The following is a 71,447-nucleotide window of genomic DNA, read 5'->3' as shown; positions in this document are numbered from 1 at the left end:
ACAGTTTCATCTCTAAAGTGCAAAAATTGACATATTTCCAAAATTTGACCAGACTTACAGAAGTTACTCACAGGATTGATGAAAGTGGAACTTCAGTATTGTCAGTGTTACTGTAGAAACTATCAAGTCCAGAAATTGATCACGTAGCTCAGAAATTGATCACATGCGTAAAACAGACAGAAAATGTCTGAATTTCTGTGGGAAGTAGGAAATATCCCACAAGCATGTATTTGTCAAATTCGGTTGTATTACACTATGTGTAATTTTTAATAAAAAAACTGAAATTTTGAAGAACTTTAACAGCTTAGCTTAACAGCTTAGCCACCTTGCTATGCCTGTTTAAGTAATACTACTGTGACAGCTTAGTTGCAGAGTAAAATTGATTAGTTTACTGTAGAAACACACCTCAATGAGATATATTACTTTACTGTTTAACAAAATTCAAATAAGAATAAAAAATTGATAATGAAAACTGCAAGACTCGGTGTGCTGATTTTCCGATTTTTACATATGTTGTGCGCTGATCAATTATATCAACATAAATAAACAGAAGAACTGCGGTTCCCTTTGTACTTTTTTGTGAGGGAGTCCCAAAGTAGCTATACTCCAAGCTTTTTAGCTCCGCTGTCAGCGACGCGGAGCTTATCAAATAGGTTGATTATCCGTTGTCGTCCGGCGTCCGTCGTCCGTCGTCATCCGTCGTCATCCGTCAACAATTGCCTTCTCCTCTGAAACCACGAGTCAAATTGCTTTGAAATTTTATATGCAGTTCACTTGGGGTGACCTCACTTCAGTTTGTTCAAATCATGGTGAAATTTGCATATTTGTATTTTTGGGGCATTTTTTGGTGTTTTTGGTAAAATAATCTTCTTCTCTGAAACCACTTGTCCGATTGCTTTGAAATTTGATATGCACTTTGCTTAGGGTGACTTAAATCAGATTTGTTCAAACGGTAGTGAAATTTGGATATTTGTATTTTTAAGGATATTTTGTCATTTTTGGTAAAAAAATCTTTAAAAATCTTCTTCTTCAAAACTACTGGTCAGATAGCTTTGATATTTGGTACATATGTCCCTAGGGATGATCTATTTCAGATTTGTTCAAATTGTGCAGAAATATGCAAATTTGCGTTTTTAAGGCAATTTTTGCCATTTTTGGTCAAAAAATGTATTTCTCAAAAAGTACTGGTCTGATAGTTTTGAAATTCGGTATACAGGTTTCTATAGATGAACTAAGTAAAATATATTGAATTTCTGATGAAATCTGTAATTTTGTATTTTTGGGCAATTTTTGCCATTTTTGGTCAAAAAATGTGTATTTCCAAAACTACTCATCTGATAGCTTTGAAATTTGGTATACAGGTTTCTATAGATGAAGTAAATGATATTTGTTGAAATTATGATGAAATCTGCAATTTTGTAATTTTGGGGCAATTTTTGCCATTTTTGGTCAAAAAATGTGTTTCTCAAAAAGTACTGGTCTGATAGCTTTGAAATTTGGTTTACAGGTTTCTACAGATAAGCTTAGTAATATATATTGAATTTCTGATGAAATCTGTAATTTTGTATTTTTTGGGCAATTTTTGCCATTTTTGGTCAAAAATGTGTATTTCCAAAACTACTTATCTGATAGCTTTGAAATTTGGTATACAGGTTTCCATAGATGAACTAAATGAGATTTATTGAAATAATGATGACATCTGCAATTTTGAATTTTGGGGGCAATTTTTCCCATTTTTGGTCAAAAAATGCGTTACTCAAAAGTACTGATCTAACAGCTTTGAAATTTGGTATACAGGTTTCTATATATGAACAAGTCATCGTTGATGACACAGTCCCCGCTTGTCCATCTTTGGTGTCTAGGTAGCTGTGGTCTAGGTAGCTGTGGAATGACATTGATGCAACGGGTGCATCAGGCCTGTGACTTGCATAATAAAGTAATCTGAGGAACGTTCAATAAATGACTCATCTCTGACCACTCAAGGAACTTTTCATTACATCACACACAACGATGCCCTTAGTGCCTCCAGTGTCATGATGGCACATACTATACACATGGTTTGGTGAAATTTTCGAAATGGTATGGGATCGGGTATGTTGTTGTAATCAGCCATTTCGGATCATATAATGAAACAAATTAATGTGCACAAGAATGCAGCCATAGTGTTTTATCTTCGTATCACGTTTGAACAAAATCAGTCCATCGAGGGACAGTGACCTATGTTTATGTTTCAAAGACATAAAAAAATCACACCAAAATTTAAATCAAATGGCTGTCTATTGACCATATGGATCACAGCACAAAATTAGTAGACATGCATATGTATGCCATAGTACTTTATCTTTGTACCAAGTCTCAACAACATTAGTTATAGAATATTTGCATATGATTAAGCCTCAATGACATGAAAAAATCCAAAAATGACCATCTGACAACGATATTGGAAAAAAATGACAATCTGGCAGCCATATTGGAACATGTCACGAAGTAATTTGACATGTATATGTATGCCATAGTGCTTGATCTTTGTGCCAAGTTTGGACAAAATGGGTGTAATGACCTTTGAATTACGATTCAAAGACATGCAAAATTCCAACAAAATGGCAGTTCTGCAGCCATATTGGATCCTATCGCAAGCTTAATTGATACATGCATATGTATGCCATAGTGCTTTGCCTTTGTGCCAAGTTTGAACCAAACCGGTTTTAGGATGTTTGAGTTATGGTTCAAAGACATGAAAAAATCGCAAAAAAATGGCCGCCTGTCGGCCATATTGGATCATATCACAAAATAAATTGGTGTTCATATGAAGGGCATAATGTTTTGCTTTTGTGCCAAATTTGAACAGAATCGGTTCATGGATGTCTGAGTTATGGTTCCAAGACATGACAAATCGCCACAAAATGGCCGCCTCACGCCCATATTGGATCATATTGCAATATAATTCAAAATGCATATGTAGGACATAGTGTTATGCCTTTGTGTCAAGTTTGAAGAATCGGTTCAAGGATCTTTGAGTTATGGTTCAAAGACACGAAAAATCGCAAACAAAATGGCCGCCTCGTGGCCATATTGGATTGTATCACAAAATAATTTGACATGCATATGTAGGCCATAGTGTTATACCTTTGTGGCAAATTTGAACAGAATCTGTTCAAGGATGTCTGAGTTATGGTCCAAAGACATGAAAAATCGCAACAAAATGGCCGCCACGCGCCCATATCGAAAAATATCGCGAAATAATTTATCATGGATATGAAAGCCATAATGTTATGCCTTTGTGCCAAGTTTGAGCAGAATGTGCTCAAGGATGTCTGAGTTATGGTCCAAAGACATGAAAAATCGCAACAAAATGGCCGCCACGCGCCCATATTGGATCGTATCACAAAATAAATCGATGTGCATCTGTAGGTCATAGTGCTATGCCTTTGTGCCAAGTTTGAACAAAATTAGTTTAGCAGTGTCTGAGAAACTGTTGATGACGGACGGACGGACGGACGGACGGACGGACGGACGGACACACGGACGGGACCCAATCTATAAGTCCCCGCCGGACTTCGTCCGCGGGGACTAACTAAGTGTGATATTTTGAAATTATGATGAAATCTGCAATTTTTATTTTGGGGGCAATTGTTGCCATTTTTGGTCAGAATATTTTATTCTCAAAAAACTACTCATCAGATAGCTTTGTTGACATGTTCTTAGGGATGATTGGATGTGATATATTCAAAGTATGATGAAATCTTCAATTTTGTATTTTTTGCAGCTTATTTTAGCCACTTTTTTCTGGCCACTGCATTGAGTTATCAAAGATTTCCACCTTCTTCATCAACATGTGTCAAAATAGTTATTCTGTACATAAACACAGCGGAGCTATATCAGCCGCTAGGGCGCTTTTTCAAGTATAGTACAAATGCCAATGGGCACTCTTTATCATTTTGGATGATTTTAGCAAAGAGCAAGCCCAAAACTTGTCTGGCAATATTGTCATTTTTCTGATTTGTGCACATTGTGCTCTAATCAATTTTGTAAACAAAAATAAACCAAAAAAATTGGGTTCCAGTCCTATATTTTGAGTTGGGGGATCCTACAAATGGGCATTCTTTGTCATTTTCGATGATTTCAGCAAAAGGGCACGTATAAAACTTGTCAGGAAATATTGTCTTTTTTCTGTTTTTTTTTTTTCATCTAAGTTGTGCTTTGATTTATTTTAACAACAATAATAAGCAGAAAAGGGGAGGTTACTGGCCTACTTATTGAGTTTGGGAGACTCAAAGTACCCCTACCCTGTGCTGTTTTAACTGCAGACACGCTTACATTTTCTTTTAACTTCTGCAAAACATACCACCAAAAGTTGTAAGTGAACATAGTCATTTCCTGAGTTTTGTATATACTGTATATAGTCCAGTCAATCTAAGCCAAAAAAGGGGTAAACCTAGGACTAATTGCAACAGAAATTATTTCTTCACCATGCATTTTGGAAAGGTCCTAGAAATAACATACTAAAAGTATAATAAAATCTAAGGGGTGCAACAGTGCCTAATTTGCATAAATGTAAAGGGGGCTCATGGGTATAAAATTGTCGCTGATAGACGGTTTCTACTTAAAATATGTGGCTAAACATGCTTTTGATCAGGGTTTTTTGGCTTATTTGCCTCCTTTTTGATCTAGGCAATGTTGTTGAAAATATTTTGTCTTCATACAAATATTCCTTATTTGCATAAATCCAATATGGCCGTCACAACACTTCACTTTTCTTAGTTTTTCTCGAATTAATAACTATTTTTAAGCTACTACTGACAGTAATAAAATAATTTTTTCACATTTTATTTCAGACAAGTCCTAGAATAACATACTAAAAGCCTAGTACAATCTAGAATTATAAACAGTGCCTAATTTGCATAGATGTAAAAAGATTATGGGTACATACTAAGTGCTGATAGAATGTTTTCGCTAAAAATAATTGGCTAAACATGATATGTTATGCAGGTTTTTGGCTTATTTGCCTTGTTTTTGGTTTAGGTAACGTTGATGGAAATATCTAGTCTTCATAGAAATCTTCCTAATTTGCATAAATCCAATATGGCCGCCACAACCTTCACTTTTCTTTGTACTTTTCCCAATTAATAACTACTTTTATGCTACTTCTGACAGCAATAGAATTATTTATCCACTGTGTATTTCAGAGAAGCCCTACAATGACATACTAAAAGCCTCGTACAATCTAGAAATGTAAACAATGCCTAATTTGCATATATGTAAAAAGATTATAGTTACAAACTAGGTGCTGATAGAATGTTGCTACTAAAAATATTTGGCTAAACATGATATATGCGGGTTTTTGGCTTATTTGCCTTGTTTTTGGTTCAGGCAATGTTGATTAAAATACTTTGTCGTCATAGAAATATTCCTCATTTGCATAAATCCAATATGGCCGCCACAACACTTCGTTTTCCTTTGTATGTCCCTAATTAATAACTATATCAGCTACTTCTGACTGCAATAGAATTAAATTTTCTTTGTGTATTTTAGAGAGGTCCTAGAATGACATACTAAAAGTCCAATACAATCTAAGATTTATAACATTACCTTATTTGTATAGATATAAACGGATAATGGGAGCAATACATTCACTGATAAAAGAAATATGCATATTGAATTGAGAAAAATGCGACATTATGTTCAAGTAATGTATGCATTTATCTTAATTTTTGTCCAGGCAATATTTTTGAATACATTTTATCGCCTGAGAAATATTCCTAATTTGCCTAAATCAAGTATGGCTGCCACTGCATTTCACTTAAAAATTATATTTAATCTACACAACAAGTAGTTTTTGTTTCCACTCTGTATTGAATGTATAGAATGACAAACAAAATGACTGTTAAAAGGGGAGACAGTGCATAATTTGAATAAATATAAAACTTAGAAAAGGGAACAAAATCGTTGCTGTTAATAGATTTCTTAAAAATATATTCAGCAAATTGATATTTAATTCAAGCAATTTCATTATTTAATGTACTTTTTGTGTTTCTAGGCAATGCATAAAAATCATTTAAGATTCCTCATTTTACATAACTGCAATGTGCCCCTCCTACCACTTTACTTTTCCCTTTTTGACCTATAGTATAAATGACTATATATAATGTTAAAAAACAACGGAGATCATTAGAACTAAATTTTAGTAGGGTCATGGAAGTTACATATCGCAAGTTTAAAGGCCTGTGTTGGCACCAGATTTTCTCATCAGAAAATTTACCCACCAGATTACAATTTCAATGGAAAAAAAGGCTTTTACACCTCAATCGTTCTCTTACGTACAGACTAGAACAAAGGCAATCCCAGGGATCGCGAAAAGTTCATTTAATGAAGTTGTGCATAAGACAGCTAATTTACCCAAATGCTAAATGGGCCATAGATGCTATACAAACCTGGTGCTGATAATCTATTTACGAAAGTGATTTAAGAGATAAGCTGACATTTTAATGACTATGTAACATCATTTTCTTGTTTTTTGTTCAGGGAATGTTTTCAAATATATTTTACAGCGATAAAAAAATTCTTATTTGCATTTGTCCAATAAGTCAACCATGTCACTTCCCTTTTCTAATTGGAACATGAATTATTTCTTCACCTTAAATACTTAAAAGGTCCAAGAATGGTATATTCAAAGCCTAATACAATCTACATTGTGCAAAGGACTAATTTTAAAAGATTTTATAGGAAATGCCTACACTGTACTAAATGTAATAATTGAAACTTGAAAGCTTTTACAATATCGTAAAGAGAGAGTGGAAGTTTTTACTAACATTGCTAAATATATTTTACTTAATTTTGAGCGATTCCTCATGTGCATAAATCATTTATGATGATCATTAAAATAATTTTCTTTAATTTTTCAAATTGACGTCAACTTAATTAATTATGTTATCAGTAAAATGAGAAGTTACATCAAAAGACACTACTTGTTTAAGTTATTTAATACTTTAAATTCTTCCTATCGAAAGATGTCCATTTTATAACTTGAACGAACATTTTGCTCAGTACAAAGAAATTGACATGGTTATTTATTTTCTGTGTATATTAACTAATTTTAATGATTATATACTAGGGCCTACAGAATGAAAAGCCCTGTAAAAATAAACAATGATTTATTCGTATAGTTCATTTCAATTATCTAGATAATTTGCATAATGTCAATAACATTGGGAACTTACTGGAAGATTTGGATTTTCTTAATGCATACCAAAATGCTTGGCCAAATAACCAACACTTTGTACTAAGGGAGGCTGAAGAAAATTTGTGTTTCAGCTCTATTTTCTTTATTTTTCAACCTTACCGTATTACTAATATAGATTAAGTGTGGATAAAATGTAATTAAAGACCAGGTTGTGTGGTCACTGGTAAATCAGATATACTTTTGACTTTGTGCAACTTGCCTGTTCATGCACATACAGAAATTTATGATAATAATGATAAATGAATTATAATGATCATGATGATATAGAGGTACAATTGTTATACTATACTGCCAATTATCATGAAATATGGATTGGGAAAGCTGTTCCTTTATCAGCTGAAAGACATTACAATAATCAAAGGACACTGCATTTCTCAGAATTTTGAAATTTCATGAAGACAACAATTGAAAATTAATATAAAGTCATATAGTGGACTGAAGAGAGAGATTTCCTGTTAAATCTTACCGTACACAGCCATAGCATTTGAGGAAAAACTGAAAAAAATCTGTTGACTGAATCATGATAATCTAAATCACTGGTAAATGAAAATCTAGATACTTTTCATTATGTTACATGGTCTAGCTGCTCTTTCAAATTTTCATGACCATGAAACAAGAAAACCAAGATATGAAGGGATTTGCATCACAGAAGCTGCCGTTAACGAGTTTATCAATTAGGATATCACATTTTGACATCAAATTATCATAAAATTGGTTATCCTGTATTTTGAACCTTATGGAAGTCTCACCTCAGATTGGCCAGACTCTCAATTTCTTGAGTGATCGATCTTATTGGTAATAATACAAAAGTCTAATAATCTGCAAATGGGAAGTCCATTACATAACAGCCCCATGAGTGATACTTGCACATCTAAGATCTGATATGATACGCAGTACAATTATATCATCCTATGCTTCACATCTTTTCATTGAGTTATCCTTCCCCATACTTATGGGTTCTACAATGAACTGCAGCAGCATGAATAACCCCGACAGAAAGCAAAATCTAGACTTTCTGTTGTCAACGAAAGGATTCTGGCTGTAAACAAATGAACCACCTAGAGGAAGATGTAAACAGAGAGGAAGAGGAAGAAATTTTGATATGATAATGACCATCATAATAATTGTCATCACCACTACCATCATGGTGATTCAAATGATGTTCGTATTTATACTAATGATAGTTTAATAATGAGAAGGATGATTCACAGGCACAACTGTTAAGTGTGGTGAACCATTTATTAGTACTGAATATTTCCATCGTCATTGAAAATAGTGACCAAAAGCATAAAATATTCTTTCAAAAATTTTACTGCAATCGAACATGTTGTAGGAGAAAATGACTTAAAATGACAATTGATGTCAAAAACTTGAGCACGTCCAATGATTTTTTATGAATAACCTTATCGTCGTAAAAGAAAGAAGAATATCCAAAGAAAGAATTCTGATTCCCTTTATTTTAACAGTAATTCTCTGAAACTCTTCTCTTTATTCATTGCATTTCTGAATAAACAGAAAATGTCAATGGAAGCTATTGTAGGCTTATTGTATACAGAAGACCGTTTGTGTCAATTATGCAAATTAGGCATTTTGTAGTAAAATATGCAAATTATGCATGCAAATTAGGTCAACCTCTTTTGTTTTAGGTAATTCTTGCAAAACCTAAACAATTTCATAGAGAAAAAAAATTGTTTAAATATGAGCTTAAACATTCATTTTGTCTGAAATAGTGGAAAAACTGTGAATATATGCAAATTACTTAATTTGCATATTCTTTATTGTTCAAGACATTTAGAAAATAACTTATTGAACCTTACTAAATTGTGTTGCAATGAAAAAAGTCACTTGAATTCAGTTTACATGCCCAAAATGTGAGTATAGCAGTCATTTTAAAGGCGATATATAGCTAATTTGAATATATGCAAATTTAACCAATTTGCACCCCTTATATTTTTCTATACTTTTAATATGTCATTAGTGAGACCTTTCCAAAGGTCATGGTGAAGAAATAATTTCTGTTGCAATTAGTCCTAGGTTAAACCCTAAATTGACTGGACTAATAGGGTACAGTGAGTAGACAAGAAAAATGATGAGAAAGAGTAGTGTTCTGTCTTGCTTTTTTAGATACATCTGATTGAAATATGCCATATCCTTTGATTTTATGCTGTTTTCACTACTTTAATAAGACTTTAATTAAACATATAAGGAGCTGATTAAGGATAAAGTATTGTTATTTCCTGCAGTGTACAGTTTGAAACAATTCCTTTACAAATCACTGTTAGATCGTGTGAAGAAACTCAGTGTTGCTGACAAGTTTAGGAAGTTACACTATGATATGTTCATCAAAAAGAAAAACTGCCGAGTCAGCATTTTTGCAAGGTCTTTTGTACAGAAAGGAATGTTCTTGGCATTCTATCTTGAAAATCTAGCATGGTAACATCACTTTTTAAATATCATTTTCAACATGACTTCTTCTTCGTAATTTTTAGCGCTTAAAACAACATACTAATTTAGCTGAGGTCCTATCGTTCAAATATTTGTGTATTTGAAAACGTGTAGGTATGGTTTCACACAATGTATTTGGAAAATAAAGAAATTGCTCAATTCCCAATTACAGCTTGTCAACGCCGATTAAGAAACATGAACAACTTCATGGGTATTCGTGACTGTTCATATCTTAATTTTTTATATCTAAATTTCCCCTGAAGAAGATACAGAACAATCGCACAATGGATAGCATCGTCCTACAGAACGATTGGCAAATTGATCATACCTTAAAGTGAATATTTCTACTTCATACATATAGCGGACAGCTTTTGGGATTCTAATATAATAACAAAGCTATTCTGGCATGTTGTATGAACTCATTTTGAGGCTTGTGAGGTAGTTGAGTTTTTGCCGTCTTGTGTGTGTGTGTGTGTGTGTGTGTGTGTGTGTGTGTGTGTGTGTGTGTGTGTGTGAAAAAAAATATTTTTCGCGATATAGTTTACACAAGGTATAGCAGCCATTTTGATTTAAAATGTCGCTAATATTTAGGTAATTTTGTTTCTCTACTTCTACAGTTAGCACGATGGCCACTGTTCCTAATCATGAAAAAAGAACGGCATAAAATCTGCATGAGGATGATTTGAGCAAAAGTTAGAAACTTTGTTTCGAGGTGCGTATTGCCTTAAAATATCATATATAAAAATAAAAATAATACCGTGGGAAAGGGAAATATTTCAACGGACCCACCAGTAAGACATAAAAATATTGTGTCGTTACCATGCTCCAGGGAAATAGGGTAGGTCGGTAGGAAACTTTTATTATCCTTATTTGGGTGTGATTCATCAAAACAGCAAAATTTGGCAAAATCATGTGTGATATTTGAAAATGCAAACACAGTTTGGGTGGGAAAGTTTTTAATAGGGTAGAAAATCGATAGTAAATTTGACGAACATCGACAATTTATTTTCGACGGCTTATCTCTTGGGTTTTCTTCCATGTTATACTATGACAGACGATTTCCTGGAGGAGGGACAGTTTTGATGTGTTAAAGTGATTGTATGTTCCGCAAAATTAACATTGATATTTTGAAAACCGTCCGCCTTTTAAATTTCAGGCTGTACGCAAAAGCATTATTTCGTACATCAGAAACATCATTTAAATCAAGTGGGGTTATTCGTGTTCTTTGAACCTGATAGTAACATATTTAGAAATAGGATCGACATGGCAGGAAATTTCACAGCTTTGGGATTTGGTAATGGCGAATTCATAACACCTCCTACGTCGGCAGATGTTGGGGCTCTCCTTGAAGACATCTTCATGATATTCTTGACCACGCTTAACGGTCAGTCACATCAAGATAAAAATTAGGGGTCATCGTGCAAATTTTGGTACTAGAGAAAAAATTGTCAAAGATTTACCGATATTTGAAATTCAAAATAGCCGCTATCCCTGTGTTAACTCCAGGGGGAAAAATTCCACTTCCGATTTTCGAAAAAACTAAGACGATGGAAAGCTTTCTTACACCAATTTTAGGGTTTTAAAATGAGCCCTCCAAGTGGCAGATCAGGAAAGAATTGTAAAAGTTTGAGAGTCCAAAAATATGTCCCCGAGGTGCATTCTGTCGTTAAAGGAGTTGACAACGATGATACGTATTTTGTTATTCTCATTGAGTCGTTGATATGGGCCGGGTGTTCCAAATTTGCATTTCTAGGTGTCTGTAACCCTTGCATTCATTGAAGCTGTTTGGCTAAGGCGTTCCTCCCTGAAGAGATGCATCAAAAATGGACAGCAGTTGAGTACAAATACCTTTAGTAACTGGCCACCACATGACCTATCCCGTTCATTTTTTATCTTTGACAGGTGTATAGCTGGCGCTACGCAGGCTTCCAGGTCGCCTACCTTATGTGGAGTACGTAAGCATGATTGTAAAGTCAATTTTAAATTCATATGAATCAACGCCCGTCATAATACAAAATATTACAGTGCACACTTTACGTCTGAAAAATTCACTTTTATTTGTATATGTGTAGGAGTGACTTGCTTCAATATGTTGTGCAATGCGCTTTTAATACAAATGCTCTAATTTAATACTAAGAAATTAGGAGATATTCTGAAACAACAAACGTGTGTTCTGAACGGGTTTTCGAGTTAGTTTTTTCAATTCTTAAAAAATGAAAATGTGTCTGGGAATGGAATGGTAGTTGGCTCAACTATTGATTTTTCTATCTACAATACTTATTTCACTGAAAATTATGTGAAGTATGTGATCACATTCGTTTTGCCTGTCCGCAGTATGCACGTTATGTATCCTTCAAGGTAGTAAAAACATCGCTTTTACACAATGCACCCAAAATATTGGCAGCTGAACGATAACATCAAACTGTTACTGCTCTGTCTTCCTGCGTATAGAAGTACTATGCTGTCAAGTGTATCTCTGTAAAATAAACAAACTACACATGGCAAACTACCTCTGATGAAACAAAAACTAAATGTATATGCCCGGTTTCGAAGAATTCTCTTATAATTCATCATCCTCAATATGGCGTTAACAGATAATTATACGATACCCTTTGATTCTTCGTACCTTTTGCTTGTATGTACAATTACAGTGCTCTATTGGCTGCGATAGCAATGACCATTTAAAAGCTTGATTTCTGCCACAAGCTCAGCATATCACATTCTACGTACACAAGTAAGGGACCGTTCAGTTTTTACGGCCGGGGGGGGGGCAAAATCCAGGGGGGGGGGTCATCGTAATTTTGGAATCCGCGAAGGGGGGGGGGTCATTGCTTTTTCACTGGTAGGAAAGGGGGGTCACCACATTTTCAAAAACATAATACCAACAATAAAGTTCACTTTATGCCATGGCCATGACCGACCTTCTTTACCGGCGGGCCGCCTTTGGCGGCCCACTACAATAACTATACTTTATGTATTACCCATGACCCTCTTAACGGGCAGACGCCTTTGGCGGCCCACTCCAATTAGGTTTACTTCATGCAATGGCAGTGTTCTCCACAAGGGGTTTTTGACGGGCGGTGCGCCCGGCTTCTTTTTGTCGCCGCCCACCTTTAATCTCGCCCGCCCGCCTTCCTTTGTTTTCTGTCGCCTAAACTGTTTTCACAGTCAGTTGTCCGAACAATATCTGAAAGCCTATTGAATAAAATGACAGCAACTGACAACGTCGTGTAATAAGAGGGACCGTTCACACATCTGTCGGTTTGTTTTGCGACTGCATGCAATCCTCAATGTTCTCCCCAGGCCCCGACGGCATTTGATCAAGTTTCCAAATCCGTGACCGTTTTAAAATATCAAAGGCACAATGAAATGAAGTAAAAAGAAACTGCACGAGCTAAAATCATCATTCGTGTGATCATCCGAATACAGCAGCTATGTACCGTACATACGGTTCTGTAGGCCTACTGTATAGTTCAAAGGTCGCGTGTGATCGAGATCTAGTGCGCCAGCGTGCTCCACACAAACATGCATGGCAGCCTACGCCGCTCAGTTGTCGAAGTTTTGTACGTTTGCCGAACTAAGAGTCGATGAAATTTCAAATCTTCTCTTGGAAATACTTGGTATCATTTTTTTTCGGGCCTCCCTTTATTATGAATTGAGTTTTAAAGTCAACGTATGTTCTCTGCAGGCATGCTCCGCTGACTCCGCATTGTAACTTAGTGCATTATTCAGTCCCGTGTCAACTTGTCATGGACGTAAAAAAAAGACGTTCATGGCTTTACCAATCTGGCTACAGACAAACATATAGTAACAGAGGGTCACATGAAAACGTGCCACCATTTGCCACCGATTATTTCGAACACTGATTACTTCTCATGTAGGCCTACTTTTGAATTTTCATGTTGGTATTGTGCAATACATTTACTAAATTGTGTATTGTTTGTATTAGTTAAATGTGTTTTTTTTTCACTTTTGATGTTTTATTATTTATTTAAAGTAAATAGACAGGATTTAAATGTAAAAATAAATTGTGTAGCTTGCCATTAATCACTGCTGAATGGAGAAAAATATTGAGAATGTCAGAAGTATATTTCATCACTGGAGTGCCTTGTGAATAGCCCTGGTGATATGTAAATTGTATGCAAATATTATGCAAATACATATGCTAATTAGCCGTCCGCCTTTAATTTTCATTTGTGGAGAACACTGAATGGCCATGATCGACCCTCTTTACCGGCGGGACGCCCGCGGCGGCCCACTACAATAAATTGACTTTATGTAATACCCCATGACCATCTTAAAGGCCAGACGCCTTTAGCGGCCCTGTCCAGTAAAGTTTACTTTATGCAATGACCATGATCGACTCTCTTTACTGATGGGCCATCTTTGGTGGCCCTCTAGAATAAAGTTGACTTTACGTAATGGCCCATGACCCTCTTAACCGGAGGGCTGTCTTTGCCGAACCACTCCAATAAAGTTTACTTTATACAATGTCCATGGACATAAGTTGTCTATGGAAATGAAGTTAAAAATTGCCTTACAGTTGTCCTAATTAACAGAGGTTTCAATGGATGTGGCTGAGAAGTTTGTGTACTGGCATCTCTGCTACAAGAATAAAGTGCGCCGCGTACCGGAGTTCAAATCCAAACCGTGCTGGAAAATTTGACATATGGGTTTTGGTTATTTTTCAGCGGGGAGGGGGGGGGGGGGGTCATCAATTTTTTTCGTCTGACAAAGGGGGGGGGGTCATCTTTTTTTCACGAAAAATGCAGGGGGGGTCTATATTTTTTGAACACCGGCGACAAGATTTTGCCGCCCCCCCCCCCCCAGGCCGTAAAAACTGAACGGTCTCTAAATCTTTGTGTGTGTAGGCATTACTCTAAATGTTCGAATTGCAAAGTTCATGCGACATTTAAATGTTTCGCTGAAAAAATGTGTCCGACTTATCATAAGTATGCTTCCTTTAATAACCTTCATACATATATTTTATTAACATTGTGTTAATGGTTTCCTTAAAGGTTGGTTTCTGTGGCATCTTATAGTCTGGCTGGTAAGCTTCTTGTTGGTTTACTTGATCATATTTCCATTGAAGGAGGGCGAATCCAGCATTGCTTTTGACTTCATCAAGTCATACTGGTTCGTAATACGATCATTTCTCTGTAGTTTTTGCCCTCTTTGAACATCGTGGCAGAGCTCATAGACGCCATGCACAGAGTTTCCGAGTTCCTGACACAGTGCAGAAATCATGTCATAAATTACATTGTTTGCATGACTATGTGTAAAAGAGTATTCATTCGTTGAAACAACAAACGGGGTTGAAAAGATACTTTTCGATGAACCTTCCTATGGAATAATGAATGTCAATGCGTCAAAGTTGAAGAAATTCAGAGCGTAGCCTGTTTCTTCAAAGGTGCGCGTATTAAATGTCCAAACATGAGAATCACGAAATTCACGGCAGGCACTATTTGAGTCCAGAACTCTAATAATTGTATCTGCTCTCTCTGTCTGTTTCTGGTCGCCGACAAATGAAGAGGTGTTGGAGGTACACAGTTCGCATCAATCACATGTACGCGCTAGATTATTTTTACATTAGATGTATCCAGAACTCTAATAATTGCTATATATGGTGGCCAGCTTTACAGGTATTTAAACGACCGTGGTAGAATGTGTCTAAACTGCTAACAATTCTCACTTACCCGAAAGGGAATTCCCTAACCATATTGGCGCGGATAGAAGGACTTACAGTTACTTAATTATTGTCTCACATGCGTCGTGGACATCATGCGCAAAGCAAGTCGGCAAATGCTAAGGGAACCGGAGTGACAAATGAGCAGCGGCAAACGTAAAACATATTCTTTCGCGTAATGTAATGAGTATGGGGACAAACCGACCACACACGGGCGTTCTCAAACTCCCAACGCACTCGTTCAGGACGCAATACGAACACTGATTATACAATAGTGTGCTTTACAGTAGACTCTTCTGAGATTGGCGGCAAAACATCACCAACGAAAAAGCCACGCACATATTTCAAATTGATGGAGATGACCGGGTAGTCTTGCTTTTCCATTCCTGAAAGCTTTGTGATCTGGGTTTCTTCTCAACAGGTTGACGTTGGTGATTGGCTTCATATTGGTGTACTATCAGGTGTTCCTTGCTAAATTCGTCTTTCTCCAAGACAGGGGAAGTGTACTCGGTGCTAATAACAGGTATGCGAATCAATAAGTCCAGCTATCACCTACTCTTTTGTCAGAAGTCGCATTTATCGTGTGTACGTTGAGAAAGTTGAAGGTGCTCAAACAAAGACACCTTGGAAATGTTGAGTAAATGAAGTTATTCGAAAATGTTTTGACATTTTCCCAATGTTTACAGTGGTGTAAAGTAACGCATTTACACATGATTGAAACCCATATCACTTAAGTGATTGCTTTCCTGGTGAATGCATAAATATTATTAATTTCTCTACAACAGGCGGTTGTTTTACGTCATGTTCTACATACTGTTTTACTACGATATGATACTAGGGCTCTTCTCGTGCTTAATGAGAATCCTATACGCCATAGTTTACTGTCTATCTTACCTTGGACGGACAGATCACAGTGTTCTCATGTCGAGGTTTGCACTATGGGATCCCGGTGAGTAATCGCATTGTCTTCATTTTTAAACTTCTCGGCATGAGAAGTGGTTATCCTGCCGAAATGGACTGTCGGGATAAGATCATCCCGACCAAATGATATTGGAGATGATCATGTTGGTGGTGATTGTGGTGATAATGATGATCTTGTTTTTGTTGTCGTCGTTGTTGTTAATGCTGTTGATGATGATGATGATGATGATGATGATGATGATGATGACGACGACGACGACAACAACAACGATGATGATCATGATAATGACGATGATGATGATTTCAGTTCTAATGGTGGCCCGAAGAGTCCAAGCGCCATGAAGGTTGTGTACACTCGGTTGTGCACCACCCGTACTTTACTATAGCAATTTTTTAAAAGTAACTTGTGTTCAGTGCCTACTGAGTGTACATACCTAAAAGATAAAATGTTGTGCTTCCTGACATTGGTATTCTTGGCCTTCAACGGAGGGTGGGTATATTGTCTGTGTTTTTAGGATACAAAGCATACTATGGGTTCCTGTTAGTGGAAGAGTACCACACGCATCCTTAGGATACAAAGCATACTATGGGTTCCTGTTAGTGGAAGAGTACCACACGCATCCAGTCCTGGTCACCTTTGTCAACTATTTACTGGAGCAGTCGACAGATATCCCGGATGTAAGTGGCAGAAATACTACTGTGCAGTGTAAGACGTATACGACGAATACAGGTATAATAGCCTTATTTATTTGGTTAGTTGTAGAATACACTGTTACTGCATTTGATCCCCAGGCGAAGAATCGAAGTCAAGTGCGTGACAATTGCTAAAATCATAACAATTTTGTGATTTTGCTTCTCAGTTGTTATAACTGTTTTTGTTGTTGTATTGTTGCGCCACAGATGTTTTCTGCATTCACCGGATAGACATATCTCGATTTTTTGCAGAAAAAGCCGAAAATCCAGATCCGGCCCCAGACAAGAAGACAGCCGTAAAACGGAAGAGCTGCTTCCGCAATAGGTGGTATTTGGCGTACACACTTGTGAGGAACTCTGACTTGATCAAAGACCGTAGACGTCTGCACGACGAAGATCGCCCAGAAAGTCAAACAAATGCTGAAGTAAGTAACAACTTCAAAAACAATCAACTGAAAAACAATACTGAGTCAGTTATATGCATATCTCACCCTTTCAAATTTCAAGGTCAGCATTGATCATCAGATAGGTATGGCATACAATTTAAATAGACGTGCTTGATGAACACATTCTACGGTCAATTCACGAGACAATAAGTTCTTAAAATGAAAGACAAAATTACAGTGTGGCATGATAATGATATAACTATCAAAATTGCAACAAGGATAATATTTCAATAAAAACACAATCCACAGATCATAGATAGGGTTTTTCATGAAGGCATATATCACATTCGTATATCACACAAACTTATTTCTGACAAAACTTTCTACCACTACATTACTATGAACAGATCATATAATTTGGCTTGCCTTTTGAGTGCAATCTAAACAATCGGTTACCCTTTCGTCTTTTCCCAAAATCATCACAGACTGTGATATATGCTGCAGAACAAGGGGTGGTCGTGACAATGCTGTCATTGATGCATGAGAGAGATTCTTGAAGAGATGGAAAGGTTCAGTGATTAAACTATCCAGCGTCTACACCTTCAAGTTCCTCGGCTGTGTGCACTCCCATCATCCGGACTGTTGGATATAGGGTGATAAATGTAACGAGGACATGGCAACGTGAATGGGGAAAAAGTCGAGATGTTTGTACAAGTTTGCAGATGTGTTGATGGAATCTCCATATATTGTGGCTTTAACTTTGTCGAATATGTCACATCATAACGGAATGAACGCTCCTCACTCTTGTTTAAAGTATGACGATCCTACCGCAAGGAAAATATGACAATCAGTGAACATTCGGTGATGCATAAATGCATCCTTACAAAACCTGTGTACATTTTCAAGTAAATTTGGAACATGAATAATCTTAGAGTGATCTTTTAAGTAAAGTGAGGACATTTCATCGTCTACTTTAGAAAGTTTCAGTGTACAAATAGTATTTCTTAAGCTTATAGAATATTGACGTATAGTTCTGATTTATGTATTACAGTTATTGTCGTAAAATACGAATATGTTTTTAACGGTGACCTCAAAGGGTGGCTGTCGTCGCGCTGCGCATGCTCGCGAGGGTGTCCCCCTGCTGGAAACATATTCCAGAACGCCTCACCATAAGTAACGGGTTGATTACAATATGGAGCTAGAAACGTTTCTAGTTCATGATTACAATGATTGCGATATTGCTACCTGTTAAAATGGCGGCCGATCTGTCAAAAGCATACCCTCTTAGGCCAAAAAATTAAATTGTGCTGTTCCGATAACATAGTTTTCAAAAATAGGGTAGGTAGATCGGCCGGAATTTTTTCAAAAATTTTTTTATTTTTAAATATGCGTTTTCAGGGGTTCAGGGCGGTCAAACACTGGCCACAACTCTTTCAGAAAAATGCATCATACATAATATAAAGGAAAAAACACATAAAAGACATCCTCGTTCAAGCAAAAATCAAATATCAAGTAACAAACGCGTGATTTTACGGGTTTTTCTATTTTTTTATTTTTAACTTCCGCGTTTACGAAGCTCTAAAAAGTTTAGGGTCGGGTTATCGGAACAGCACAACTTTTTTGTTCGGCATTACAAACACGCAATAAAATGTCAATTAATGTAAATTAACATCTGCTGAATATTGGACAATAATTACACGCTTTATTGAAATCATATTTGATCATGATTTTTCTTGAATTGGACTCTGCTACTGTTATCGCTCGTGCGTACTTGAGAACACTACCCACACGGTATCATATGACCGTGCTCTACGACATCGCCAGCAACGACGAGAGCTTGTATTTCCAGAGGCCCAACAGGAGTTCAGTCGACAATAACGCCAGCCACAGAAATCTGCAGCTCGATCGCTGAGCAATACCGGCTGCAGCAATACAAGGAGAATTTCTTCCGTAATCTGCGTGAACATTGGTGTTAAGAGAACCAGGAATGTGGCTGTACCCCACTCGGCTGTAGATAATTCGACTCCACTACAAAGTTTGCCCCCGTGGTGCAAACGAGAATTCCAAGTACAGGTATCAAGTCAAGCGAAGGACCTCTCATATTCTTTTAAATGTTTACGTAATTTTGGACAAGTTTGACCATTGTATCTCTAACAAGTATTATATGTACCAGTAGTATAATGTAAGGTCATTTAATAGGACAATGGTGTACTCGTCCTGTTTCATAAGTAAAGTCCGAGACAAATGTACCTGTCACAGTAATTGGTGTTTGCGGTCGTATAAGGTCCCCTTACAGCACAGGGTATTGCAAGCAATATTCGTCTAGAAGTTATGAATATGATCAATAAATGTCACGCATTAAACTTTTATTTTCATTATACAAACCTTACCTGTGTCTAGTGTGTGCCCATATACTTTACCCTGGCTATCTGTGTATAGAATTTCAAAGAAAATAGTCCATATCTGTTAATTGCCCTCCCTAAACCCATTCATTAATTTGTTCTGCCGATCACCAAACTGGGGGCTTATCGCCCTGAAAATAACTCGTTAGCAGCTCATAATCCGTCTACTACCACTAGAGATGTAAATGAAAAAAGAACCCCTTTTAGTAACTTTTCCTATCTTTCGCAATGTTGACCAGCCCATAAAATCCTTGATAAGTCAACGGATTAGCATAATTAATTGTGTTGACTAATTAAATACAAGATGTGTATATGAGAGATAAACGTCATTGTAATGGGGTGTAAAATAATTTGAGTCAAGAGGTTAGGTTAGGTTAAACAATTTTTGTTTAGTTACTCCGATCAGTCAGAGCATGAAGGAGAGGAACTGATAGAGAAAACAATTAGAAAACCTCAATACGTCTGGGCCGCCTGTGATAACAACAATGTGACCGCGCGCGATCAAACCCCATTTGTTCACCGTGTGAGTGAAGTAAAACTCAGCGACATAATGTGCAACCTGCATTGTCTCTATGTTCGTGGCCTTACATGAGTTTATAAATAGAAATACACCACTGAAGTTCGTTTCCGATCTAAATATTTTAGTGTTGCATGATCTTGAGTCTTACAGATGTGTTTACAAGTGAGGGACCGCTTCCATCTCACTCCGATTGAAGTTGAGAAGACTTATGTTTGTAAAAATTTATGTTTATCAACAAAAATGAAGTACATGCGCAGCGCGACCACAGCGGCACTTTAATCATAATAATATATCCTATTTAAAAGTAGTGTAATTACTTCTGTCATTTGTTTTCAAGTTTCACTATACTGAACAAGTCCATCGAAAACATCTTTATTTCAGTTTTGATCATGATAGTGTTTATTACAATATAAACCATGAAATGTGTTTGCCAGGACGTAGACTACAACGTTAACGAAAGTCTTTTGTGGGACAAGTTTTGACCTTACTTTTGTTGTGTATTTGTATCATGAATACTTGCAAAAAGACATTGGACTTCCCCATGTATTTTGAAAATGTTAGCGCCACCAAAGGCGGCGCACCTCCAGAGAATGAGAGAATGAGAGAGTCAGATTTCCCAAATTTTTGACATTTTTTTCCCCTGAAGTCTGCTATGATCATTTTCGCAAAACATTACTGGATCATTTTTCTTCTTCTTCTTCTTCTTCTTCTTCTTCTTCACCTGCCGGCAACTTTTTTCCCAAAAATCCTCATTTATCTCTCCGAAATCAAATGGTTCTCCCCTTAGTTACTCTGAACGATGGATTTTTCTCACGAAGTTCGTATGTGGAAAGAGTTACAACCGAAAAAGCGACCCTGGGATGAGTTTGTCCTTTCTTCGAAGATGTAAATAAATCCAATCATGATGGCGAGAGGCATTATATTTTACAGCAAGGGATAAATATTTACAAACAGATGTTGCAATTAAAGAGTCATGAGGCGATAAGTATTGTTTAAGCTACATTTTCTACAAAGGTATACGATTAAAATGGACAGGAAAGTACTTGACATGATTTAGATGAAAACACGAATTATTACCGACTGAATAGCTGTTCATCTTAATGATTATCTTCAGGCACCTAAGTCCTGTCATAACTGAGTCGCCTAAGGCTTTGTGACTTTGTAGAAAATTTGACTTGATTTCTTTCCAACCATGCTGCAATGAAGCTTCAGCATTTGATTATTAAAAAAATTGATGTGAAAAGTAGTTTGTGATGCTTGACTTCTTGAAACATGTTGAAATATTAGTCGACTGTACATGACCTCAACTTTCCTTTCGGCCCGATAGATCGTTCAGAGAAACATTTTACGATCTGTAATAAAATCAAGTTCACTGCAGTACCGTCACCACAGCTGAACATACACTGTTGTGTAAAGTTTGGACTCCGGGCAAGCTGTGGTTTTACGTGTTATCCGGACAGTAAACTTGCTAATTACCTAGCAAGTTCACTAATGATATTGAGACTTTGATAGGTAATTACCAAGGCATGTGTGGATTGTAAGTTGGTAAAGCTTTCCTAATCAGGAAGTATTGATGTGGTGGAATGTTATGGAGCTGGCAATTTGCAGAATATGACTTTTTCACGTCAAAGGATATTATGATCGTATACCTGTTGCAATCACAGTTGCCGTGTCTTCTGTTTACTCTGTTAAACTTACTTGAAGAGCTTCTTCCATAGACTCTTCTGAGTCTCAATTAAAATAACAGGGCAATGCTTTTCAATATTGTTACATATAAACTGTTAGTGAGACCCGTTCCTGTTTCATATGTGAACGAGGAATCTGATGATAATGAAGGACAACGCTGATATTTAGATTTGCCTACTGACGGTAATTAGTACGAGACAATCCAAATACATCTTGACACGTCCGACAATATCGATAACGAGTCTGTCGTGTCTTGACGGTACATGTACCTAGTCACATGTACCTACTTACATGTACCTAGTTATGTGGAAGTTTAAAATCATTTGTCGACGCCTTTATTTGCAATCAGCGTTTGACATTGACAATCCCAAATTCATCAGGCATGGGAGGTAATGTATCAACATGTGAAGATGCTATTGTAATGAAAAAGTCATTGAATCTCTATGCAAGGTTTATTTTGTCATATCAAACTTCATCGTCTACAATCAGGACAAATTATATTGAAAATGAACCTTCTTTCTTGAGAGGGGCTGCAAGTCGTTGCAAAGTTTTCCAAGACTTCATGCTATACGTTCCACGATTATTATACTATCAAAAGGGCTTTCACAATGTTAGGGGTTATAAAGCGTATACATGTCTACTAGCTTTGATAAGATTTCAACTTTGAAGACTCTGTTTATTAACCACGTGAGAAGCAATCAATATTGTCGTGTTATCTAGTCTCCATAGCAGACCAAATATGAACTGAAAATGCTCATGTGTTTTTGTATATATTGCACTTGTCTGTAAATTTAAACTGTTGCCACATGTTCGCAACTTCATTGAAAGTGTTATGATCTACATCATAAACAAAGTTCACCACAATTTAATTCCAAAGGTCATTAAGAATACAAATATGTAACTAGCTGAAATTAAAATGCTCCATGACTTCAATAATGTTACACTGTAGTATTTTCAATGTTCGTTGCACGTTTTGTCACCTTCGAGTTCAATATCTTCGCTAGGTAACTAGAGGTGTGTACGTTGTACCACAGTCCCTCCGCTGTGGTTGTACTGAGCACTTTGCTACTCATGCTACTCATGTACATTTCAACAAGTCGGAAGTCGCCACTGAAATCAACAATGCAACATATGTGACAATTATCAGACACCCAGTAAGACAATTCGAATCTACATTGGGGTTTTACAATGAAACAAGGGCGATAAAGTTCTCTGGAAATGATCGAAAAAGAGCGCATATAGGATCCCTTTCGAAGCTGAGTAGTTACTTCAACACTCTGAAGAGTGACCTGAAAAGTGTTTTTATACGAAACAGGAAAATATTCGACTTCAAATTAAAGACCACTAGCTTTGACAATGACGCAAAAAAATTGACAAAGTTATGAAAGCTGCTTCGAAGGACTTTGATCTGGTGATGATTTCTGAATACTTTTACGATTTTTATTCTGTTACTGAGACGATTATTGTGCTGGCAGTTAGAAGATATACTTCATATTTCACAGAACAAGAGACCAGGAAAGTTGAGATTTCCACCGGACGACTGGAAATCAAAGCAAATAGAAGAATGGAGCAAAACAGATTACAAACTTTACAGATATTTCAATGCTATGTTTAGGAGAAACAGTCGACGAGTATGGATCCTGGTGCGCGGATAACCTTTGTAAACGAAGAAGAATGTTGGACAAGGTTAGATCAGATTTTCCCGACGCAGTTTATTACGAAATAATCTATCAAAACAGTCGCAACCTCAATAAAAATGACATTTACATTCAAACACGTATTATCACATATGTTATGCTGAACATCGTATGTTCATCGCGGTTTCAGCTGGAGACGCGTCTTATTGCGGAAAGACGATCCACCGGAAACGTCTTGATGGCCCATTCACCCTTCGTCACCGTTCGAGAGCATTAAATGAATATGGTAACATCGCCCGATACACTGATGATGTTAAAAGAAAGATTTCTTTATATGTGTGACGCATTGACGATAACTCTGGCAGGTTTAAAACTTGAGGAGTAGACTAGAAATCAAAATACTGGAAAATAAATCAAACGCTAAAACCTTATTAATATTCATACTCACTAAAGTGAAGTGGTGATTAGCTACTGATGGTTTATATTTTGACTCCATTTTTGAAAGGTGATACTAGTTTTCATAAAGTGTTTGTTCCAATAGGCCTTTTGATTATATCCCTTTGCATATTACATTCACAATTATTCACATCCAGTTGGTATTACATTATTGCTTATTGCACTGATTCAAACAAAATGAGACCGGTTTGGTGTTTAGTCATTGCTCTTTGCATATATTTACAAGAACCTGTCATGAACGACAATGTTGTTGTTGTTGTTGTTGTTGTTGTTGTTGTTGTTCATTTGTTGTTGCCAAAGGTCCTATGGGCAGAGTTGTTGTCGATGGTCCTGTTGGCGGAGTTGCCTATGAATTAGTCTCACTTTCCAGCCCTCGTTCGCTTCACTGACCCAATTTAAACCACCAAAGTAAAGTGCACCGCTACCAGTAGGGACAGACATGTCGTGGAGCAAAGCGACTCTGTCTCATCGCTCCGGGACTCGATGCTAAGTCACACTCCCAACGCTTGCGGTGCATTACCTACTTTGGTGTGAGTCTTATGCAAGACGGAAGCGATTTAGGGAGCCGTCATTATTTACCGCCGGAGGGGTCCGGAGGAATTTCATCGGAAACGCCGAAGCTTCGAGTACCCCACTGCCGACCATGACGAATTTGAGTAACCCCCTTCAATTTCTGAAATTTTGACTCCCCCCCCCCATTTAGAAAAGTTAAATACCAATACTTGTATTTGTAAAATTTACAAAATACAGCAATAGTAAAGACCTTTAAATCCTTATGTACCCTGCCAGATTATCATCGGTTATCTCATGGTGGTTGAAAAAAGGTGAAATCATCAAAACGAAATTCAAAGTCACAGCAAAATGCAGATATAATTAAGCTCACGCTATAACCAGTATCCAGCCATATTTAAAGCACACGGGGACAACACTCGCGAGGCTGAGAAGGAAAGCGTCAGAGGGGGCAGTTCCCTATCTTGCATGGAAAATTTGAGAAATTGATGCGTGCATTGGTGCAGTTTGGTGCAATCTGAGAGGTGTTTTCAATTTACCTTTTTACCAAGTAAAACTGTTAGAACACCCTGAGGGGAGAACAAGAGAAGGGGGCTCCCTCTCGTATCGAACATTTTGTAGAAATTGATGTGTGTAACGGTGCAATTTGAGAGATGTTTCAATGTATTTTGCACTCGGTAAAACTGTTTGAAAATTACATTGAAAACTGATATTTATGTTAATTTTTTTGCACGATCACTGGTTGAGTCACAATATTCAACCATCAAACAATGACAATACATTTAAAAAAAACAGTTCTCAGTTTGCCAGAGATTGAAGACAAAAGAATATGCAGAAATGGAAAATCGATGACCTTCTTGTGTCATTTCTCCAGCTGCCAGGTTCTAATGAAAAGCCTGAATTTGGTATGGTTAAATGTCGAAATGGTTATTGAACTGAAGTCAATTAAAATGACATTTGTTTCTGTGATAATGAATGATTAATTCACAACAGTTCAGTTTTGTCCTAGGTCCTGTGAAACATTTGAGAAATTGATGTGTGCGATGGTGCAATTTGAGAGGTGTTTCAATTTATTTCGCACTAAAAATTGAGTAACCCCCCTTCTTCGTCTCCACATTTTGAGCAACTCCTCCTTAAAGTTTTTGAGTGACCCCCTCACATTCCTCCGACCCCAACCGAAAATAATGACGTCTCCCCTAGGTCTGGAAGTTTGGACCTGTCGTGAATGTGACTCCAGTAAAGCCGCCACAGCGACTTCAATAATGTCATTGTTTCTCGTGATACTGTGTATGACGCTTCTTTACATAAATAACATCCAAACAATAAACAGTAGACAATAGACTTCTGAAGGAGCCTTACAGCTTTGTTAGAAAATTACTTGGATACTTAATTAGCAACAAACAATTGAAAAAAGCACCATGCAAACTAAAATCACATCATATATCAAGAGCGAAAATATTTAATACAGAATAGTACAATTTTCGATCGGATTCGAACTCAAAAGCTACGGCACGCAGTCACCTAGCGTAGGTATAAATGTCAAACCCGCTGGGCAAGTATTCTTCTCTTATAGGTAAACTTGGAATATCTGAGACGTTGCACGTTCCGTGTAAGCCACAAAATATTTACTTAGAAATATGCTAAGCCCCTCAGCGTTTTCTGGCTTTTGATAAGGCCACCATTTCTGCCTCCCAAATATATAACACTATTATATTCTGTTTGCAAGTTTTATTTTGTGAAAGCAAACTTCATCGTCTATAACAAGGACAATTTTATTGACACTGAACCTTCTTTCTTGAGAGGAGCTGCAAAACGTAGCAATGTTTTCTAAGGCTTTATGCTATACTTTCAACGGTTATCAAGTTCTGACAGTTGACAAGTCTAGAACCGTTGTTTCACTGCATCTGAAACCGCCTAAATAGGCTTTCCCCGTCTTTTTTTAGTTTCCTAAGTGAAGGATCTTTTTCTCTAATGACATCTAAAACTACAAAGTTATCCACGGTTCTGACTTTGTTACAAACGAAACGTGAGTGTGTGGGGGTTCGAATCTCGTTTGGGTTATAGTAAAAAATTTATATTTTAATTGGGACGAGACTGGAAGTCGCGTGGGTAGTTACATGTATGACCAAAGAACAAGTGTTATATAGATAGGTACGGTCAACATCTGCATATTCAGCATAAGGTCACATTCACAAATCGTGACTTAAACGTTGGACCTTTGCTATCGAGCCACACAAGTGTGAAGTGTCCAGTTCTGTGAAGCACCGATGCACGAAGTAAGGTAATATTTTGTTATATGTTGAGCGTTTGGGAAGAATTCTTCTCTTATAGGTAAACTTGGAATATCTGAGACGTTGCACGTTCCGTGTAAGCCACAAAATATTTACTTAGAAATATGCTAAGCCCCTCAGCGTTTTCTGGCTTTTGATAAGGCCACCATTTCTGCCTCCCAAATATATAACACTTGGTGTTGAATTTAGGTAATTCTTACGGGCCTCTATTTATGTATCTCCAAATAAGTACCATGACGGCCATATTTAGAATAATGGTCAAGGAGATTTTTTGCAATGTAAAACATTAAAGAAGGCGATTTTGAAGACAGTCGGATTATTTCTGTCAATATTTGAACCACTCTTTTTTGGGAGTGGAGATTTAGCCGAGCGGTTCTCTCTGTGGCCTCTCCGCTAGGCGACTGTTGCCGCATGTTGTAGGTTCGGGCCCGATTGAGAACTAGCCGTATTTTCTAAACTGGGTTGGTAACTCTGCTGGTGGACAGAATTGTCCCCGAGGTTATCGTTCGCCAATTTAAAGCGATGAATTCGTTTCTTCGCTTCTATAGGTTTTGTGTGTGTAATGTGTGATGGTGGGCATGCGTGCTTGAGTGCTTCACGAGCTCTACAACGTGTGGAGCGGTCTCAGTCAGAGAAATGTAACAACTTAGCCGGCTATTGAACCACTCTTTTTTGGGAGTGGTGATTTAACCGAGCGGTTCTGTCTATGGCCTCTCCGCTAGGCGACTGATGCCGTGTGTTGTGGGTTCGGGCCCGATTGAGAACTAGCCGTATATTCTAATGGCAACTGAAATTTTAGCATTGGTTGTGCACCTCAAGTGACCTATAAGTAACCTTTGCCACTGGATAGGCTCCGTCGCTAAGCTTGTCTTGGCAAGAGATACTGTTGGCCATCGCGTTCACCCAACGATCTACTTGTACGCAAAAGTATACCACTAACACTGAAATCTATATGTTCCTTCAATTTACTCTGTATTGGTATATATCTCCTCTCTGCTCACAGATTAAGCAAGTCTACTTTATCCCTCGAAGTACCATCATAGAACAGAAAGATAAACACACGAACAACCGTGTACATTTGCAAATCATGTGGCTTTAAGTGCAACCTTTATGCATTGAGTCACTTCTACATAACATTAATTGCTCAGAGGTTGACGTCCAGAATCGCTAATAATCTCGAGCTAATATTTCTCAAAGCTTTGCATGATTTTTATCGATACATTTGCGTTTTGACGCTTCCAGAAATAATATTTTTGACCAAGTAGAGATTGTACAGTCTTTATGCATCTTTATCGCTAATTTTGGAAAGCAAAATGATATCAAACTAGCATTATTTTCAAACAGTGAAAGGAAAGATTCTTCTACGTTTTTCAAAATATTTTGTATGGGATGTCATCATGCAGCTGATCATGGTGAAGAGTACAGCATTTATTACATGTATTTCTGTTTCAAATAAGTGTGACGTAATTGACCGATTATTCAAATTATCTATATTGTCGGACGTCTGATGTATTTTCTCGGATGGTCCCTTGCAAATTATATTCCGGACGATTCTACTGATATCACTTTACAAGATATAAATGTATCAATGAAATTTCCTCCTCTTTTCATTTAAGCACTGGAAAGGAGATGGCGGGTACATTAAAGACAACGAAGACAAAGATTTCTCTCGGGCAAGTGGTCAACATGGATAGAAATATCAGTCAGACGAAGTCAAAAACTTCGATTTACTCGGACCTTATGATTGAAGGTAAATATTGTGTACACGACTGGAACATGGCCAAAGTGCGAATGCTAACCTACGTTATTTACATGATTCACAAAAGGCAGACAAGTTCTGGTTACACGTGCACGCTTTTTATCGCTAAAAGTTAAGGTAAATGCTAACTATCAGCGTTATTCTTCATCATCAGATTTCTCGTTCAAGTATGAACTTGGAACAGCCACCAGCAAAAGTTCTTATGAAGCAATATTAAAAACATTGCCCTGTTATTTCAATTGGAACTTGGAAGAATCGACGGATGAAGCTCTTCATGTAAGTAAACCACAGCAAACAAATTAGCTGACATGGACAGACATGAAGAAACGGGTCACTGTAATCGTGACCCTTACATGAGGATAATTTCTTTTGACGTCAAATGTCATATTTATATATCTTCCTAACATTCCATCACTTCAATACTGCCTGATAGGAAAAGGTGGACCAACTGACGATCCTGTACTACAAAAGCAGGAAACAGTTTTACTGTTTTTACTCTTTAAATGTAGAATATTCAATACTGATTTTATGACTGGGATTTGAATTCAAGCCTAATGGTGAATAAGTATCTAGCTTCAAGTATTGACCAGTCATAATAATTGAATTATGAGGAAATGATTATTTTTACAGACTATGATTGGGTGTGCTGAAGAAAATCTTGTCTCCAATACAGAACTGACTTTGGTAGCACATAAAACAATGCTTGGTTACCTGCATGTGACCCAAATCAGACGTATGGAAGACAGAGATCAATTTGCCGCTCTATCATGGTTTGAGGATGCCCTCTCAGACAACCAATTAGATATTGACAACTGTAGTGACAACGATGGACCCCTAGGGGATAGACTCATACTTCTTGGTAACATAGCTTGGGTATACTTCATGTTAGGTAGAATGGATATGGTAGATAAAACATTACAAAATATAACACAGGTATTTGATGTTCAGTTAAATGAGAGCCAGAAAGCCTTCGTGTATGGTCACCAGGGAATAGCTTTTACATATTTTCTTAAGAAGACATGTGATATCGGTATTGCCTGCTTTAATAGAGCTTTGTCGGTGTTTCCTTGCCATACTGATTGGTTATATTGGTCTGGATACAATTTATACTTTGAGAAGCATCGCTTGTATGGAGAACCCCTAAGTACCGACGCATCTTCGGTATTAGATAGGGAAGAAACTCTACACAAACATGTTCTAGAAAATAACAGCAACCACTGTTTTGCAAAGGCAATGCTTGCTAGCTTGTTCTGTGATAGGGAGCAGTATGACGATGCTGAATCGATCATTGATGCACTCAAATTGAATCGCACGTTGCCAACCGTTGCTTGCCTTGCAGCTGCCGTCTATGTAGGTTTACATAAATTTCAAATGTCTATAAAAGTATTGGAACAAGCTCTCGAAGCATGGCCAAACAACACATATTTGCTTTGTTTCATCGGAGATGCATACAAAGAAAGATACGCTAACGAATCTGAGCTTGATATCGAGCAAAACTACTTGAAGAAGGCGATTCAATATTATGACAAGGCAATTAAAGTTGCAAACGGTCACTTGCCATGGGCCTCTCGTGGCAAAGAAAAGGTATTGATAGCAATGGGAAACATGGCAGAAGCCCATCGACTCTATCTTTTTGATATAAATACAAATCGTGACCCTTATTGGATATCCGTTGCATATTTTGAATTGGGAGAATTTTGTGAGCAACACCTGGAGCAATACAGTGAGGCTTTGAAATACTACCAATTAGCCATCGACCAGGGTACTCAGTATTGGTGTGCTAAGAGGGCGGCACGTGGAATTTCCCGCTTAAAAGATCATCTGCATAAGCCATGATTCAACAGATCAACCAGTGAGAGAGATGATGAAATTTGAGCAAATTGAGATAAACACTAACGTTACAACGATGTCATTACCAACTTAAAAAGTGTTTGTATGTTTATACAATGTTATGACAAAAGTTGATGATTTTGCTTGGAGTAGTATTTTTGTTCCAGGTGGTGTTTGATAATGTGTGTAGATGTGTAATGTTATTACTTTTTCTGGAAAATGAGTTTTATTCACAATGATAATTGTATTAATGTGAATTTTCTCACTTACGTAAATGGTGTAAATGATCATGGTATTTCACTCACTTCTAACATGAGTTTCATTCCCATTAAACACGATTGGAACTAATTTGGGATAATTGGATAATCATATTTTTCATATTTCTCAAAAATGTTAGGTGCCCTAATAGCTGAATGCCATGTCTCAATATTACAAATTACTCATAAAAACAAGTGTGTAACGTAAAAAGAAAAGCAGATGGCCTTACATTTGCAGATTTCAACGACATTACTTCAACATCCAATTACCGCAAATCAGTTCCAAAATCGTGTTATTAATAACACTATCAAAATGGTTTTCAAATGTTAGGGGTTTTAAAGCATATACATGTCTACTAATTTCGATAAAATTTCAACTTTGAAGACTCATTTTATTATCCATGTGAGCAGCAATCAAGAATACTGTAGTGTTATCTAGTCTCCTTAGCAGACCAGTTATGAACTGAAATGCTCACGCGTTTGAGTATATACATTATAGTATTACAGTTGTCTGTAAATTTAAACTGTTCCCGCATGTTTGCAACTGAATTGAAAGTATTATGATTAACATCATGAACAATATGCACCACAGATTAATTCCAATGGTTATTAAGTATACAAATATGTAAATTGCTAAAATAAAAACGCTAAATGACTTCAATAATGTTACGTTTTGTTAACTTTGACTGAGATGTTTCCGTTAGGTGACTAGATGCCATGCGTTATGCTGTGCACTTTACTACTCATGCTAGTTTGATACTCATCCTACCCATGTCCGTTTCAATAAGTCGGAATTCGCCTCTGTAATCCCAAATTCTAAAATATGTGACAATAATCCGACACCCAGTAACACAATTCGAATCTACAGTGGTGTTTTACAATGGAACAAGGGCGATAAAGTCTAGCAAAGAATCGAAAGAGAGCGGATAGTAAACACCTATTACCTGGTCTTTATTCCGAGGGGCCGTGCGTTACCAGAAACACATCGCTATTCCTATTCCTCTCGGCCGTATTTGATGTACCAAGACTAGGCAAAATACATGGCTATCCATTACAGTGGTTTTTTCCCCATGTCGATAGCGCTCTCCACTCTCAACCCCCTCCATTCACTTGTTGGAATTAAACGTACAAGTTGGTCTCTTTCTCGTCCTCCTTATTCCCCCTACGTCAAGTATGTTATAGATTCTTGCTTTTATGTTACTGTGAACAAATACTGATGTCATTAGCTTCCTTTTAAATCTGTGTTGTTGCGTTGATTAAAACGGAAATCGTCGGACGGTGGGGTAGTGGAGACAAATCATTTTAACATATTGTCTGTACTCCATACTGACCGTCCACGGTTTGTTATCGCTCCATGCAATACATATACAGAACGATGGGCAAAGTAGGATGTACTTTGTACTCCATTCTCTCTTCAAACACCTCGTAAATTCTTTTGAGTCTAACCGAATTCAGGCGTGGCTAATACGAACAAGCAGGCTGTTGGCATATTGTTGAAACTTTGATATGAGTCCGTGTCTGTTTGTTGATATTGTTCGTTCATGAGTAAGCTGCCCAACGACGTAACTATGTAAATCATATGTAATATAGCTCAAACATTGGACTATGTGCCCGAGGGCAGGTGACCATTTACCCTCCTTACGTCATGCAAATGGTCTCAAGCCTCATGGGTACATAGTCCCTCGTTTAGGCTATAATGTTTTTATTACATGCCTCTCTTACAAAGTTTTCAAGCCAATTTTTTGGGTTTTCATACAAATAACAATCATATATTTTATTTCCATATTAGATGAAAATCTGTCGAAAAATGGAACAATTTCTATCATCGAACGGCGCATAGATATACTTAAATCACTGTGATGCGGTTTATCAATTTTTATTCATAATTTTATATCAATAGTATTTCCTATGTAACAGTAAAGCATGTAATTTGATTATTTTTAAACCTGGAATTGTCATTGACTCAATTTGAATATAGTTCTGGTTCACTTTCAGTCAAACGATGACTTTGCGGCTTGCGATGTCATCAACAAGTTATCAATGAATCATATGGAACGCGAGACGTACGATGATTCTGAAGATTACATTCACTCTACAATGATGGTACTGCGTTCATGATACGAATCATTAGTTTTAATTGATCGGGAAAATATTAGGGGACATATTAACCATTGTGCTGTGACAATTTTATTCCCGATAACAGTTAATTATGAAAGACAACATGCAATTTTTACGTTGCAACAGTTTGAGACTCTACAGAACATAAGATTAGTTACTAAGTCAACCTTTATATGAGTAATGTATTTTTACAAAAAGGCAGACGAAGCCCAGTAATACATAGATGCTGTAAGACTAGATTGAATCACTCTGTGACCGCCAACCTTTTCCTGAATATGTTTTGGTCATTTAAAATGTTGTTTATACTTTGTTTCTATATACCTGTGTATTTGTATCATTTTCGGATGTTCTAGCAATTTATTTGCTCATTGACTACGTCACCTACCTGGAAATATCTCATACACAGCGTAAGATATAATTGACATGATTCCATTCTAGGGCTCCACAGTGGGATCTATGTCTATATGTATCAGAAGGAAGCATCTTGATTCCAGTAAACGTGACTTCATATAAAGCTCGAGCTGACAGATGACATTTTGCCTCGGAAATGTTGGCTCACTTGCTGGTCTCTCGCACAAGTACAATGCAGTGCGAGGCCCATTACCTAAGATAACATAATTTTGTGGTGAGGGAAACTCTGCAACGGATAAGGCTTAAGCGCAGACCAAGAGCGGCTATACCCACTGAAATTTGAGGGCGTGTCTCTTCACGTAATTATGACGCGTCTTGACTGAAAAGCTTGGAAGACAAGAAAGATGCAGCTCCAAACATTCATAATATCATTTGACATTAGTGATGTATATCTGAACAAGACGACCTCAAATATGACTAAGAACCCGATATATAACGGACGGTATATCTGCAGCAGCATTTGCCCTTTTCTTGCGAACATTCTAGACTATCTGTTCACATACAGTCCCTCAATCTTAATTTAGTAGTGCAATCAGTGTCAATACAAAAGCAATATAGCAACGGTCGGACGTTTGGACTTTATACCAGCACACCCGACGGTAAAGTAGCCCCCCAAAATGTTTGGTCAGACACTCATTTGTAGTGAAGTGCAGAATGTAGGTTCAGTACAAGGCATGACCGGAACAGGGACTTGTTTGATGATCCACTCCAGTTTGGTTCGAAGTCCATGTCGCTGTCCCTGAATAAGCAGTTCCACATGGCAGGACTGTGCTATTGAATTCAAATATTGGACCAGTTCACCAAGTAAACAAGTTAGAATAAAAATTACACAGACCGACCACCGTCCGAATGTCGTTGGTATTACTTGTGTACTTTGCCATTTTATTTTCGGGATATTCTCTTCTACAACAAAGGAAACTTTATACTTCTCTTTATGCCAGGTAGTCTACACTTTTTTATTTCTGTGAAAGTTGGATCCAGTGTATTTTGATAGCAACACTGTAATTTGTGTATCGTATCGATTTGATCATAACAGTTGATTTGCAACTCCTTGATCAAAATATGTCATCGTACAAAATATCCTCGTACATTCAACCACGCAGCTCTTTGTTTGGTGGAATGAATCAGTCACAGTCTATTCCATAAAGCAACGCGAATATTTAATTCAAAAAGGGACGTTTTACAAACTTAGTAATCGCAGAAATGTACGAAAAGAACAGAGTTTTCATTACTTTCACAGTTGGATAAGGCACAGGACTATGATATAGGTCACGCAAGAAATCGATTGTGTGGTTCTCGTGAAGTAGCTTGACGTGCAAAGTAAAGCGCCACCAAGAAATTGTATATCTACAGTAAGAAGACAAGAAGCACGCCGTTTACAATGACTTCTTTTGCGCTGACAAGAGAAGCAGAATCAATTAATCGATCTACCCCTCGATTTCCATATATTTCACCGATTTAGCTGTACATCAACATGATGGCACGGCTCTCAGCCGCTGTGAATCGTCTCGAATGTGACTAACGCGCGCCCTCTATCATCATCTGAATTCAGAAACATATATTTTTAGCTCACGTGTGTAAACACATGGGCTAATGTCATAGCGATGTCTGTCTGTCTGTCCGTGTGTGTGTGTGTGTGTGTGTGTGTGTGTGTGTGTGTCTGTCTGTTTACACGATAACTCAAAAACGCCTGAACGGATTCAAGTCAGATTTGGTACAAAGGTACCATATGCTACATGCAAGAACTGATTAGATTTTGGTTAGTGTGGCTTGCATATTAATGAAGTTATGCAATATAGTTTTTTTTCCGTACAATGGTTTCCCTATGGAGACGGTAATGACAATGTAGACATATCTCAAGAAATACTGCACAAAATTTCATGAAACTCTTCACAGATGACAATCTAAGAACATTATGATGATACTGTGAGTTTCATGTCAATTATCTTCTCATTTGCATATTTAATGAACTTTTGTTATTAGTGAGATAACTCTGAAATTCTTGCACCAAACTTGATGATACTTGCAACAAATATGGATCTGATATATATCTAATTATACTTAGAAGCATTAGGCAGTGCAAAGTTAATAAATAGCTCATTTGCATATTTTATGAAGGTTTGTAATTAGTCATATAACACCGATAGAACTTCACCAAATGTGATGAAATCTGCTGCAGATACTGATCTGACTAATATCTAACTGTTGTGTAAAGGATTTAGTAGTGTCAAGTTAATTAAGGGTTCATTTTCATATTTAATGAACTTTGTAATTAGGTGTATAATTCTGAAATTACGGCACCCAAGTCAGTGAAATTGGGTACAGATATTCTTTTGATAAATATCTAATTGTACTGAGAAGCATTTGGCAGTGTCAAGTTAACAAATAGGTAATTTGCATATTTTATGAAGTTTTGTAATTAGCGATATAACCACAGGGTACACGGGCTTGTTGTTTATTTGTGTCTGTTTGTTTGTGTGTATGTTTGTGTTTGTTTATTTGTTATTTTTAATAAAATAACAGCGAAAAGCTGTTTTGTTAATAGATACTGATCTGACAGATATCTAATTGTGGTGTAGAGCATTTAGTTGTGTGAAGTTAATTTGGTTTCATTTGCATATTTAATGAATTTTGTAATTAGTGATATTAATCCAAAATTACAGCGTTAAATTTGATGAAACTTGCTACAGATGTTGATCTGATAAATATCCGATTGTACTGAGAAGTATTGAGCTGTCTCAAGTTAATAATTAGCTCATTTGCATATTTTATGAAGTCTTATAATTAGTCATGTAACTCCGAAATAACTGCATCAAATGTGATGAAAACTGCTGCACATACTGATACGACAGATATCTAACTGTGTTGTAAAGCATTTAGTAGTGTAAAGTTAATTAAGGGTTCATTTGCATATTAATAAACTTTGTAATTAGGTATATAACTCTGAAATTTCGGCACCAAAATTTTGTGAAACGTGCTACAGGTATTGATTTGATAAATATTTAATTGTGCTATGAATCATTGAACAGTGTCAAGTTAATTTAGGGTTTATTTGCATATTTAATGAACTTTGTATTTAGTGACATTACTCTAAAATTACAGCATTAAATTAAATAAAACGTGCTACAAATGTTGATCTGATGGATATCTAATTGTCCCATAAAGCATTGAGCAGTGTCAAGTTAATGAACAGCTCATTTGCATATTAAATAAAGTTTTGTAATTAGTGATTAAACTCTGAGGGTACTGTGCGAAGTTGAAACCAGATATGAACTGAATATGCTCACGTGTTTTACAACAGGTTCATTAATAGTAGTACGCTTCACAGAACAATAAGTTATATGTTATCACTAAATGAAGCAGGTTTTTTTCAACATCGCACAGTACTCTCAGATTTTAATCACTAATTACAAAACTTTATTTAATATGCAAATGAGCTGTTAATTAACTTGACACTGCTCAATGCTTCATGGGACAATTAGATATCCATCAGATCAACATTTGTAGCACGTTTTATTTAATTTAATGCAGTAATTTTAGAGTAATGTCACTAATTACAAAGTTCATAAACTGCAAATAATCTCTATATTAACTTGACACTGTTCAATGATTCATAGCACAATTAAATATTTATCAAATCAATATCTGTAGCACGTTTCACAAAATTTGGTGGCGTAATTTCAGTTATATACCTAATTAAAAAGTTTATTCAATATGCAACTGAACCCTTAATTAACTTAACACTAATAAATGCTTTACAACACAGTTAGATATCTGTCAGATCAGTATATGCAGCAGTTTTCATCACATTTGATGCAGTTATTTTGGAGTTATATGACTACTTATAAAACTTCATGAAATGTGCAAATGAGCTAATTATTAACTTGACACTGTTCAATGCTTCTCAGTACAATTGGATATTTATCAGATCAACATCTGTAGCAAGTTTCATCAAATTTAACGCTGTAATTTTGGAGTAATATCACTAATTACAAAGTTCATTAAATATGCAAATAAACCCTTCATTAACTTCACACAAGTAAATGTTCTACACCACAATTAGATATCTGTCGGATCAGTATCTGCAAGAGATTTCAGCACATTTGGTGCAGTTATTTTGGAGTTATATCACTAATTACAAAACTTCATAAAATATGAAATGACCTTTTGTTAACTTGACACTGCCAAATGCTTCTCAGTACAATTAGATATTTATCAAAACAATATCTGTACCCAATTTTCAAGACTTTTGTGCCGTAATTTCAGAGTTATATACATAATTACAAAGTTCATTAAATATGCAAATGAACCCTAAATTAATTTCACACTACTGAATGCTTTACATTACAGTTAGATATCAGTCGGATCAGTATCTGCAGCAGATTTCATCACATTTGGTGAAGTTATATCGAAGTTATATGACTAATTACAAAACTTCATAAAATATGCAAATGACCTATTTGTTAATTTGACACTGCCAAATGCTTCTCAGTACAATTAGATATTTATCAAAACAATATCTGTACCCAATTTTCAAGACTTTTGTGCCGTAATTTCAGAGTTATATACCTAATTACAAAGTTCATTAAATATGCAAATGAACCCTAAATTAATTTTACACTACTGAATGCTTTACGCTACAGTTAGATATCAGTCGGATCAGTATCTGCAGCAGATTTCATCACATTTGGTGAACTTATATCGAAGTTATATGACTAATTACAAAACTTCATAAAATATGCAAATGACCAATTTATTAACTTGACACTGTCCAATGCTTGTAAGTATAATTAGATATATATCAGATCAATATTTGTTGCAAGTATCATCAAGTTTGGTGCAGGAATTTCAGAGTTATCTCACCAATAACAAAAGTTCATTAAATATGCAAATGAGAAGGCAATTGACATGACACTTACAGTATCATCATAATGTTCTTAGATTGTCATCTGTGAAGAGTTTCATGAAATTTGGTGCAGTATTTCTTGATATATGCCTACACTGTCATTACCGTCTCCGTAGGGAAACCATTGTACGGAAAAAAACGATATTGCATAACTTCATTAATATGCAAGCCACACTAAGGGATGGACCATTAGACCTTGGGAGGGGGGGGTGGTCACAATGAAATTGTGAAAATTTTTTTTTACTATTGTAAATTTCTGAATTTTTTTTTTCCAATTGAGATTAGCTGAGCAAATTTTTTTTTTCAGAGTAAATTTTCAGATTTATAATTTTTTTTAGTTCGTCGCGTCTGAAGATAAAGAGGGCAAAGATGTGGTGCCAAGCACCACAAGCGGCCACGAAGCGGTCATGGGGGGGGGGGGGGAGGTCAGGAGATGGGTGTCCCCCTGCTGCCGTTGGAGCTTTTGAAAAATAAAGTTAAAATGGTGTTATTTGGTGGCACTTCCCTTGGGGAGTATTTTTGCGGGGGTGGTCAGGAGGGGGTTTCCCCCTCCTGCTGTTGGAGCTTTTGAAAAATGGAGATTAAAATGGTGTTATTTGGTGGCACTTGGGGAGTATTTTGCGGGGGGAGGTCAGGAGGGGGGTGTCCCCCCTCCTGCTGTTGGAGCTTTTGAAAAATAGAGATAAAAATGGTGTTATTTGGTGGCACTTGGGGAGTATTTTGGCGGGGGGAGGTCAGGAGGGGGGTGTCCCCCCTCCTGCTGTTGGAGCTTTTGAAAAATAGAGATAAAAATGGTGTTATTTGGTGGTACTTTGGGAGCATTTTTTCGGATAACACATCTTCCTCTGAAACATGGTCTTCTTGCTCCTCAGTAGCTTCCTATAAGTTTTGAAAATTGACTATTTTGGTTTCCTGGCTTCCCTTTCTACTGCGTGGTGAAATGCCTACATTCACCCCACCAAACATCATGCATATCTCATGATTTACAATTGATTTTGACAAGCTGAGAAGCTAAAATAAGCTAAATAATATAGTTAAATTTGCATATTTGTGTTTTTAGAGCAATTGATGGACTTTTTTGATCAAAACATCTAATTCGCTGTAGCAGCATGTCCAAATTGATTGGATGTGTATAGATGTGTTGAAATTTCAATATTTGTCTTTTTAGGGCAATTTATGCCATTCATGGTCAAAAAATCTGTATTCTCTGAAAGGGCTTGTCCAATTTCTTTGAAATTTGCTACACAAAAACGATTATTCATGCAGATTTATTCAGTATTTGCTATCGAGAAACTTTCAAAGTTCAACCCTTTTGTGTGTTTTTGTGTTGGGATTTGTTGGATAGATGGCATTCTACGTAGTGTATTGTTGAATGTTAAAACGTGTGTTGCTGTTGTTTTTTGAGGCTGTTTTTTGAGAAAAAAGAATTGAAAATGCCTTTTTAAAAGCAAAATAATACATAATGACTTGATATGTTTTTTTTATTACTATTGACGTGTTTCTACTTGTTCACCCATTCTTGCATTCATCATTGCAATAAAATGCTGTGAAAAAAATGAAACTGATGTAGCCTGCATCTGTTTACCTTGATCTTAAAAGGCAAATACAACTTTCTGTCTTGACAAGCATACCATAGTTTCAATGTTTACCTAGTGTACCTGCTTGGTTTGTACGCAGGAAACAAGTAGAAAACAGGCTCTATAATTTCATAATTTTCAAGTGATCAGAATACAAAAGTCCTGAAAAGATAAGATAATCACAACTTCCAGTATAAGGGATACAGTCACTCTAAATTTATAAATTAAAATTAAAAATGTGCCTGGAGGATGTACTAAAAAATACAGAAAGTTGCTTTCTGTCGGTAAAATCTAAAAAAAATTCAAAATTTTAAAGACTTTTGCAGATTTTTTTTTACGCCTTTGTCTTCTGATTTATTTTTTTTTTATTTTGCAAACTAGTTTGAAGATTTTTTTTTTCCTAACTTTTTGCTCTGAAAATTTTTTTTTTCTGTTTTTGACCACCCCCCCCCTCCCAAGATCTAATGGTCCGTCCCTAACCAAAATCTAATCAGTTCTTGCAAGTAGCATATGGTACCTTTGTACCAAATCTGACTTGAATCCGTTCAGGCGTTTTTGAGTTATCGTGTAAACAGACAGACAGACAGACAGACACACACACACACACACACACACTAACACACACACACACACACACACACGGACAGACAGACAGACATCGCTATGACAATAGCCCACGTGTTTACACACGTGAGCTAAAAACCTGCTACATATAGTGATAACATATATCTCATTGTTCTGTGAAGCGCACTACTATTAATGAACCTGCTGTAAAACACGTAAGTATATTCAGTTCATATCTGGTTTGTTGTTGCCGAAGAAAGCGACAATTCTAAAGAAACACGCTCAAAGCCTTAAGGTAAGTTTAAAAATGTTTTCGACTTCAGTTTGTTTCATTACAGACAATCCTACCTCCTGAAGACCACTCCTGCTCTGTTGCGTCATTACATCACGATCTCAGGAGACAAGTCTTTCAATCTACATAGATCCCATCTACCTAAGAAGACTTTCATTCTCTGACATTCATGTGTCCACATCGTTTTGCAATCCTTTCCCTAATAATCCAGTGTACAACCAAACCTGTAAATGATTTGACAGATACTCACTACCGCATTCTTCTTTCTATCCGAATGAAAAACGAAAGGTCATCAACTACGAGTGTAACATTTCATAACGTAAGTGTAAGGTCTAGTCGACTCCAATATTGTTAATGCAAGCAAGAAGTACCGGCCTTGCTGGCAGCCCATGTAATACAGATAATCATCATAAGTTCGAAATCTATTGACAAGTCGAATAGCTTTGAAATCCTAAGCGATACTGATAGTCACGTACACTTAAAACTGGTAATTAAATAAGAACGTTTTTCTCCTGTGTCTTGTAAATTGCAGTACAGGATTACGTAGACTGCCCCCCCCAGTCGCCTGCCTTTTCTCGGCAGCTGAGTTACTAGCTGACCAAGCAGACGTTCACCTCACTATCTATGCAACAACCTACCATTAGCGCGACGGTCGGCTGATGTTTAGTCCTTCGATTTATTACATGTTTCGATACTTATATGCCCACAGACTTGGAGTAAGTCTATGGAGTAGCCACTTCTTTAAAATGGAAATAAAACTTAACATAAACCATGGAAAGCTTAGCTTGTCTTTCTCTTACCAATTTCACTTTTTCTCAATGGCTTCCTTGCCCTTGGTTGCTGTAATGACATTAAATTTTACCAAAACCATGTGCTTGTGTTATCATTGTATTCACGAAATAAAGAAATTGAAAAGATTGGAAAACCGTAGAGCATCATCTATCATTTGAACGGAACAGTGAGTGGATATCTAAAGAATTATGTGCTCAAAGCAATTGTATAATCAAAAATTATTTCAACTTAAGGTGCGTGTCAGTAGATTATTTCCCGCCTGATCATGTTAATATCTCGCCAAGTGGTTTTGTGACCCTACCAAGTATCATTGCCTTCAAATTGCAATTTATAACTTCTAAATATAACTAAGAATTTACGTAAACAACTCAGGTGCGGTCCATAAGGACGGAGAGGCTGTGAACAAATAGTGATTTTCAAGTGTTGAAACGTTGACATCATGATCATTGATGAATTTTTCTCTCTCAAGCCGCCTAACAACTTAGACATTTAAATTAAAATAATTTATATTCCAGGCGATACCACTTGTCGATTCTGAAGGCTGCATTCACAATAGGCCACTGATTTGTTAAAGCTACTGTCTATGGTTAAAGGTATTTGCAACGAAAGTCTTAAAGTCACATCCGAAAGAGGATGGGTTGTACCATATTCATGAATATTACTGTGAAAATATAATTGACTATAAAGATCGAAAACAAGAGATAACCTACAATTTCGAATGTTGCAACACTTTGCGACACTCAGCAGACCTACCATTAACTAATGAATAAGCCATTTGAGTGTTACACATTAACAGGCAAGCCAAGAGAATCCTGCATTATTTAGCATTAGAACGGCAGCTTGGCTCTATTTGATGATCAGACGACGGACGTTTTGTGCATTATTGGTCAAATGAAGAACTGAAGATAAGATAAAGCAAACTGAGAGCAAGGTAAGAGACAATACCTTGATGATTGGAACATTCACTAAATCTAACTTGAACTTAACACTGAAGCTAGAACGCAAACTAAAACACCGCTTTATGAATGGAACAAAAGAGTGTGTACAACCAGAAATAGTTGCATGAATTTTAATTGTTAATGTTCATGTAATTATCGGGAAAATGAAAACAATTTGGAATGACCTGGGCAACTTACAAATACGAGTATTATGTACACTTTTTTCAGTAAATTCTACAAACGAATCAATCCACGTAGAAATGGCGCAGATAAAACGACCATACTACTAATAAACATCAAAAACAAAAGAGGACCTGAAACAGAAGCTCGAGTCGTTTTCCTTTATTTTTTATCTCATGAAAGCGATTATAGAGGTGGTAAAGTAAAAGAGTATCGAAATTTTTGTATTGGTATTGTTTGCAGAGCGATTACGCCACAGGCGTTCTGTGATGCAATTGAGAAATCACCTCATGGTCCTGCTCTCGGATTTTGTCCAGCTAAAATAAAACGCCTATGGATTACGCCCATACGGAAGGATTTAGAGTACACCAACCGTAATGGTTGCCTGAAAATGTGTGACAAAAGACAGAAACTTGGATTTTGTGAAATTTCACTCCTTTGCAAATTTACACGAACCTAAATTTATCGCTACCAAACCACGCAGTTGCGAACCCAAGATCGTGTCATAGGGGCCGAATTTGCTCTTTGGGTTCGGTTTTGGCGTAGTCCGTCACGTCCTTCCGTTGTTCTCACTGAACGTAACATCAAACAGGCGCTGGTAAAACATGGACGGTTGATCTGATTGATGCCGAGACAGAGTTGTAATATTTTAGGCAAAGACAAACCATATGATTTAATGATAAAAAGTTTGAGCCGGTTTCTTTTGCTTCTATATTTAGTGTGCTCTGCCTCGCAATAGCTATTTAGGTTTTGTCGTCAACTTCTTTTCGACTGTCATGACCGAGTGCGTGTGCTTCGTATCATCAGGCTGCGTTCGCAAAAAATGGTGAGGGGGGGTGTGGGGGTGTGCATGAGGAATCGCGATTGAAATCCTATTTTTTTCAGATCCCCTCTCAATATCCTCAAAAGATTTTCAAGCCCCCCCGACTATATGATCAAAACTAACTTTTCAAGTCCCCCTAAATTAGGAATGCACGCAGAGAAAAAAACATGCATTGCGCAGTTCTGCTCACAGATCAGGTATATATGACCCCTTCTAAACACGAAGTGAGACTGATTTTCCAGATACAAGTTAGATCACGTATCTATGACCCCTTCTAAACACGAAGTGAGACTGATTTTCCAGATACAAGTTAGATCACGTATCTATGACCCCTTCTAAACAGGAAGTGAGACTGATTTTCCAGATACAAGTTAGATCACGTATCTATGACCCTTTATAAACAGGAAGTGAGACTGAATCTGAGACTCTCAAATTGAAGAAGATACTAAATGCGACTTCATTTGTGACAATTCTCACTTTACAATCGATTTAGCTGGTGTATTTAATATATAACATATTGAAAATATTGATAAAATATGGCAAGTAAAACCGATAAATGAGGACTAAGACATAAAACTAGCGAAAATAGAGAAAGAATACGAACACGTCGCGGTATTGGCCGTCGTTCACGCCATACTGTTTATCGAACCGGCGACGTTACGCCTGAGTGAGGACGTACTTTTACCTTTGACCTTCATGAAGTTTGATATTCATTTGTGAATTTTTTTTTACTTTTTGATTTCACGAGGTCGGGCTATCATTTGGTCCGTTTCAAGGGTAATTCAGTCTGAATAACCTAATAACGGTTGTGACTCCCGTTTTTGACATAACTATATCAATACCCGTCGGGATTGAGCGTTCATAGCGTCCCCTTTCACTTTGATCAGCACTTTTAATCTTGAGATCATCCCAGCCCGATCGGTCACTCGCCGATTTTTAAAACCTGGTAAATACAGTTTTGCTGCCAGATGTAATATTCTGTTCTTCATTATGTAAAGATGAAAGCCTCATTCATATTTTTATTTGAACGAATATATCAACTTCTTAGTGTTTGCACATAAGAGTGTTTCAATAATTTTCATTGGGGACTTCAATGATGAATTCACTCAACTGTTCGTTCACACAGCACTGTACTTCCATGGAGATCATATCGCCGTTTTAGGAGTGATTTTGATCGTAAGTTTTCATTCGTTTAAGGCGATGAAATAAATGCTGACTAGCACTAATAATGTACAGACCCTCAGATCACATCCTCAATATCGCTCGCACTTTCAAAATGGGCGCCTTCACTTCAAGCCCTCACATTCGCTCGCACTTCGATTGTGAGTGGACCCTAACTCTGGCCCCGCACTTGTCGATTTCCTGTACCCTTACATACCTCATGTCACATGTGTCAGGGAGTCAGTCACATGTCAGTCACATGTCAGTCGCATTTGCTGTTCACATATTAAATGAGAGTTTCAGACGAAGTCTCAAATTCACTCGCAAATATACATCCCCGAGCGAAATGTGAGTCTCAATTTCAGTCGCAAACGCGATCGCACTGTAACTCTTCTATGATCTGAAAGTCTGAGAATCAGTTACATTCCTTATTTATTTTGGGTCGTTAATCCACAGATATACGATGTTCGACACTACCTCTTATAAGCAGTTTGTAGAGCTGTATTCCCACGGCAAGCTTTTAAATTTATACATTTTTAAATGCATCAGTTGTCTTTTTGGATTTATTGGATTTATCAGTTAAGCCAGCTTGAGTTAATCCTACTCTGGCCAGGTCAATGGCACCTGTTCAAGAGCACTCAAAATGCCAATCATGAGAGAGTATGCAAATTTTGATTCCTGGCTACATTTTGCCAAATTGTTAAAAACTGAGCACAATGACCTACCGAAAAAAATGGGATTTTTTTCTCTCAAAAGTACAAGACATATACTACTTAGATGCTACTTATAAATGTTTTACAAAATTGACAATACTGGAAGGCTAAATATTCCATCAAAAAATCGTTACAATCTCAGACATTTCGGGTGAAATAATTTGGTGGTAAAAAATTATAATTCCATTTAGTCACAATTTTTTTCATTTAAACTAGAGTTTTTACTGTTCAAAGTTTTACTTTTGTGTTATTGTACGATAAATGTAAAAAATTCATTCAGTGCATGAACTTGAAGGTTTTATATATTGATTTTTAAGTGATTTTCATGAAAAACAGTTACTTTTTATCGTACATTTGTAGAAAATCAAGCGTCGTGACCCCATCTTTTTGCTCTAATATTTGGTTATTCTCAAATGCCATAATTCAAAAATCCTTGGTTACTGTTAAATCTCCTAGTCTTCCATGTGTTGCTCTCTGGCCTGATCTTGTGTACAAGACTCACTCTTCTTCAACTACATTACAGTTATCACTGTCACTGCCTGGATGCGGTGACAGTGACACTGCCTGTTGGCAGTAGCAGGGCAGTAGCTGTATTAACTTTGGTAATTTCGACAATATTTTTGTTCAGTTTATACAACTACGTTTTTCTGCATGCTTTGGGGAGTAAAACAAGAATGTGCAAATGATATACAATGTTTACATAAAATAACAAGAAAACATCAAACATTATTGCGACTGTCCCTTTAATCTCACACTTTTGTGAACTTTATCGCAAAATCGCCCAGCTAGGTATCACTGGCATTGAATTTAGGTGACTTTAAGTCTTACCTGCCTGATAGAAGAAACATATTAACTTAAAGTCTGCTTACAGCATGATCACTCCATCATATACAATGTCGCTCCCGTCTGTAAAACCTCAACATGCAGCCATGCTACTGGCGCACAAAAAACTGTAATTCCTGCCCTGTGTCAAGTAAAGGTGTGGAGTCACTCTTGATTCTTGTCACAATGAAGCCATATGTTACTATCATAGTGTTCGTCCTTTCATGTTTTAAATTCACCGTATGTTCGTTTGTAGAGGTCTCGATTTGCCACCAAACAACTATAATTCATTCGATGTGTTAAACCTAATTACTTTATTAATAACATTCAACACATACAAAATGTTGCAGCTGGAATTATCACACGTTTGAAGCGTCACGTTCATATCACTATACTTCTACAAGAATTGAACGTATTATTTACAATATTTTAGTTATTACTTTTAAATGTCTTCGTGGTTCTGATTCTCTATATGTCAGTGTATTTGGCCAAGTCTACATTCTGCAGATTATGCTACACCGAGTAAAATTACAACTAGGGTGAAAAAACATGGTGCTGGGGCTTTTAGTGTTTCTGCCCAGTTTTATAAAATGCCTTCCCTCTCGAAACCCGTCACTAAGATACCAAAAATCGGACAATGAAGACTCGAAGTATTTGGATAGGTGCAAGAGCGACTTATACAAGTAACCGAAGCCTAAAGGTCAAGCAGTGGGTGAGGTACTAGACTTTGACAGGGAGGGGTATACAACGTGTAGCAGGCAATAGATGACATAGCATTAGGGATGGACCATTAGACCTTGGGAGGGGGTGGTCACAATGAAATTGTGAATTTTTTTTTTACCATTGTAAATTTCTAAATTTTTTTTTCCAATTGAGATTAGCTGTGCAAATTTTATATTTCAGAGTAAATTTCTCAGATTTATAATTTTTTCCTAGTTCGTCGCTGTCTGAAGATAAAGAGGGCAAAGATGTGGTGCGAAGCGACACAAGCGGCCGCGCAAGCGGTTGGATCTTTTGAAAAATAGAGATTAAAATGGAGTTATTTGGTGGCACTTGGGGAGTATTTTTGCAGGGGGAGGTCAGGAGGGGGGTTGGAGCTTTTGAAAAACAGAGATTAAAATGGTGTTATTTGGTGGCACTTGGGGAGTATATTTGCGGGGGGAGGTCAGAGATTAAAATGGTGTTATTTGGTGGCACTTGGGGAGCATTTTTTTCAGATTACACATCATCCTCTGAAACATGGTCTTCTTGCTCCTCAGTAGCTTCCTATAGTTTTGAAAATTGACTATTTTGGTTTCCTGGCTTCCCTTTCTACTGCGTGGTGAAATGCCTACATTCACCCAACCAAACATCATGCATATCTCATGATTTACAATTAATTTTGACAAGCTGAGAAGCTGTTTGCAAAATATAGTGAAATTTGCATTTTTGTGTTTTTAGAGCAATTGTTGCCCTTTTTTGATCAAAACATCTATTTCTCTGTGGCAGCATGTCTAAATTGATTGGATGTGTATAGATGTGGTGAAATTTCAATATTTGTCTTTTTAGGGCAATTTATGCCATTCATGGTAAAAAAACTCTGTTCTCTGAAAGGGCTTGTCCAATTTCTTTGAAATTTGCTACATAAGTCCCTTAAGATTTGTTTAAATCATACTCTTTTTTGTGGTGGAAAAATTCTTCAGATAATTGTCATTCAGCATTTGCTACACGCAAACGATTATTCATGCAGATTGAGAGTATATGCTATCGAGAAACTTTCAAAGTTCAACCCTTTTGTGTGTTTTTGTGTTGGGATTTGTTGGATAGATGGCATTCTACGTAGTGTACTGTTGAATGTTAAAAAATGTGTTGCTGGTTTTTTTTGAGGCTGTTTTTTGAGAAAAAAGAATTGAAAATGCCTTTTTAAAAGCAAAATAATACATAATGACTTGATATGTTGTTTTATCATTACTGACGTGTTTCTACTTGTTCACCCATTCTTGCATTTATCATTGCAATAAAATGCTGTGAAAAAATGAACCTGATGTGGCCTGCATCTGTTTACCTTGATCTTAAAAGGCAAATACAACTTTCTGTCTCGACAACCATACCATAGTTTAAATGTTTTACCTAGTGTGTCTGCTTTGTTTGTACGCAGGAAACAAGTAGAAAACAGGCTCTATAATTTTATAATTTTCAAGTGATCAGAATACAAAAGTCCTGAAAAGATAAGATAATCACAACTTCCAGTATAAGGGATACAGTCACTCTAAATGTATAAATTAAAATTAAAAATGTGCCTGGAGGATGTACTAAAAATACAGAAAGTTGCTTCCTGTCGGTAAAATCTAAAAGAAATTCAAGATTTTAAAGACTTTTGCAGATTTTTTTAAGCGTTTTTCTTCTTATTTATTTTTTTTTATTTTGCAAACTAGTTTGAAGATTTTTTTTCCCTAACTTTCTGCTCTGAATTTTTTTTTCCTGTTTTTGACCACCCCCTCCCAAGATCTAATGGTCCGTCCCTTATGCGATTTGCACTGCAGGTGTTCTTATTTAGCATCTGTTCACAGACCTTAAAATATTTCTTCCACAAGTAGATTTACTTTGCAATAATTTATCCGGTTAATGGCACTTCTGTTTTTAGTGCGCCTACACGTAATTGGTTACTATATATATATCTTTGTTTACCACGATGAAATCGCTCAGGAGGTAGGTGCTAAGTCATAACAACGCCTCGTATACTAACAATTAAAATTATTGCCAACGACAGTCTCATAAATTCTTGTCACCTTTCAGACCTATATCGCTGGTTGAATTTTCAACCAGAGAGTAGCGCTTCGAAAGTTTAACTTAGTCAGTTGCCCCAGCGAAAGGTAAAGTGTTACATTGGATGGCAATGTGTAGGGGTTGAGGGGAGTCTAGAAGCAGAAAAAAGCAATTTTGATGCAAATGGAAGAGCAAGTAGGAAGCTTGTGGTGAAAAGAGAGAAAACTGTGCCATCAGTTCAATAAATCTTCCGCTTTACTGGCTGCATAACAGATCATGCATCGACCACGACAAAGTATCATAAGATCAACTTTTCATTAAATAGTGACAAGTAAGATTATCATCTCAGCTGACGTAACACTTTTGGTAAGATGTGCGCAATACTACTAATTCTAGTAATTAGGGTTATTTGTTGTGTTTCAGTTCAAAATCTACAATGTATGAAATCCAGCCGCCGTTCTCTGAGGCTTCACAGATCAAACAACAGCTGGAATGAAGACTAGGAATAAATTTACCTCTGGAAATAAAAGTTGTCACTCAAAGTCATTAAGCTCCACATCCCTTATCACTAATTTGACAACTGTTTTTAACATTTTTAACATTTTAGTAAAGCAACGTGTTGAATTCGAGACTAGTGTGTATCTCTAGTGTTGTGTTTAATATGAAAGAGGGACCGTGGTGAATCATACCGAAATTGACCACAGTACTTGATTTACAGACCCTTGATCAAAACATGTCACCACGCTAAAATATCTGCCGTCCAATTTGTCACCCGGTAGCTGTTTTTTATGAGAATCGGATGTTTTACGAGCTGGTGTGGATAGGTAATTTATCCACACATTTTTCTGACATATTTATCGCTGATGTTGACACGATAACTTTCAGAGTTCGTTCAAGAATTTAAAAAGAAGGTGGTTTAGAGTCTCTTCCAGTGCCTGTATGCATTATTGAGATAATCTATAAATCGCGTTACTCAAGACAGAAACCAAATGTACAGCAATATTTCTGTGTACTCTCAGTAGTAGTAATAAAATGTATCAATCGTTTTGCTACAAAGTTCGTATATTGCACCAGTTTACCTTTTCAATAGAAACGAGGTCAAAGCTTCTATCCGGGCAACTTATGACTGCATAAGCATGTTTTGGCTTATCTGTATCATTGTTTTTTCGTCCGCGAATTATGTTCCGTCCGTCCGTCCACTCAGAGATCTCAGACATGTCTGACAAAATTTCTTTCAAACTTGGCAGAATGATAAAGCACAATACCATACATATGCACGTCAATTAGTTTTGTGATACGATCGATGTCGCCATTTTCTTTCGTTTTTTTGATGTCCAGAGCCATTATCAAGACATGTCTTGACAAGGTTCTTTCAAAATGCTAACTAATGAGGGTGTCCCAAGAGCAGAGTTAACGACCTGTGAATTTGCTATTGTTTCTAGTCATGATACTCTCTCGGAACAGACAAAACATTGCCTGTCATTCGGCTTTGGTGACGTGCGCATGACATGGAGTATAAGCATCGAAAAGAACAGCCAACGACCCAGTTGCAATTCAGTCTCCATGGATGCTAATGCAATTTGATGTTCATATTTTGATAGCGATAAAGTTTGAAAGCAGAACTTGAAGCACTGTATCAATTACGAAATTATGGAAAATTCCCGCTTTAGCATTGTGTAGGCACGCTGCAGTGACGATCGATGTCGATCGCAATGAACTACAATCGTTTGATGGGAGGGGACTCCTGATATTTCCATACGGGGGTGTGCCACCAAAGGCGAAAATATCAACCCGTGTATACTCAAAAAATATAACCTATTGATGGGGATTTGCTTGACAATTTTGGGGAATTTTCACCTTTATTCTGTTGCATTTGAAGGTTTTCCTGAAGCATGGGACATTTGCTTTGTTATCGAACCATGTTCAGATTTTTTTGGATGAACAGTCGACCCATGTGTAGGGATTTTTTCGTGAAAAATTGACCCATTTGGCGGTGCATATTTTCATGAATTTAACGCTCAAACTTGGACCAAATCGTGTCCGAGGGAACAAATACGTAATTGTGAGTGGGGAAACCTGTGGGTGACAAATCGACAGAAGATGGAGAGCAGCCGAGCTCATCACACGCTGACAAACATCATGATGCCGATGCAGTACGGTTGTTGCATGCGACAAAAACGACGCAACTGAACTGGGTGACGATCGTAAATGATATCGGGGAAGCACTTCCTAGAAAGGCAAAATCAACATAAACAGTGACTGCCCCCTAAAATGTCAAGTCTGCCTCCTGTGGTAGTTAATTCTTCTGTTGTTGTCTCGGGTATTGTGGTTGGCTCCTCTGAGGTAGTGCCCATTTCTGTTGTAGTCTCTACTTGAGTCGGGCTCCGTGGTTATATCTGTGGTGGTTGGCGCATGCAGAGAAAACACGGCACTTTAAACATAATCAAGTAGCCATTAAAGATTGTGTGTGATAACGCCCTCTACAGCCATTCGTGTACTGTCCATGTTCTGATCCCATTTGTCTAAAAGAACAGAAGACACTTGCAGCATATATCACCACTTCTATTTCAAAGAGAAAGGGAAACATTCTTTTCCCTATTAAGGGTAAGGGGGCACTGCACCCAACACAGCGTACTTTGCTAAAAAATCACTTTTTTGCAAATATTCATTCAATTTTAATTAATTTGTCAACCAAAGATTGAAATATTCGTTGGTTTCACCTTTTAGCTTGTCAAGCAGTTGTAAGTAGCGTGATAAAGAAGAGTTAATTTATGCAATTGTATGCAAATGTATGCAAATCACCCGATTTCCAGGTTTCTTTTTCCTCCCAATTTCAAAATTTCCAAAGAATTTAACTCCACTCTGGCTGGGTCAAATTTTTTGAAATTTTCACATTATGTTCTTTAAATGCTTTTAAAAAACGATTATTTTGTTTAGCAATAACACTCTTACATTTGCTAAACATGATTTTAATCGCTTTTTCGAGTATCTGTCTTTCAACCCTTGCCATTTTAGAATGAGGATAGATAATGCAAAATAATATAGTCGTTTTTTTCTACATATTCTCCTCTTTCGAATGAAATATTACATTTCAGAAAATAGCGACAACTTTTTGACTGAATTTAATTTTTATCATTAATACAAAAATTTAGTTTTTTACCCCAAATATTCAACCACTTCATCCATCGAGTTAACTACTGCTACCATAATATACTATACAGACTCTGCTTTTTTGAAAATTTATAGTATGCGTGGGTTTCCTTGTCATCTTTGATGAGAAATATTGCTTTGAAAAAACTGTGTTGGCAACATGCAGCTCCACCTTAAATCGACAAAATTAACAGTGTCTTCGATATGAATTACATTGCAACACGCTCTTGAGAAATTTGCAAATTGTTGAGTTATACGCAAACGGTCGACTACTTCAGACAACTACAGACATTTCTGCATCATTATGACTGATCCTATATGCCCTGTGGCTAGAAGACTGATCCTATATGCCCTGTGGCTAGAAGACTGATCCTATATGCCCTGTGGCTAGAAGACTGATCCTATATGCCCTGTGGCTAGAAGACTGATCCTATATGCCCTGTGGCTAGAAGACTGATCCTATATGCCCTGTGGCTAGAAGACTGATCCTATATGCCCTGTGGCTAGAAGACTGATCCTATATGCCCTGTGGCTAGAAGACTGATCCTATATGCCCTGTGGCTAGAAGACTGATCCTATATGCCCTGTGGCTAGAAGACTGATCCTATATGCCCTGTGGCTTGAAGATCCATCACAAAATGATCTCAGTAAAAAGTCCGTTGAATTTATGTAGATACCAATCAATCCACACATGATAACTTTTGTACTTGAAAAAGCATGTAACCACGTTCTTTCGCGATACGTTTTAAAGCTAGTCAGTACACAACTCGATTGCCCATATATAGAAAACCATCAGTTGTTGGTGGCGCATTTCGGAAGGGTTTTGGAGTGCTGACGACATTGCAACTTTTACCCAATATGCCACGCGACAATACATCGACTACAAGAAGAATACAATGTTTATGATGTGCAATAGCTACCGCTCGTACAGTCATCAGGTTTGGCCCGTTGAAATCTGGCGGGTTTGGCCCTTTAAGTGTAACAAAATATTCATATTTCTGTCTTAAGTGGAACTCTTCACAATCAAGTGTGACAAAATACTCCAATCGACATACTTCCTCTTTCGTGGAACGACATGACCTTTTCCGAATATGACCTAAAACTTATATGTTGATATATAGCGGGTGACACAAGTTAAGCGGGGTTTGCAATCTGACTAGCAAGGTGTTGTAATCTAATTGTTCAACCATCTACCACAAATATACTCTTAATTAGCTTTCTTCTTTCAAAACCGGTACAATAGAAATAAAGATTTAAAAATAACTTTATTTTCTTAGATGTTGTGTGCGATTCTACAATTCTGGTGACGAGGGGTATTGGTAGATTTAATTCGCAATCTGCAAATTTGGTATGGAATCCAGCAGCCGTACTCTGAGGCTTCACAGACAAAACAATAGTTGGAAGGAAGACTGCGATCAACTTTACCATCAAACCTAGTGATAAAGTTACCTCCTAAAGCCAGTAGATCCTATACCATTTGCCATTAATGTACCCTAGGTTTTTAAGCATTTGATTTCTTCTCAGCTTTGGAAACAGAAGGTAAAAGGTTCACTTCAAAATGGTGACTCATTCTAACGAACCACTTCTTTTCTGATATAGTCAGTATATCGAAATCTTATTTTTGAGTTGCTCTGTGTACTAAGAATGATGGCGATGGAGACATTGTATTGAAATCAAAACTTCATTTGTTAACTTGAAACTCTTTCTTTGGTTCGATGCATGCATGAGGGAAATGCCAAGACGATTTGACCGGTTAAGAAGGGCTTGACTACGCAGTTTCTGCGTAGTGAAGCTACATTACGTATTCATGGTGACCCCTGGCCAGCTGTCAATAACTTTGGGGGCTTTTGTCTTTTGGCCTGCTTTGCATATGCGTCGTTGGACACGACCTGCCAATCACCCAGGTAGTCAATTAAACTATTAATTGACTGTTTACCGACCCAATTAACACTATCCAGCAGTATCAGTCATATTTTAATCGCGTGGCCCGGGTGGGCACAACGTAGGAACGCGTGTATTTCTATGTGTACGTTTCACTTGTGGTGTTGTTTGTATCATCGTCCGTTTGAAGTCCTTGTTTCACCTACAGTATTACCTTCAAGGTGACAGGCTTACTATTAATGTTCAGTATCATTGCACCGAGTTCTGCCCACGGTGAAAACCACCTGTTTTGCCTACTAATTACTGCCCGTCGCTGCCCGTCCTGAATGTAGCCTATCTATAGCTACAGTAATCAGTCAATATATAATACCCCGCGCCTTATACTTTTTATATAAACCGCAGTCCCTCTATCCACGAGGGACTGTGTATAAACTTATAAAATCATAGTCCGAGCCGTAAAATTGTTGACGTTCGATCCGATATACAGGCTGATCGTTGAATCGCACCGGCGCATCCATGTTTACTTGCCCCATAAGCTTACTACTCTGCAAAGGGTGGGCTCGGTGGGTAGATGGAATTCCTGGGCCAAAAATGAACACCGGGGCGAAACTTTTTGTGAACCCATGTGAAAACATAATCGTTTATCAGTTTTGATATATACTCCTAAATTGTAAGTTTGATTGTAAAATCGAGACCACATTCAAGGGCTATGCAGACCGTCCATGTACGCACACACAGTGACAAGAAGGCGGCAAACACCTACTCACCAAGCACATCGAATCGGCGAAAAGAAGCATAAAAAAGCTAGGCTTATCGCCAAAACAAACGCGCCAAGCGCTAACAAAAACCCATACCAAGCGGCCCTTTTCAGGGCCACCAAATACTCCAAAAAGAGAACTACCAAAAAAAACCCCCATAAAATTACATAGAACACACAAACACTTAAAAGAAATAACAAAAATCGTACACATAACAAACAACTGTAACACAACATTAAATACAAAATAAACAATCACCGTAACGTAACAGAAAAAATGGCCGTGGAAATAGATCAGCTATTCCAAAGAAAACATGAAACAGCAACACAGCAACAGCAACATGAAATTCAACAACAACCTATCATCGCTCATGCTCAAACTATGAAACTCCGTAAACTAGTACTAGGCAAAAGCCTTAAAATTAATTCGGACACCAATAAAACCAAACAGAATAAAACAACCTCAGGATTTCAACTCATAAAGTCGTAAAATGTGACTACGCTACATCGTGAGACACAAACAATCGCAACAACACCAATTCAAAGAAAAGTCAAATTGGGCTCCACGAACAACAAAAAACAAAAACTTGAAAGCTATCTGAAGCTGCTAAACTCGCACTTCTAGAGATACCCTTTCAAACAAGGAAACAAAACATGTCGCGCGCTAAAAGAATCGCGATAAACCAGCTTGCAAACAATAGACAAATTTCGGGGAAAAAAACCTTCGACAAGGGTCGGGTTTTCGTCATTGTCAACACAAACGATTACGTACTCGAATGCGAAAGGCAATTACGCAACACTCAGTATTATACACAACAAGCCAGAACAAACAGTAAACAAAGTAAACGAACTATTAATCAAAATGTACGAGAACAAGCACATCAACCAGGATACTTGTAAGTATCTAAACATAAAATCCGTACCCCGCAGTGGTACTTATTGCCAAAAAATTCAAAAACCTCCGCAAAAATCTAAAAGACACACCAGTCAAAACAAAATTTACCGAAGTAAAGAAACATAGAACAAACAAACCGAACCACCAAACGGACTCACAACGTGACCAAAAATTAATATATTTGCCTCGCTAATCGAAAAGCAAGACCACTAAAATGCATTAAAATAAATTTTCACAAACACAAACTAAGGAATGAATCTACACTGCGACTGATGAAAGGGCGACTCTATCAACTTTTGTAACAACATATATAGGTCCGGCTGCGTCTCGCCATAAGCTTTCCGCACACAAACAAAACATTACCGTACACACTAATCCAAACTTCTCTACAAATATCCAAAGCGAAACAAACATTTTTATTAACACACACAATGGGATAAGAATGTAGGAACACATTTTCGAAATGAATCAAACACAAACTCGACACAAAAACATTTAGAATAGTTAGGTGGGGAGCCTCTTTCACATTTTTTACATCTCGCTATACTGTCTATGATTCTAAAAATAAAGTCATCTGCCACTTTTTCTGTATACGCGGTTTGGCAAAACTCATCTCTTCAATCGAAAGTCGGGTGATTCCATGGTTCTTTGGGGCACTTAAGTGTACGTCGAGCTTAAGGAATGTGGTTACATTCGATTTCTCCTAGGGCAAATGCACGTAATTCATGCTGTTGGAAATACTGGCCGCTCATTTACAAGACAATAAACTCAATATCTGTGCATCTTTACTTTTATTGTCAAAGTACCACCGACACCAACAAAAAACCAAATGGTTCAGTCCAGGTATTTGCAACTCTGCCATCCGACTGGTCAACAGGAAATCAACCATAGGTGTCTTTTGGCACGCGTATACGCCAGTCACCTCGGCGACGGTAATCTGCACCACTTATCACCATCGGGAAAGGTACTCCTCCGCCTATACACTGGCGATCCGCCTAGTCTGGTTCCCTGACCCATTTCCCCGGTAGAGGGCGTGGGGAAATATAGGGTCAGGTACCGGCTAATGTAAACATGGACGCTATTGGGTTAAAATAAAACAGCTGTGATTGGATGAAAGTAACACCTGTAACTTTTTCTCATCTTTCTTGGGTTCGCACTTTCAGGCTCACTTGACACCAACTTCTTGTTTGTACCACAAAGCCGTGGAGGTAGAAAGAAAGACTTTCTACCTCCATGATTTAGCCACTGTGACTTAGCACACCTCTAATACTTTTAGAACGTCGACATGATGCCTAGCATTTTTCACGAAATTCGGACATCATTCTATCCATCGAAGTCAATTGTCGTTCACAGTTCCAACAAAGTTTGCTTTCAATTAGCTGTGATATCGCAGCAGTACTTGTGGCGTGTATCGAACGTGCTCGGGTCATTGGGGTCACGCCACAATCCGCGATGACCTCAATGACCCTAGCGCGTTCGATACACGCAACAAGTACCATAGGCGCACGGTGAATTTTAAAATCAATTATCTGAATTTTTAATGTTGAAACATGCATTTTATTAATAACTGTGAAAACAGAAATCATGCGGACAGCTTTTGAGACATACTGTGAGCAGCGCCCAGAACACGGCTGTGGCCGCTCGGCTGTCTTGTAAGCTTACACATTACTCTAAAGGTACGAAACTATTGGGAAAATAATTTAAATAAAATCCGTAAAATAAAACGTTGTTGGCAACCCTGGGGATTCAAACTTCTCTGTGTTGTCGCATGCGTGGTACTAAATCGATCGACTGGGTTCTTGAAACACAAAAACTGCACCGGGCCATGTAATTGCTGGTAAGTCGCTAAATTTTACCTCCGGACAACTCCCGTGACACCGCCATTTTGAAGGCTCCCATATCAGTACGAATAACAATGACGTATTGGTTTAAAATGAAAGTATGCGCATGCGTCAACTTCAAGCTACACACTTTGAAAATGGCGCTGGCACGGGACTTGTCCGTAAAATAATATTGCGCTAATTATCAGCCGTAGATAGGGCCGATGTTGACTTTACAAGTTAGGAAGCCGATCGATCGATTTTTGTAAGTATTCCCTTGATTAAATTGAAGTTTGAATCTCGAAGATGGCCAATAACCGTTAATTTTGTCTAATTTAAAAATTATTTTCTAAATACTTTCGTACCTTTAGAGTTATGTGTACAAGACAGCCGAGCGGCCACAGCCGTGATCTGGGAGCTGCATGCTCACTGTATGTCTCAAAAGCTGCCCGCATGATTTCCGTTCACACAGTTATCAATAAAATGCATGTTTCAACATTAAAATTGTAGACAAGTGATTTTAAAATTCGCCATTTGTATAAAATTAGTAACGTTAACAGTAGAGCTGAGCGGCCACAGCCGTGCACGGGGCACTGTTCACTGTATGTCTCAATAGCTGCCTGCACGATTTCCGTTTGCACAGATTTTAATAAAATGCATGTTTCAACATTAGAATTACAGACAAGTTATTTTAAAAGACGTCGTGTGCCTGTGCAAGTACTGCTGCGATATCACAGCCAGCCTTCGATCACCTCTATTTACCGTACTTCTGGATTAATCCTTTCAGTTTATGTTTCCTGTCTTGTGTGCCAATGTTTTTGGTTCGGATACCAGTGTTCGAACATAATTCTGATTCAGTCGAATTTTGACCGGCGTTTTCATGGTAGCAGCCATATCTGTTGTAGCATGTTCTGTCAGGTGACTAACCTCCGCCATCTTGAACAAAATTCTGTTCAAGATGGCTACCCGGTACCTGACCTATATTTCCCCACGCCCTCTACCGGGGAAATGGGTCAGGGAACTAGTCTGGTTCCCTGACCCATTTCCCCGGTAGAGGGCGTGGGGAAATATAGGGTCAGGTACCGGCTAATGTAAACATGGACGCTATTGGGTTAAAATAAAACAAGCTGTGATTGGATGAAAGTAACACTTGTAACTTGTTCTCATGTTTCTTGGGTTTCGCACTTTCAGGCTCACTTGACACCAACTTCTTGTTTGTACCACAAAGCCGTGGAGGTAGAAAGAAAGACTTTTTAGCTCCATGATTTAGCCACTGTGATTTAGCACACCTCTTGATACTTTTAGAACGTCGACATGATGACTGGCATTTTTCACGAAATTCGGACACCATTCTATCCATCGAAATCAATCGTCGTTCACAGTTCCAACAAGGTTTGCTTTCAATCAGCTGTGATATCGCAGCAGTAACTGTGGCGTGTATCGAACGTGCTCTGGTCATTGGGGTCACGCTACAGTCGGCGATGACCTCAATTACCCTAGCGCGTTCGACTGGATACACGCCACAAGTACTGCTGCGATATCACAGCCAGCCTTCAATCACCTCTATTTCCCCGTACTTCCGGATTAATCCTTTCAGTTTATGTTTCCTGTCTCGTGTGCCAATGTTTTTGGTTCGGATACCAGTGTTCGAACATAATTCTGATCCAGTCGAATTTTGACCGGCGTTTTCATGGTAGCAGCCATATTTGTTGTAGCATGTTCTGTCAGGTGACTAACCTCCGCCATCTTGAACAAAATTCTGTTCAAGATGGCTACCCGGTACCTGACCCTATATTTCCCCACGCCCTCTACCGGGGAAATGGGTCAGGGAACCAGACTATCAGGGAACCAGACTAGATCCCGCCCTCAAGGCAATACGTCATTCGACCAAGCATTGTTATCGTAATTTCCTGCATAAAATTAACAGCGAGGTCAACCGGTCAAAACGTCTTGGCATTTTCTGGCATGGATATATTTTACAGTGTAACATGAATAATTCATTCAAATATACGTTTTGTAAACGTATTCATCGAAGATAATGACACGACCACTATTTCAAGTCGTTCCAGGCATTTAAAAGAAGACGCGACTTTGATCTCTTCCAGTACCTGCATGTCAAGTGTCAAATGTTTTCCATAATTTCGCATTCGTAGAGATAGAAAACAGGATGCACAACAATATGTAATTATTTTGCATATCGACCCTAGTAGTATAATTAAAACATTCTATGATGTAAATGTATGTATCAGGCTTTCTGCGCTATAAAATTGGCATATTTAACCTGTCAAAGTGGTCAAAGTTGCTGCCTGGGTATTCCATGCAAACATACAAATATTTGAATTGACAATTTTATTAACTGTACAGCATAACCCATGACCCTGTAATTTTACCTCTTTGTGTTTGGCACAAGACCACTGATTCACTTCCGGGTTCCACGAAAATAGTTCTGAAGAAAAATAGTGCAAACCTTGAAGTTTTGATACCTGCATGGATGCTTGTTCAGTTTGAACTTTAATAGAATTTTTGTAAAGATATTTTTGTGCCTGATTCAAAATGCAGACTGTTGTGAATAATGGCTGAAGCATTCAGTGGTAATATGAGGAGTTCTAGGGGCCGTAGAAATCATAACAATAAGCCTGAATTTTGTCAAACAACACTGAGGGCGCTATTTTCATAGCTATCTAAAAAATTTCCGTGGACTTGCCCACACGAAAAATTCATCAGTAGTCAAGCTGACATTGACCTAACACCTGTTCAGAGGATTCGTGCCGCTGAATGTTTTAAAATAGGAAAATCGAGCTCAACGATACTGTGGTGGCCTATGGGAAATTAATCAGTGGTCTTGTGCCGTTGCTATTTGAATCTACAAAACGCATGTTGTTTTCGAGGTCCGTTACATTGAAATATGCTCATAGGATGTTGCAGATTGTTTTATTCAGTAAACGGTCGACTTAAGGTAATTACAGAGTGACCTTTTTACGTCCTCGTGAGCTCTCCTACCCTGTCGCCAGAAGCGATAAGACAAAATGATCATAGGAAATATGCCATTTCAGCCGGCCCGCCAAGGCGTCCAATATACTAGAAATACATTTTTTATGTATTCCTATTTATATTGGACGCCCTAGCGGGTCGGCCGGCCGCCTATGTCATACACAACTCATACACATACAGCGTATTTATCGAGTACTGCTCCTCAGAAAGAAAGCTCAACCCAGATGAAATACTAACTCGGTTTTAGTGATATTAATGTTTTATAATTATGATTTATTGTTTTTAGTAATTACGAAAATTATATCATATTTTTAGACTATTAATCTCTAGTTCGCCTGTGTTCAAGATAGAAAGTAAGATCACTTAGTTATCTTTTATCAGTGGACAATACAATTAACTCCTGTAAGATATTTAATTTGCAGATATTCAAACAGAACCAAAGTGTTCATGATCTATTTGTGAAATGTGCTAGTAAATATAGTGCTAATTTGTAAATGCAAAATAAGCAGTGTTTACGATGGGAGTGGTCAAATGTCTGTATTAAAATTCACTTGTCAAAAATTATCAACTGATACCTGAGTTCTGGTGACAACGTTTGTCTCTGCCAAGATCAGAGTCTCTTTCATGTCTTCTGAAAAATAAATAGTGATATAGCTTTCGGAGACAGACTTTCTAGACTGGTGCCGTTGTCCTGTTTTCTAAACAAGACCGTTTAAAGAAAATTCTTTGTTTGCCGTCCTTAGATTTTCGAAAAACCTACCAGCTAGCAGCCAAGGAAAAAAAACAAACACAGACAAAAACACAAGTGTATTAACATAAGCTCGATTCTTATTTGGTTTCTTTTGGAAAAGTAAAATTTCATTTGTAATGGTGTTAACATTGTGTTTTTTTTCTTAATTTTCTCTATAACCTACGAGCACACGGACGGTAAACAAAGAATTTTATTCAAAGCGCCTATTGATTAATTAAATGAGTCCAAAGCTATTATGTCCGGGTTATTCACACAGTTTGTCTAAATTTATGCCATGCACACAAGTTTGATGTTTCACAACTTTATTGATCAACATGGATTATGTTCGTGTTTTCGTTGGACTTTAATTCACTTTCAGCGTTGCATTATTTCCGTTGCTGGAAATAAAATGGCCTTTCGGAATGTATTGTGTTTTCCACAGTTAAAGTTTACTCCTAGAACCTTTGGTGTAATAAACGACCTCCTTCTTCATCCACAGACAATGATGGCTCCGCAATCCAATGTTTATGTTAGCAAGATTAAATTTTCACCAAACGACGTTGTTCCTATCTTCTCGAAATGTTACACTCAGTCAAAATCTGTAGTATATACATACATATATATATATATATATATATATATATATATATATATATATATATATATATATATATATATATATATATATATATATATACACTACAGATTTTGTATATATATACACACACACTACAGATTTTGATTGAATGTATGTATATACCCCCGCTTTAACGCGACCAGCTTCGAGTTCGTCATTTCTGCAAATTATTCACGTTACTCCTTAGGAATATACAGGGTATACACTCTTGTATTTTCATTGTTCAAATTATTATTGTCGTCGTCTTTCAAAATATGGGTTTCATTACACGTATTTTCGAAGGCACGGACACCGCACCTGACCCCATTCGCTGCAGTGGAAACTGTATGTCTACCGCATTGAAAGTACACAGGCGTCAGCGAGGTCTATACGAATACGAACCCCAAAGTTGGCGACAAAACTAAAACACAATGCCACAAAATCTGTCAAGTGGATGTATTTTTTAGACTCTAATAATCATGGCTATTTTTTACGATGTTTTCACGTCGGACACATTTTGATCGTTGGAGAAATATCGGCCGCCATGTTGTTTGTTTACTTTGTCGAGCACACTGAAACTCGACGGAAAAAAGGTCCGACGCACCAAAATAGAGGACGTATAACTACCAGAGAATAAATCACGTATTTTTGTTCAGAGACGACAAACTTGGCTTGTTCATGAGATAACACAAATTACTTCAAGTACCATATAATAATATCTGTCACTTAAGTTTCATGATGTAGAATGATCTAGGCTTATTTTTGTGAAAATCGAAAATCAATTTCTTTCTGTTAAAATAGGGATGGTGGCCATTTTGAATTTCAAGTGACGGTAAATATTTCGTAATCTGTTTCTGTAGTACCAAATTTTCCACGGTGACTCCATATTTTTATTCTTTCATTTCGAAAGGGATTGCTTTATTGTTTCCTTAGGGACGATTTTCGCAAAGTGATTTCGTTACGTTACTACCTTAACTGCATCAATTACGTTACTACCTTAACTGCATCAATAAATACAAGGCATTACAATAAACCTAACAAAAATATAATTAGGATTGCACTATTATATCTCTGGAGGGGTGATCAGAATGAGTTTGTAAATTTTTCAATTTTCACCCTCAACGATACCAAGCATCGTGTGCAGAGTCACAGGCACAGAGTACAGAGAGATTCAGTGTCCATACTACACCGTTTGCCGGGATATATTGTTATCTCAAGTGATCAGGCAAGGATCCGAACAACAATACTAGAACTCAAAAGTTAGGGTGTCATGATTCACACCAAGTTTACATATATCAGCTGCTAACCAGACGGAAAATGGGACAGAAAATATTATATTTTGGTACCAAGTACGAATAATAATTATTCATATTGAATAAATGGAGAACTAGGATGCAAACGTTCGCATTCTTGGTTGTTGTTGTAGAACTAGCAAATGTGGTGGATGGGTACGATACTCGCATCATAATTCATTATAATTCAAAGTTTTCAATGGTTGTACACACATGCATTGAATGATTTCACTCAATTGTCTTTGACTTGGAACATGTTTGTCGAATTAGGGACTAGCCACTGCTATCTCTACGTAAAAGTCGACAAAATAAGTGCGTTGATATAGAACGGAATAAATAAAGGACTACAGGAATGCTCTAGGATGATTCCATTTTAAGAACAGGGTGTTTGATAGCTGTACGTTTGCTTTCCCACGAACCAGGTGGCTAATATTTTTTATTTTACAGACGAGGAAGCAGGAAGGCGGAACTCGATCGACAATTATCGGATAATGGGGAAATGCACTAACGTCCGGTTGATCGTCAATTTATACTTCATGTTGACGTTTGTTGGTTTTATCATTGCCGTCATGTACATCTCAGACACGAGGCAAGTTAAAGAGTAAGTTTCCTGGTTATCTATAATTTACTTGAGTTGTCAGCATGATTCATTTTATTGTGAAAGAATTTCAGGTCCCAGTAATCATCGCCCAAATATATCATCATCTACTCAGCCGTTGTCTATACCCGTTACCTATAAAGTGTTGGAAAAGATGTTGGCTTTGAAGTCTGCATCGTTTACATTCCCGACGACAATTCTAACACGAGTTTCAACATGTTTATTTTTATGACTTTGAGAAAAATTTCAACATACAAATGTGTCAAATGGCATCAACAAACATGTGGTAGCCTATTAGCAAGCTAAACGCTCATTAACGCCATACGGCGTGCTCTTTCAATGAGTTCTCCAGTGACTGACATACGGATAATTTGAATTTGAATCGCGTGTTGTATCGCTACGAAACACGTTCAGGTATTTAGGCATTCAAAATTAATAGAAAATTGTGAGATTCATAGACTAATTAGGTGATTCCGGGAGAACCTTAAGGTCGATCACGTTCACTCTACGCATGCGCAAATGCACAAGCCATCGCCCATGTTGGCAGGATCGTATTACGGTCATCACAGTCAAAGTGTTTCACACAAAAAGTAACATGAATGACTTTATTTTACGCAATCACCGACTTGAACGACGCAACCAAGATAAGAACGATTTGTGGAGTTATTTTTACTATATTACATGACAATAATTATGCAGTAATTGCCATTAATAATTATTAAACTTCAGTAGAAAAAGAGCCCGACTCTATTATTTAGCAAATTATCAAATAATTTGTCTCTGACATAGCTCATCCAATAATTTGAATCATATCATACCAGTATATTGATGGCGCAAATACAGCGATCTGATTGGTCGAGACGCGAAAAGAATCGTGGTATATTGGTGATATACCACGGCTGACATACGCGCGAGCCCTCAGCTTGAACAAAAGTCCGTTTTTGACGTTCCACGCCAGAATTTCAATATACTGTTATGATATAATAGCAATAAATCACACCCAGCGACGGTATATACCTCTCGATTTTGACCAGTTCACTCCATATATGCACTCGCTATCGCTCGTGCATATATGTCGTGAACTGGTCAAAATCTCGTGGTATACCATCGCTGGGCGTGCTTTATTGCTTAATTGTTCAACCAAGTCATTCTTTTCGATAGTGTCATCTGACTAGTTTTTTACCCATGGTTCTACAGTAGTTTTTAAATCGTACTGCCGACTTGTAGGGCTTCTTTAATACAATAAATCTACCTAAATGTCTTAGCAGGATGTTGGGTACTTAACACTGATTTGACAGAAAAGTATTAAGAATACAAATCAGTAGTTGTTGTCGTGGAACGTCTTTTGATTGTGTGAAAGTACGATTGAAGTATAGACGAACAAACCAGTGTTTCACATTAGAAAGCACTATGAACACTAGCAAGATAGCACTGTGGTAAACTCAGTTATAAAGACTGTGGAAGGCTATTCCTTTGGTTATTAAAAATCTGATGATAGACCGAGAATATACTTATCCATGTTTAATTTCTCATAAATGTCACACTATTGTTCATACAGCTGCACCTCGCCTTCACTTGTGCAAAGTATCTTAATATGTAAACTATCAAATTTACTTTGTAGATTAAGACGATTAATTTACTATAAACTTTCCTCTTTTTTCTCTCAACTGTTTATGACAGAATCTTCAGACCAAATTTTCTTTTTCATTACAGATCGTTTCCGGGGTTATTTCTTCGAAAGATACAGGCGTATCGTGACATTTTCGCTTTGAAATACACTCCGTGTCCAAGACCTAAGTCAAAATTGGTGTTCATAAAAACTTACAAGACAGCGAGCACGACAGTATCAGCTATGCTGATGAGATACGGATATTATAACAATTTATCCTTCGTGCTACCTTTGAAAAGTCCATTTTTTTCAAGAGTGAAACCTTTCAACAGGAACATGATGAAGGAAGCTGTACCTCCGTTGCCAAGCAGCAATGGTAGTTATGACGTCCATGCAATCCATGTCCCTTTCAACAAGTCGGAATTCGCCGCTGTAATCCATAATGCCACATATGTGACAATAATTCGACACCCAGTATCACAGTTCGAATCTACATTCGGATTTTACAAAGCTGCAACGAGAATAAAATCGCTCCGAATAGATGCTATGAATAGCAGCAGAGATCCCTTATCAGTGTTTCTCTTGGATCCAAAGAGGTACTATAACACCCTCAGGGGAACCTTAAAAACTGTTTTACGAAACAGGCAAATATTCGACTTCGGGTTAGAAACTAAGGATTTTGACAATGACACCAAAGTCGGGCAAAGAATAGACGCTGCTGCAAAGGAATTTGATCTGGTGATGATTTCTGAATATTTTGACGAATCTCTTTTGTTATTAAGACGATTGTTATGCTGGGAATTCGATGATATACTTTACATCTCACAGAACAAACGACCGGGACAATTGAGATTTTCACTGGACGACTGGAAATCAAAGCAAATTTTAGAATGGAACAAAGCAGATTACAAACTTTACAAACATTTCAATACCACGTTTTGGAGAAAAGTTGCCGAGTATGGTTCTGGGTTCCAGGACGACCTTAGAAAACTAAGACATATGTTGGACGAAGTTAGATCAGATTGTCTCGATGAAGGTCGTCATAAGATAGCGTACCAACACCGTCGTAACGTTACCATGTTAAAAAAGAATGCAACGTCTCGTTGTAAAATTATGAACTGGGATGCAGATGTCGGCACAACCGTTTTACGCAAACGACAAATGAAAAATAATTCATCATCAGGTTTATAGAGAAATGTTCGATGTTGCTGAATATTTTGAGATTATAACGTCAAATATATATATAACGTTTTACATCAGTGGGGCGGCAAAAACGCAGTGCTCTTATATGATGGAGACACGCAAACAATAGCAGTATATCGCGATGTACTACAGTTTGAAAATTTAACGCTCACGTGGCTTATAACACGAATTACATATTTAAATCATGAGTATCTATAACGATTTTATTAAACAGGGTATTATGGATTGATTCATTTCATAAAGTGGTACAATTTATAATGACATTAAAACTAAATTTTACGCAGCGCGATTTGCCTAATTGTATTTGTAGAATTATGAGAATGCAGGGAGCGCTGGAAACTGAACCCGGCGGTGCAATTCAAGGCTGAAATGATGTATTTATGCAGTTGGATGCTATAATATGAAAATGAATTTGAACTCTCTTACAATCAAAAGCATTTTGTCTTTCCTGCTTTTGAGCCTTTCCAAAACAGGGTGAAACCCGTCTAATCCATCGACTCCTAAGTCCGGAGAATCGTACAATTCCCAAATGTGGGATTCAGTCCGTGCGTCGTTTTCTGTGATGAGGGGACGCTTCTTTAGATAATGTCAGTCAACGACACAGTCTCCGTTTAACTGTGTGCGAACCTATGTACATGACTGCCAATCTAACGACATTGCTATAATATTTAGTAAAGTGCGGTCTTGAAACTGGCGCATTTATAGAACCTTTAATGAAACCGGTGAGGTTTTGAAAGACACATAGCACTCATTGAATATCAAACAGAGTGAAACTAAATGTCTGATTCAAATATTTGTACACGCATTTCTTTTCACGTTTGGTTCAATTAGACCAGTAGGATCAGGTACAAATGGAATCGAACGAACAAGGCGCCATGGGGATTGGCATATTGAACTCAGAATCTGGTGACTCTGTACATTAATTAAGTTTTAAGCACTGTGAAAGACTTACAATTTTACTCCAACTTTCCTTAAGGAATCTTTCAACCATTCTCATTGAAAATCAATAATAAAAACTGGGAGTCATCTTGCAAATTTTGGTACTAAAGAGACAAATAACGAAAGATTTACCGATATTTACGATTCAAAATGGCCGCCATTCCTGTGTTAAAAGTTTTCCTACATCAAGAGCTTTAAAATGAACCCCCACAAGTGGTATATCAGAAAAGAACTGTAAAAAACCCTCTTTGCATATGTCACGAAAGTTCCCATCATGATTATTCAAATTTATTATGCGGTTAAAGCGATGCTATGAGAATTTAAAAACTCCTGCCTGGTGGATGCAAATGGCTGCGTCATCATTAGTCTCCTATTGTGCGTCCACGGTCATGTAACTTCCCGGATTCGTTAAAGTACAAAAGGGCATGACATAAAGGTGGCTTTTTAGATGATCCACTCCAGTTTGGTTCAAAGTCCATATCGCAGCTCTTCTGTAAGCTGTTCTGCATGACAGGACTTTGTCATTGAATTCAAATATTGTGCCAGTTCACACAGACTAACGCATTAGAATACAAAATTATACTGACTGACCAGCATTCAAATCTTATTGGTATTACTTGTACTTTTACCATTTTATTTTCGGGATATTCCCTTCCACAACGATGGAAACTTTATGCTTCTCTTTATGCCTGGTGGCTTTTGTTTATTTCTATCGCGGTCCAGGGACCATGTTTATATAAAAGTGGGTGTTTCGATAGCAGTACTGCATTTCTTATATCTTGTCATGTTGATCATAACAGTTGATATGCAACTCCTTGATCAAGATATATCAAATGTCTACGGCCAAAGTTACTACACAGTGTAACTTTTGCCGTAGACTGAACACTTTCGCCGTAGACTGAACATGGGTCATGGTGTCACTTGTATATTTTGGCATAGATTGTAAAACTATATAAGTGTTTCCAGAGGGTTGATCACATGAGGGGACTATAATGTCTCAAATATGATTTCATTAATCATAATCATAATTTATTAATAATCGTAATTATCACAGCAATGGGGTTTCCAGAAGGTATTTACACAAAGTACACGACATTGTTTGTAAAAAAGTTTTAATAATCTCTAACATTCATATTTAGAGGTTATAAACGGCAAGCGAGGGTATTTGGTTGCGGATATAAGACCTCTGGGGTGAAAATTAGCATATTTGGCGGGAAATAATCACCGAGCGAAGCAAGGTGATTATTTCACCCAAATATGCTAATTTTCACCCCAGAGGTCTTATATCCGCAACCAAATACCCGAGCGCACCGTTTATAACCTCATTATAATATGCCAAAGTTAAAAACAAGTGGGCAATTCGTTATTTAGGGCCGAAGTTGGAACGAGAGTTCAGGAGCGCCCAGCCTCATACAAACTCTAAAAAAGAACGTTTCAAACGCGCGCGCGTGCACAGTTGAATTCATAAAATACGGTTACGCAACGCATCGATATCGCGATTAGACATCGAACTTGAAGAATTTTACTTAAAAAAACGCTCAAAAAACTTTAAAAAATCATGTTGTTGTTACATAGCCTCCGCTCCTTACAGAAACTCTTAATTTGTTGGTTCGTCAGGCTGCACCAGACTAAAATTTAACAATCAAAATCAATCTGAAGCCATAGACTTGTTCGACATTATGGCGCGTTGAGCTCTCAAGTTGGCGTTCGAAATTTGCGCGAGCTCTATAATGTTACGCGGCGCGCAGGTCTTCTTGTTGAGAATATAAACCCCGGCTCCAGCCAATCAGATTGCCGGATTCAAGCTGAGCATATTATAATTATAATTTCTTAATATTCATAAAAATTTTTGATGATAATAATAGGAAAAATCATCACAAATAATGCCTAATCGACCTATGGTGTCATTGTTCAAAACACCCTCTTTCACTTAATCACGCACGTCTTTGCTTAGTGAAAGGAATGTGTCTATTTCATAAAGTAACGTGAACGTTTAGTTCAAAAGATACGTTTTACAAATGTATTCATCGCAGACGATGAAGTTCAAAAGTACGAAAATAATTGAGCTTTAATGTATTTCACAGCTTGATATAGGCCGTACCAGAAATCGATTGTGCGGTTCTCTTCAGATACCTTGATGTGCGAAGTAAAACGCAATCCAAAATTTAATATCTACACTGAGAAGAAGAAGTACGCCATCGACGATGAATACACTAGTAGCAGAATCAATGAATCATTCTGCCCTTCGAAATCCATATATTTCGCCGATTCAGCTGAACATCTGCAACATGAAGCTGTCCAGGCAGGGCTGTAACCTGTCCTAAATCGTGTCGAATGTTACTATGATAATGTGCGCCCTCTATCATCACCTGAATTCACGGAACATATTTATGTATTTTGTTGTTGTCGAAGAAAGGGAAAATACTACAGAACCATGCCCATGGCCTTAAGGGAAGTTTAAAAGTGTTTTGGAAATAGGCATACATTAGGCTTCAGTTTGTCTCACTATAGACATTCCTGCCTCCTGAAGACCACTCAGGGCTCGAAATCAACTTTTTTCCGTGGTAGTCCCATTGGGCTACCATTTTCTGAAGTCGGTAACCCAGCGACAAGGTCTGGTAGCCCATGCATGAATGAAGAGGTTTTTTTTGTAAAGGATACTTTTATTTATATCTAGACAATGAACGATTTATTTTGCATGATTCTATCCAGGAAGTGAATTTTCTAGTCATTTGACATCAATACCTGCAGATCATAGCCTTAGAAGAACGGTATACCATGTGCAGTGGACAACGTGACGTATCAAAGTTTCACGAATTATTCACACATACGCAGAGCTTATATGCAAATTTTGATGTTCGCAATGACAACGACTTTTCTTGAACTTTTAAGTAACTCTAAGTAGAGCAGTCTCTGTACTGTGAAACTTTCTATGTTTAGATTACAAAGTTTCCAGTAGTAACTTGGAAGTGAGGAGTGACAGTGTTTGTCATTATTTTATGAAAAATAACAAATCTCATACGATAGCTTTTTAGGATATTGCTTACTTGAATAACGTAATAAAGGTTTTTTCCAGACTGTAGGAGGGGATTAACGGTTTGTGTACAGAATTAAATTGTTCAAGCATTTCTTCAGCAAGGCTGTGGGAAGGGGATCAAGACAGCTTGTTTGACTGTATGGTGAGAGATAGTTCTTCGGCTCTGGTCGTATGGAAAGACAAGAAACTGAATTTACCAACGATATGAAAATTCAAGAACTAAGAATCTAGTCTATACAAGGATTTATATTTATCTTTCTTGCACACTACAAAGACTGCTGTACAAGTGAGATTACTGTATTTTCTGGTTGGCAGTTTCACTTGTTGTCGTTGTTATACTCATTTTAACACTTCCTTTGTTGTGTTTCGCACCTCCTGCACCCTTTTGTTCTCCTTTGGACATACCTTTTTACAGTGAATAATTATGTGGGTATGTTTGTTTTGGGCCATAGTCCTGTGATTCGGTTTTTGCACGGAGCACGGTTACTCTACCCATGGAGTTCCTACCTCCATGCTCTACCCCAACGTGCATGGGGATACATGCAAGATGGTCTTTGCTTAGATCTCTTGTTTTCGAAAACTGATATATCTACAGTCAGAAGTCGTTACTATGTCAAATTTCAATCAATTTTCGCATGTATGATGTAATATTGAATCATTTTTTATGTTTTTGACCTAGATTATGATAATATATCGCCCAGTAAATGACAAATGTGTTGCAGAGCACCCGCTGGCAAATCATGCATCGTCATACTTGTTCACCGTGAGACAGCAGCAGAAACTCATGAAAACACTACAGAAAACTGGAGTGATGATTGGTCTTTCGCACATACGACGGTGGGGATCGCAAGCGTAGCGCTAAAGCGTGTAAAGACGAGCCAAATAGCGGCCAAGGCAGCTACAGGGATGACCGTCATAATAATCAGACTGTAGTAAAGGCGTCATCTTGGCGACTTTCGACATTCTAGTTGATCGTTACCATGGCTTTTTGCGCTAAAACGGGCGGTAGCACGTCTTTCAGACCGCTTAGAGCCTGAATGCAGAGGTTGATTATCAAAATCAGCGGTGAGCTTCAAGATCGAAGGTCAAAGCATGCATAGAAATACATCGTGCCATTTTCCACCAATCAACATGATCGACAGATCTGGAGATATGTGTAAAATTGCAA

At 37.4% G+C, this 71,447-nt stretch overlaps 3 protein-coding genes across 4 annotated transcripts in view; all 3 read left to right on the top strand.

Moving 5' to 3' along the window:
• The window catches only part of LOC139122051 (selenocysteine lyase-like), a 12,968-nt gene extending 12,496 nt beyond the window's left edge, over nt 1–472 (top strand). For both annotated transcript variants that reach the window (XM_070687421.1, XM_070687422.1), the window contains exon 13: nt 1–472. This exon is cut by the window's left edge and continues 1,085 nt beyond it. The gene's annotated coding sequence lies outside the window, so the exon portion shown is untranslated.
• A 28,023-nt stretch (nt 473–28,495) lies between these two features.
• On the top strand, nt 28,496–31,378 carry LOC139121006 (interferon-induced protein with tetratricopeptide repeats 2-like). The gene is made up of 3 exons (XM_070685584.1): nt 28,496–28,623; nt 28,787–28,908; nt 29,263–31,378. The coding sequence occupies exons 1-3, from the start codon at nt 28,503–28,505 to the stop codon at nt 30,466–30,468; spliced, it is 1,449 nt and encodes a 482-aa protein (XP_070541685.1). The 5' UTR covers nt 28,496–28,502; the 3' UTR covers nt 30,469–31,378.
• A 10,840-nt stretch (nt 31,379–42,218) lies between these two features.
• Nucleotides 42,219–66,647, top strand: LOC139121005 (galactosylceramide sulfotransferase-like). Its single transcript, XM_070685583.1, has 3 exons — nt 42,219–42,310; nt 63,341–63,494; nt 65,205–66,647. Exons 2-3 carry the CDS (start codon nt 63,385–63,387, stop codon nt 66,289–66,291), a joined length of 1,197 nt encoding a protein of 398 aa, XP_070541684.1. The 5' UTR covers nt 42,219–42,310; nt 63,341–63,384; the 3' UTR covers nt 66,292–66,647.
• The last annotated feature ends 4,800 nt before the right edge of the window (nt 66,648–71,447 follow it).

This window comes from Ptychodera flava, chromosome 21, assembly GCF_041260155.1.
Source record: "Ptychodera flava strain L36383 chromosome 21, AS_Pfla_20210202, whole genome shotgun sequence".
NCBI classification, from domain to species: domain Eukaryota; kingdom Metazoa; phylum Hemichordata; class Enteropneusta; family Ptychoderidae; genus Ptychodera; species Ptychodera flava.
This window is presented reverse-complemented; position numbering and strand designations above follow the sequence as displayed.

What these genes read in the sequence shown, in the direction of transcription:
- LOC139121006 (XM_070685584.1), top strand. Translation starts at nt 28,503, where the DNA reads ATGGCGGGTACATTAAAGACAACGAAGACAAAGATTTCTCTCGGGCAA. An exon ending in CTCGGACCTTATGATTGAAG is followed by an intron (nt 28,624 to 28,786) that starts GTAAATATTGTG and finishes CTTCATCATCAG; the next exon opens with ATTTCTCGTTCAAGTATGAA. An exon ending in CGACGGATGAAGCTCTTCAT is followed by an intron (nt 28,909 to 29,262) that starts GTAAGTAAACCA and finishes TTATTTTTACAG; the next exon opens with ACTATGATTGGGTGTGCTGA.
- LOC139121005 (XM_070685583.1), top strand. Translation starts at nt 63,385, where the DNA reads ATGGGGAAATGCACTAACGTCCGGTTGATCGTCAATTTATACTTCATG. An exon ending in GACACGAGGCAAGTTAAAGA is followed by an intron (nt 63,495 to 65,204) that starts GTAAGTTTCCTG and finishes TTTTCATTACAG; the next exon opens with ATCGTTTCCGGGGTTATTTC.